This window comes from Panthera onca, chromosome C1 (assembly GCF_046562875.1).
Source record: "Panthera onca isolate mPanOnc1 chromosome C1, mPanOnc1 haplotype 2, whole genome shotgun sequence".
Classification (NCBI taxonomy): Eukaryota; Metazoa; Chordata; class Mammalia; order Carnivora; family Felidae; genus Panthera; species Panthera onca.
This window is the reverse complement of record NC_138346.1, coordinates 206,603,275-206,674,699: the sequence shown is the minus strand read 5'-3', so window position 1 is coordinate 206,674,699 and position 71,425 is coordinate 206,603,275. Positions and strand designations below refer to the sequence as shown.

The 71,425-nt window shown below is 52.0% G+C and overlaps 1 long non-coding RNA gene across 2 annotated transcripts; it reads right to left on the bottom strand.

Annotated features, from left to right (window-relative positions):
* Positions 1-15,477: 15,477 nt before the first annotated feature.
* On the bottom strand, positions 15,478-57,801 carry LOC132672534 (uncharacterized). 2 transcript variants are annotated; one of them, XR_013557122.2, is made up of 6 exons: positions 57,404-57,801; positions 46,032-46,310; positions 30,551-30,619; positions 19,106-19,231; positions 16,393-16,506; positions 15,478-15,828 (listed from the first exon to the last, which is right to left on the bottom strand). It is a non-coding gene; the product is annotated as an uncharacterized LOC132672534 (long non-coding RNA). The 2 variants fall into 2 exon arrangements; XR_013557123.2 differs by having other exon boundaries at positions 19,208-19,231.
* Between the last annotated feature and the right edge of the window lie 13,624 nt (positions 57,802-71,425).

Here is a 71,425-nt window from a genome sequence, read left to right as displayed (position 1 = left end):
TTTCATCCCACAGGGCTCTGGAAACCAAAGTACATGCCCATCTCAAAGCTCACAGAGAAGGAAGGAGTGAGCGCAGGCTCCAGCTCCACTCGGTCACTGGTTGAGGGTCACTCCCAGGCATTCTTTCCTTGGCACGTCTGGCCTGCCACGGGGGGCCGAGCTGGGCTCACTTCTGCAACTAGAGAAAGCCTCCGGTCAAAGAAGTACAGGTATTGGCAGGTATCTAGCCCCCATGCCCCGGAGCTGAAAACCAGCCGTGGGGATACAATGCAAGGTGCTGACAGCACCTGCTACAGTCGTTCTGCACAGCTGACATCCACGTTTCGGATTTTCCCCAGAAGCAATTAGCGATCACAAATATATTTCTTCGAAAATCATCGCCAGCCACCGTCTTGCCTGAGAGCCCATACAAACGGACCCCCAAAGCAAACCTGAGTCATCTGGAAATCCGTTAGCAGCTTACATTGTATCCTTGCATCGGTCATCCCTTTGCAGCCTCCAGGGAGGACGGCTGATTAAAACAGGAATTCCTAAGGGGCCAGAAACATGGCCGTGACGTACTAACAGCCCCTAATAGGAACAATCTGAGAAGCCAACGGGCTGAGACTACAAAAGCTAACAGAAATACTGCTCACAAGCATGGCCCTCTTGGATGACTTTCAGATGAGTAATGGGCCTTCGCTCACATAGACAAGCCCTTTCTCTGAGCCCCCAGCAGCTTCGACCTGAGGTTCCTTTAGCATCTCACTAATATGTGAGCAGGCACTACTCCATTTTGTATGAAACTTGCTTCTTTGCTTTCTTCTCCGGTTGTGCATTCTGTAAAAGCCAGTGTGTGTGTCCTGCTGGGATGGCAGTAAGGGTCTCCTAACTCCTCATGCTATGAAAACATACTCAAGAAAGCAGAAACTCAGGACCCCTGGGTTCTCTCCAGGAACTCGGTGGACGGAGACAATGAAGAGAGCCCAGTGGTTCAGGTCTCTTGGCCCCCTAGGTCCTCTGTCCTGTGGCTGCCAGTCCTCTCCAAGGCACTACTGACCCCCTGGGAAACTTGAGCTCCATTAGGCTTGATTAGTCTTAATCCTGGTCTGAAATGGGGAGAACACATCACGGTGAGTCCCGGCCTAGCTCTGCCAAGCTCTCTTGTTCTGCCCCCAGCACCAGCCACCCTCATTCTCAGCATCACCTAGAATCTCCCAATCCTAAATCCCTCCTGGAAGGATCCAGACCACCCACCCAAAGTCTAGCCACCCCACACCCACGGTTGGAGAAAGAAAGGGACACATCCTCTTTGATATAATGAGACATGGGTAATCTGTTGGGAGATGGCCCTCTCCTAGCCTGGGGGGAGGAGGGTCCCTAGATACTCAGAGCTCCTGAGCCTCCCGGTGTGATCTGGGGTGGGTGGGGGGAGTTGTCTACCATTGCTCCCTTGGCCACTCCAAGCAGAACTGACCACCCCTCCACTACTCTTAAACTCCAGGATCTTCCAGGTCACAGATATGGACCCTCCCAGGCACTAACCGAGGTCCTATCCTTCACTCCTGGCTTCGGAATCTGGGGCTGCCGCAGAGCAGGGACCCCGGGCTGTTGGCACAAACGCCTCGGCGCGCGGAGCCTGCAGAGCTGTTCAGGTGCCTTCCAGCAGAGGGCGCTGTGGGCGTGCCCTGCCTTCCAGACCCGGGCCCCGCAGAAACATTCCGGGAGAGAGGAGGGGCAGCAGGGGCAGGGATGGAGAGAGGCTTCAGAAGCTATTCCCGTCCCCTGTCAACAGTCTTTTTTCCCTGCTAAAAATGGGTGATTCGTGATAGCTAGGAAGCCCACTGAAAGGCTGCGCCGGTCACGTACTCACCCGTGAGTCCAGACGCTGGGCCAGCTCCCGGGAACTGGAAAGGGGACTACTTGGGCTTCCTTGCTCTGCCCATTGTTCCTCCTCTCCGCCATATTAGCACCCCTCCTTTTGCAGACTCCGCGAGAACCCACCTCCTTCGGGAAGCCTTCCCAGGTCTTCCCACAGCAGCAGCTTCTTACGGGATATTTACTAGTGTATACATATGTGTGTTCTGTCTCCCCCATCAGACAGGGGGCTCCCAACCATATTTGCAGATCTCTCCCAGGGCAAGGCTGTGTAGCTCCCATCAGACTGGAGGGTCTTTGAGGCCACAGGCCTTACCTCCTCCATCTGACCAGGGGTTGTCTCCCCCATCAGACCCTTCACTCTCTGAGGTAACTCTTGTGCACCTCCAGTGACACCTGTCTTAGGTCTCTGTCCCCAGGCAATCATCAGTCTGAAGACAGCCCTCCTCCCTCCTCCCCTAAGGGGAGATCAGAGAGCTTTGCACACTGGGTGGGAGAAAGATGGGTCTGATCAGAGGAGAGATACTATTCAGGAAAAGAACAGAAAGCAGGCAGGTGAGATCGGAAAGGATTGAAGACACCAGACTCCCTGTTTGTACCACATGTCGGCTCTGCCTCTGCAGGTTCCCCCGTTCCATCTGTGCGGTCACCCAGAATTTGGCCCTCATCACTGCATGTCACAAGCCAGGGTAACTCGTTCCAGCCCGGGGCCACATAGTGAGCCCAGCAGCCTCTGCCTGTATCCACAGGCACTGACCAGAACATTTCATGTCTCCTGTTCTGGAGGCTGGAAGTCCAAGTTCAAGGTGCTGGCAGGGCTGGCTCCTTCTGAGGACTACAAGGAAAGGGTCTGTTCCAGGCTCCTCTCCCGGCTTCTGGTGCTTCCTTGGCTTGTGGCCCTAGAACCTGTCTTCACATGGCCGTCTCCCTGTGATGTGTCTGTCTTCAAATCCCCCCTCTTTTTTTTTAACATTTATTTATTTATTTTGAGAGAGAGCATAGGAGGGGAGGCAGAGAGAGAGGAAGAGAGAATCTTAAACAGGCTCCATGGAGCCCCATGTGCGGCTCGATCCCACGACTGTGAGATCATGACCTAAGCCAAAATCAAGAGTCAGATGCTTAACCAACTGAGCCACCCAGGCACCCCTCCAAATTTCCCTTTAATAAGGACCTCAGTCATATTGGTGAATCAGGGCCCTCCACAATGACCTCATTTTAACTTGATTGCCTCTGGAAAGATCCTATCTCCAAATATGGTCACATTCTGAGTCCTAGGGGTTAAGAGTTCAACAAATGGATTTGGGTGGAGGGACACAATTTCACCCATAATGCTACACTCGTGGGGCTGATGTTCTAGTGGAGAGAGATGGACAAGAAACACAAAATCAAGTAAATATACATTAAGGCAAAAGGTGATAAGGCAGAAAAATGAAGCGTTATTAGGGAAAGGGGAGCTCCAGGGTGGGCAGAAGGCTACTATCCCAGGGCAGTTCAAGTCCTGGGGCAGCAGAGAGCACTAGGTGACCGGGAACAAGAGCTGGAAAGAAGGCTGGGGGACACAAAACAAATTTTGCTGCCCTCCCCCACTTTGTGGTAACACCCATCCCCCCCCCATGCTGAAATAAGGAGATGGGGGGCACGGTTCACACACCCCAAAAGTCCTGCTGTGAAGGCCCAGGTCACGCCAAGCACACAGACTCTGGGCCTCAGTTTCCTCATTCAGGGAATGAGGGAGGAAGACTGGACAAGGTTCCCTCCGACTCTGAGGCTGGTGACTTTACCATCCTGGTTCCAGACTTCAGAACATTCCAGGATGAGAGGGGTGGTGGGGATTGCCCAGAGGTTGTCAGCTCTCCTGGAGACAAGGACTCTTCCCTCGGGCCACAAGGCCCCAGCATGCAGGTGGCAGAGTCCTGTGCCACCACGCCTGGCTCAGGGGTGGAGACACGCCCTCTGGGAACCCAGAGAATGTGCAGAACAGCCACCAACCCCGCAGACCCACTGGGTGCAATTCCAGGCCACCACAACACTGTCCTTCAGGGCCGGAGGCCCGATGAAATTACAACCACCATCAATGAAAGGTTTGGCCCCGAGTAGTGGAAAAAGTGTGAGTTTCTGGGCCGGCCTTTCCAGCCAGCCTGTCTCCTGTCACTGGCTGGGCGATTCACCTCACCTCTCCCAGCCCCCGTGTGCCTATCTGGAAAATCACCATCCTTCCCTTCACGGTGTTCGCAGGAAGAAAGTGTTTGTCCCTGTGCGGCTCGGAAGGGGGACCCAGGGGCCCCTGAGTAGCCCGCCCCAAGTCAGCTTTTACAGAGCTGGGGGGTGGGGGGGAGAAGGGCGGGAGGCGCAGGGCACAGTTCCCTTGGTTTTCTTAAGCTGCGATTCCCAGCCCGGAAAGAACTTTCAGGGTGACACCAACAAGGCTTGGGAGTTGGCAGGCCCTGTACCCACAATACCAGTAATAAAATTAAATGAATAAATGTCCCAAACTGCCTGGGATGGGCCTGGGCTAATACAGGGAGGGGGTGGTCCCAGGCAAGAAGCGGGGCGGGGGTTAGAAGCCAGCCCGCCAGCGCCCTCTCCTGGCGGTCTCTGCGGCCTCCGTGTCGCCTCTGTTCTTCCCCAGCTGTATTTGTCGCACGCCTTCATCCGCTTCTCGCTCCCACTGTTTCCCAACCCCCCCCCAACTCTGCCTTTGTCCCCTCTTTCTAGGGGCGCCTAGCCTGGGTCTCTCTCAATCTGTTTTCCCCGCTCCCCTCCCCCCCATCCGCCCAGCACCCTCCCCGCCCCCGCGCGCCCTGCCTCCAAACCCGGCGAAGCCACATCTGTCCTTAACCCAAAATCCTGCCAATTAAACCGCTCCCTCTGGCTCCCGCGGCCGCTGCTGACGTCGGGAGAACCGGGCGAGGCGAGGCCGCCGCCTACGCGGGTGGGGTGGGGGGAGGCGACGGTCCCCTCCCGGGGCCCAGCGGTCGTCCGTCTGTCCGCCCACAAGGCAGGCGAACCTCGCGAGGCCCCAGCGCCGTGCGTCCCAACCTCACTCCCGCCAGGCCCCGCGCTCGGGGTCCCCCATCCGCTCCAAAACCCCCACCTGGGTCCCCTGCACCTCCCCTCCGTCCTGATGTCCCCCATCCGTTCCGAGAGCCGCACCCGAGTCCCCCGGAACCGCCCCCTCGTGCTCGGGGTCCCCCACCCGCTCCAAGACTCGGTGTCGCTCTCCTGGCGGGAGCTCCGCGACCCCCAGCCCGCTCCCCGGCATCCCCCACCTCTCCGACTGCGCGCTCCCAGCACCCTCTGTGCCTCCGGCGCGCACCCCGAGGTCACCCGCTCTCCCCGCACCCTCCGCGCGCTCGGGCCTCGGTTTCCCCGCTCCGAACCGCGCTGGCTCTGCCGCCACGAGGATGTCGCCTTGTGAATCCGAGGTGGGGGTGGGGGCACATTAAGAACAATCAGCGCGCGCATAGCTGACAGTGTTACCTTAATAAATAATAGTCTGAACGGCATGTAAATAAATAGAACGCTTTATGTGGGCAGGAGGTGCAGCCCCGAGGCCCGCAAGCTGCTTCCAAGACCCCAGGACATTGGCAGGTGCCCTGCGCCCCAGGGGCCTCACCTGCAGCGGGGCTGGGCCTGGAAGCTGAGGCCCAGAGAAGGAGCCCAAGGGAGAGAGACTGGGAGGAAGACAAAAAATGCCGTGGGGAGAGAGAAAACGTGAGTGGGGGGCTGGGAAGGAGAGGGATAAATCCGAAGAGCGGAGTGAGGACAGTAGAAGAGGCAGAATCTGGTGTCCCAGGATAACACAGGAGAGAGCTCCCTCCCTCCTGCTGACACACTTCCTCCTGGGTTTCTCCTCCTGTGTCTCTGCTTCTTTGCCCGCTCCTCTTCACCGCTCCCCCCCCCCCCCCGCCCCCGGTCCCTTAACCCTGGGAGACCCCAGGGCTGGGACATGGGCCTCTCCTCACCTGTCCCCACTGGCTCACTAGATGAGTGCCTTCACTCTAGATGCTTTACATGTTGTCCCTGTGTGGAAGGCTCCCTCATGTGCGCTCCAGCCAGACCTGTCTCCTCTGAACCACAGACTAGCACCTCTCTCGAGCATCCAAGACCTGAACATGCCCCCAGCCCAGCACCCACCCTCCTCCCAAACCTGCTTCACCCTCCTCTTTCCCGTTTGGTAAGTGGCAACTCCCTCCTTCCAGTTGTTGAGGCCAAAAACCTGCATCCTTCATGCCTCTCTCCCCTCCTATTGGGAAATCCTGTCCTCTCTGCCTTGAAAACATCTCTGGAATCCTTCCACTCCTCCCAGCTCCATGGCCAAGCCCCCACCATTTCCCACCTGGGCTGCTGCAACAGCTCAGGCTTACTGGGCTCCCCATTGTCTCTCTATGGACAGAGTAGAGACACAGAAATACTAGTCAGATTAAGCCCATCCTCTGCTCAGATATTTCATGCAGAGGAAAACCAGCATCCTTAAAGGGACCACCAGACCCTACCGGCCACTGTTCCCTTTTGGCGCTGACCTGCTCCCCTCCCCATCCCCTGCTCTAGCCACCCTAGACCCCTCGGCTGTTCCCACCTTTGAGTTTTCACACTAGCTGCTCCGTCTTCCTAGAACGTTCTCTCCCCACATATCATCATAGGTTAACCCATCACCTACTTCAAGTCTTTGTTCAAGTGTCCCATTCTCCATGAGGCCAACCCAGGGCCATCCTATTAAAGCTATGAATTTCTCTAACCCCTCCCTCCTCTACATCGTCATCATTCTGCTTTCTATTCCTTCAACCTCCAGTGCTCAACCTCTTCTAATAACATGACTTACTCATTTTCTTCTTTCTCTCTCTCTCTCTCTCTCTCTCTCTCTCTCTCTCTCTCTCTCCCAAATAGTAAGCTCCATGAAAGCATGGGTTTTGTCCCCCGCCCCCAACACTGCTGCTGTATCTTTAGTACCAAGAATAAAAGAGACTCAAAAATATTTGAAGGAAGGGAAGAAGAGAGGGTGGGTGGTTGGAGGGAAGGAAGAGGAGTGCACGGGGAAAAGAGAGCCCCTGGAGGAGGGAACAGCATGGCAGAGGCAGGGTGGCATCAGACAAGTGAAACAGGGTGGGGAGCACTTGGCCAGGCTGGAGCTTGGAGTGGTCCGAGGGCTGTCGGACGTGAGCAACTCTTCACCAGCCTGGTGCCCAGGCTGAAGGAGCACCCAGTGGGGGGTGCGGCAGCCCTGTGGCAGGCAAGGTCCCCCCCGCCAAACCCTGTGGCAGGGAGCACCGGCACCACCTCAAGCCCCAGCTGGGTGTTGGACCCCGGGGCTGCGGGCGGTACTGCCTGGGTAGGCCCCTGGTAACAGCCACAGTAATTACTGGTTGTATGCGATTAGGGGATAATTATGCTTAATAAGTCCAAAAGTAATTACCATGCAGGCTGCTTGCTGCTTTGGAAAACAGAGGCCCCTGGTGAGCAGGAGCCAGGGAATTGAGAAGGGGGAGAGTGGGCATCACAGAACATCAGAGGCGCTGGTTCGTTTCTCTAGCAGATGCCTGAATTCTCTCGGTGGTATCCCCACCAGGGGCTTGCTCACCTCCAGTGATGAGGCAGCTCCTTCCATCTTTGGACGGCCACACGCACAATTTCAGCTGTTTCTGGCCACACCATAACCTCTTCACTTGCACGCAGCATCTTAGCACATGCACAGAGAACTCAAGTATCATTTGGAAAAGGAGCAAAGCGCATCATCACACGCATTGCCACTGGCTGTTTTATTGACTCACAACATCACTAACGTAGTATTTCCCTTTAGTCCCACTGCACAGGTGAACAGACTGGGTCTCTCAGAGGCCAAGCTCACAGAAGTGGAGGACAGCAGAGCCTGAGTTCACATTTCAGTCTGTCTAATGCCAAAATCTATGTTCCCAGCACCTAAGTTTACTGATTCTCCCTGAGGTCACACAGAGCCAATCCAACCCACCTCCCCAGAAACCAACCCAGGACCTCGTGAGTCTTGTCTTTTTTACTCTACACAGACTCAGTGGCTGCACTCTGTGCTGTGTCCAGGAGGCCACGTGGGGTGATGAAAAGGACACCAGCTTCTTTCCATTGGTTCTGCTGCCAACTAACCCTGTGGCCCTGAGCAAGCTGCTCGTTGCCTTTGGGCCTCCATTTTCCCATCTGTGCAAGGGGGGTAAAGGGACCCCCAGTTTATGACTTTTGGTTCTCTCCCCTGAGCCCAACCCTAAGACTTGAGCAGCTCCAAGCCCACACTGGCCCAAGGCTTCCACACCTGGGACCTGGGAAGACTCAGTGACCTTCTCCAACCCCTGGGACAGCTTCTTTTCTTCCTCTGGATTGGAATGCCCTGTAGAGGCACCCCGAGAAGATGCCTTAGAGGGGACAGTGAGCAATACTCTGCTCTGGACACACACCCCCGCCCTTCCATGACCCCAAACATCTAGTTTCAACTTCATTCTTAGAACTTGATTTCCAGGGGAGAGGATGGAAGTGGAAGTTTGCAGGACACGAAGAATATTGTGTTAACATACAAATGCCCTCCTTAAAATTGCTGCCATCACCTGGATAGAGATTCGTATGTATGATGAGAATAACTTATGGTGATATAAAGGATGACACTTTGATGTCCATTTTCTCCCATATCTCTACACCAACCTGCTGGGGCATGGGTAGCACTGTCCACATTTCACACATTAGGCAACGGAGACCCAGGAAACGGAAGCAACTTGTCCCAGATCACATGATTAGCCAAAGACAGAACCAGACTTTGAATCCAGATCTGACTCCAAAGCCTGTAATTGTGATCACTACTCGGTATCTCTTCACAGCCTCAGAGCCAGCTGCTCTGGCATCAGGGAAATCAGAGGTGATGAGACTTCAAGGGTCAGATCCAAATTCCCCACCAGCATTAGAGCCCAAGGGTGTCATCAGAGGCTGGTGAAGCTATCTGGCCCCTGCCTGCATCTTTCTTGGTAGAATGTCCACTGCACCTGCTTCTCCACTGAGGATTATCCTTGGGGTCCCAGAGGGAAAGAGAAAGATTTGAAAAGAGTAAATACAGCAACAGAGGCATCTCATCGATGCCTGGAGCATTACAACGTGGGGACAGAGAACACAGAAACATAATTAAAACCGCTCTAGCGCCCTAAATTGCCAGGCCTGCAGGCCGAGGGAAAGAATGGAGTGGACTTCAGAGCACTGCAAATATGGAATCAGGAGGGACTATCCACTCTCAAGCTCCAACAGTGGAAAAAAATCGCTACTGCTGTAAAAATAATGGAACTGCCAACCACCCATAAAATCTGCTCCATTGATATAAAACATATAAAATGATTTATTTCCTGTGAGAGTATCGAAATTACAAATTGTTTTCAGGAAATAATATCACTGAAAAACAATGATCCGTGGGAGAAGCAGGCTGGGGTTGGGATACACAAATGCTCCCCAAGGTAGTGGGGTCCCAAGCCACCCCTCGGAAGATTTCCAAACATGAGGAAGCTAGGTACTTATCTCAGGAGATTCTGAGTGAGCAGGTGAGATGCAAGGCCTGGGGATCACAGTACTGATGGACTCTCCTTAGGAGATTCTGCAGCGGCCCTTCCAGCCAGGTCTGGGGTTGAGGGACCACCACGCAGGGGCCAGACATCTTTCAGCACCAGGGACAGGGGCACATGCACAGGCTCTCTCAAAAGCTCCTGGTCACTGCCCCTGCTGGGAATTTAGCTCTTTTACTCTTTTCAGTGGGGAGAGATGAAGAGGATCTTCTTACCTCCCTCCTCCCTCTCCCTAGTTGGGAGGAAAGCATATGTTCTGTGTGGCCACTGAGGCCCAAGACTTGCAGGACATGAAAAGCCAATGGTGCAGGGGAGGGGAGGGTGGGCTCACACATGGCTCAAAGATGAGGGACACCACCCCAGCCAAAAAAAGGCTTCCTGCTTTTACTTGACAGTGAGGGAGAAGCCAGGAGGGAAGTAGAAGGGTCCTGGACTAGGAGTCCTGTGCATCAGTCTTGAGTCTCTCCCTTGGGCAAGCCACTTCCTCTCTCTGGCCCTGACTGCACCATTTCCTGGGCCCTGTGGCTGGTACAGCAAAGCTGGGGTTTGACCCCAGATCTTTTTGATGACTGAGATAATGCTTTCTACCTCTACCCTACTCACCATGGTCTCAAAACAGTGAATAATACAAACCAGCATTTCTCAAACTGTGACCCTCAAAAGTGAGCGTGTCCCAAGAAACGGGCATTTTTGTGCTTCCAAAGAAGGGAGGGGAAATACTACGATAAAAGCAAGTTTGAGAATTATGATGGTAAACAGAAACAGATCTGTTTGCTGTAAGACTTCTGGGCCCTCGAATGTGCTATTGTGTGTTGATTGTTTCCGAGATGGCGGGCAAGAAGTTCTCAGTGTTTCTCAAACATCCTTTCATGGAACACCTACAGGAATAGCTAACAGTATTATATCTATATCTATATCTATATCTATATCTATATCTATATCTATATCTATCTATATCTATCTATCTATATCTATCACTTATCATGTGCCAGGAGCTATTCTAAGATCTTCCCAATGTTAAGGCACTTAATCTTCACAACAGCCTATGAAGCAGATACTATTATTACCTTTTTGCAGAAACAGAAACTGAGGCACCGGGGGTTAAGTACTTACCCAAGGTCATGTGGCTAGTGTGCTCCAGAGCCTACACTTAAATTGCATTACTGAAATGCATCTCCCACCTTGAGGACTGGAGTTCACATGCCGCAGTCTGGGAAGCGCTGTCCCAGGTGCATGTCTATTTAACCTGGGATTTTAGCAATAGATTTTCCTTTTCAGTTTTATTTGCTTTGGGCTGCTGTTTAGATTCCCTGAGCAAACAGTGGCAGGCCCAGGTGATGACTGGAAGGCAGGAAGAGCCCATGTGGTTGAATGTACGTACATGTGTATGTGTAAGGTTCAGATTGGCTTTGCTGCAGGGAGGCTGAGAACTGCGGAGTTTCTAGTCACCTGGTGAGGGACCAGAGACAGGAGAGAAATGGAGAGTGCCTTCAGGAAAGAAGGAAGGAGGAGCAAGGAGGTAGAGAAGAGGAAGAGAGGGGCAGAGGAGGAAGAAGGAGGGCAAGAGAGAAGGAAGAAAGCAAAGGGTGGAGAGGGAGAGAGGGCAGACAGAGTGGAGAGGAAGGAGTTGACAAGAAGCAGGGAACAGAAGGGAATAGAGAACAGCAGGAAGTGGGGACCACCTCCCCTCAGTCCCAGGGCTCTGTCCCACCTTCCTCTGAGGGCCTCACTTGCCCCCATTCTCCTCTGTGGCAGCACCTTCTTCCTTCACAGCTTCAGCCTGGGTGAGGCCCCCAGTGCATAAGGGCTCTGGGGACATCTGGGGAGCAGGATTTGGGGGCTGGTCCTGCATGTGAGCCCCAGGACTTTGGCTTGGGAGCCTCTCCATCCCTGGAACCCTATTCTGCGCCTAGCCTCTCTCCAGGCGCTTTTCTGTGCTCTTTCCCCTGAACAAACCAACACCTGCCACTCACCAGCACTTCCTGGAGCTTCGAAAGAGTCTGACACTCTTTCTCTCCAGTGGCCTTTCCCTGCTTAGGTGGCTTATCTGCTCCAGGACTCAGCTCTAACTCTCATTTTCTGGTCTCAAAAAAAAAAAAAAAATCTAAAACATAGACCCTGCTTCTTTTTCCACAGAAACATCAACACCAAATTGGAACATCATTGGTGACAGTCCCTGCTCCAGGCCCAGCCCTGGGGCTTCCTTAAGGGCATCAGGGTGATGTCATCCTGCCAGCCTGAGACACCAGTGGGCTCCAGCCCCATCCAGGTCAGCTCTCACCCAGCCTGAGGTCTCTCCCAGCCCAAGCCCCATGCCCAGCACTTCTGGGAGAACATTTGGGGCCAACGTTGCCATGGTAACCATGATACCAGCGGTTGTATTCATTATGCTCAGGGTGTAGAATTATATGGCCTAGAATCAAACAATGAGAAGCAGCTAGTATCGTGGGTAGAGCAACGGACTGGGAATCAGTGCCTGCCTCTGGCCGCAGCAAAGTTACCATCAGGCAGAGTGACTCTGACAAGTTACTTCCTTGTCCTTGCTGGGACCTCACCTGTCAAACGCACACCTGTGTGAACATGGGGAGCATTGGATGGGATGATCCCAAAGATCTCTGACTTGTTGGATGCCTCCAGTAGCTAAGTGACTACCTGAAGTTCCCCACGCACCCCTCCCCCCCACAAAACCACCCACCACCAGCTCCAGGGAGAGACGGTGGGGAAACAGTCAAAAGCGTATCAACCCAACCTGCGTTTTAGGTCTCATTCCCATGGCCAGAAATCAGAAACATTAGTCCAAAGGAAGGGAGCCTCCCTCATGAGTTGGTCTCCCTTGGAAAGAAACCAACCTCCCAGGGGCAGATTGCCTGGAACTTCGGACTCCCCTTCCCACTTACCCAACCCTGAGAGCAGCCTTTCTTTCTTTTCTTTTTTTAAGCTTATTTATTTTTGACAGAGACAGAGACAGTGTGAGTCGGGGAGGGACAGATAGAGAGGGAGAGAGAGAATCTCAAGCAGGCTCCATGCCACCAGCACAGAGCCTGATGCGGGGCTCAAACCCGTGAAACTGTGAGATCATGACCAGAACTGAAACCAAGAGTCAATGCTTAACTGACTGAGCCACCCAGGCACCCCGAGAGCAGCCCTTTCTTTGGTCCAGTCACCCCCCTTCCAGGGATCTGTGCTCAGGCAAGGAAAACTTGGAGTCCACATTTTGGCTGCTAGGGAATGGCTAAGGGAATTGGGGTACATATCCCCAAACAGAACACTGTGACAACCGTTAACAATTATAGTTACTGGGAGTATAAAATTGCTTGTGCTCTGGTGTTAAGTAGGAAAAACAAGATGCCAAATGTGGAGAGCTGTACGGTTCTTTTTAAAGGGCATAGGAAAAAATACTTGGCTTAGAATAAATTCTGTTTTCCTTTTTGAACCCTACTTTCCAAATCTCTACAGCTAACATGTATTATTCTATTCTAGAAAGATTAATAAAACGCTTTTTTCTTTTAAGTTGGCCTTGATAGGGAGGCAGCAGGGCTTGTCAGTCCTTGGTTCAAATCTTGACTCTGACATTTGCTACCCATGGGCATGATGATTTCCTTGACCTGTCTGAGCTGTGATTTCCTCACATGGGGATAGTGGTGATGCTTAGTGTAAGGATAAAGTGAGATAAGGCCTCTAGAGCACGTAGCATGGCCTGGCACAGAGCGGGTGCACAGGAAACAACGGCTATTAGCTGGACTTTGTGTGGCCATCATCACGCACCCACTCTGGCTCCGGCCTCAGTCCCCTTCCAGAGTCTTGGCCTCTGTCCCTCAACCTGCAGTTCTGACTCTCTGCCGCCCTCTCAGCCTGCCTCCAGCCCCATCTGGAGAGTCTGTCCCCTGCCCCCAGCACAAGCCCATCCCCAGATACCAGCAGCCCCAAATCATGCTCAAGGAGTTGCCCATAGGTTTCTCCCAGGATGCCCAGCTGACTGTGCACCACTCCCCCAGGCCCCCTCCAGCACTGAGCCCCCCACCCCTAGCCAAGGACTCTCCAGCCCCAAGGACTGTCGTTTTTCGTAGGCTTTGCCACTTTCCCCGAGTCTTCTGAGGAAGACACAGTCAGGCCTGAGTCAGCCTCTGGACCCCAAGCCCTGCCCTGGGGAGAGGCGTGTCTTTGGATGAATCCGCTGGTGGCAGCACCCCCACTCCCCAGGCCTGGTGACAGACGTGTTTTACCTCTGATAATTCCACCATTTTTGGCACCTAAGGGAGCAGAACAGGCAAGAGAACAACGAATATTTTGTGGGAGCCGGAGGCAACTAGGGTTCTGCAGAGTGACAGGCAGAGAGGACCAGGCAGGGAGAGAGGACAGGCCTGAGGTGGCAGTGCTGTGGCAGGGGGGCGGAGGCCTAGGACACACCCCCGAAACTCATCTCCCCTTTGTCTGTCACTCTCATGTCTTTTCTCCCCGTTTCCTTCCTCCTTTCCCTTCCTTCTTTCCCTTCATTTGTTTTTTTTCCCTCCTCCCTCCTTGCCTCCTCATTAATTCATTCCTATTTTTAATTCCTCTCCCATCTATTTGTTCAAGTGCTATGCTAGCCCTTTTCCTCCTGCTCTGTGTTGAGTCCTGTGCTGGGTGCTGGCGACACAGATGAACGAGACACAGCGTGGGTCCTTAAGGCACAACATGGACTTTTGCAACCCCATCACTCCAGAGCACTCCAGAGCTCCCACCAGAGAAGCCAGGGATGCCCAGCCCTCTGGGGTATCTGGGAAGGCTTATCTGAGGAGGTGCCCACCATGCAGGAGGATGAGGCCTTTGCCCGGGCAGGCAAGGTAGGGCAAGGCAAGAACAGTGTGTGCCAAGGCACAGAGGAGGACTCAGCCAGCAGTAGCCCACAGTGACAGTATGGCCAGATGCTGAGGAGATCGTGCCTCTAGCTTGATTTCCTGTGACCAGGCATTCTGCTAAGTGCTTTCCCCTGTACAGAGAGGGAAACTGAGGCTCACAGAGTTGTGTGACTTGCCTACCATCACACAGCAAGTAAGTGGCAGAGCTAGGACTTGAACCCATACCTGGGTAGCTCTAAAGGCCATGATCTTGCCCCTTGATCCTGATAAACCTCAGCCCAGTGGTTCTCAGAGTATAGGCCACCCCTGACAGGCGATGCATGAAGGCCTATCCCTGCAGGCTCAGGGCACATGTGGTACTTCTCTGATGACCACAAAGACAAGGAGCCTCTGCCCTGTGGGTGGGATGCCTCAAGCTGCCCTCCCTACGCCACCAGGGAGAAATCAGGTCAGGCCTTTACCCTCTCCCCATTTGGAACATCGTGCCGGGTCTGGCTGGGAAGTGAGCCCAAGTGGTTCTGAGAGCACCGCTGTCTATCCCATGGCCCAAAACCTTGTTCAAACTGGGCATCTGTCCCTGGCTTCTACAGGAGCAGGGTGGGTGGACAACACTCCCAGCCCTACCCTGGGCATCCCCGAATCACAGAGTTGCAGAGGGTGGGAACCAAGACCATCCATGGAGGTCATCACCACCAAAGGCCTGTGGGTGGCAGTGCTGAGTGCCACCAGCCAGAGCTGGCGATCCACCCTGAACCACCACCTCCTGTCTAAATGCAAATAATAACTCCCACTTCCTCCTCATTGCCTGTGTCTCCTCTAAGCTCAGCAAAGGGTGGGGCAGCCCAGGGTGATGGAAAGACTGAGGGCTCTGGGGGCAGAGTCCTTGGTCTGGGCCTCCGCTGCTGGCTTCACCTCTCAGAACCTTGGCTTCCTCATGTGTAGGATGCTGACCATGTTACCCCCCAGTACCTAGTGAAAGTAAGTATTCATAATAGCTACATGAACTGACACAAACTAAGCACTGACTGCTTTTGATGCATTTCATTCACTCATTCATTCATTGTGTCTGTGTATGCTGGGCACCGAACAAGGCATGGGGACAGGACAGGAGTGGAATACCCAAGACTAAGAAGGACAAGATCCCTGTCTTAATGGACTGCACATGCTGGGGGCTGCAGAGAGTAGAGTGACAAAAAATACAAACCGAGTCATACAATCACAAGTGACTAGAGACAGGTGTTCTTGGAGGAATGGCAAGAAGGAGCCAGCCATGCAAAGACGAGGGGGAGACATTCTGCAGAGGCAAGAGCAGGCAAGAGAGATTGAAGACAAGGAGTGGTAGGAATTGGCAGGGGCTGAGATTGGGTCAGGGAGTGTGGCCAGGTCAGGATGGGTCCTAGAATGCTTATAGAAGTAGGACACTTATAGAAGTAGGAGCTCAGCATAATAGCTGTAGGTATGATCTTCTGCTCCCATGTCCTCATTTTCCAGCTGAAGAAGTCCTACAGATGGGCTCATGTTACTGCCAGTCCATTTGCTAATGGCCCAGTGGTCCATTCCGATCCAGAGGGTACCTAGGGCCACCACATGTCAAACATGGCATTCTGAATAAGATAAGGTGGAACCCTAGACTGCACTGGGACTGGCATGGCCACCTTTTCTGGCAACCTCCAGCCTTGCCTGCTTCCTGTGACTTAACACCGTATAGTGTTGGATGCCAGGAAGGGGTGGCCCTTGTGTCTAGGAGAGCCCTTGGGAGTGGCCATCCCAATCAGACAAACAAGGAATCCTGGACAGATGGGGTCTGTGAAGCTGCAGAGAAGGGGGCTCTTTCCCAGCAGCTGAAGACTTGAACCTGGCTGAGAGTGTGGGGAAGGGGGGGCAGACATCTTCTCACCACCCCCCTCAACACCTGTAAGCTATGCTCGTGTTTCCTGGTGACCCCTCAGAGCCCCTCCAAGAATGGCTGGGAAAGTTGGTGCCTTGCCCAGAACTGGCACTACTCAGGACTGTCCCTGCAGAGCCACCCCATCCCCACCTTGTGCCTTCTCTCTCCCCTCTCAGTCTCTCTCTCCATTCTTTTTCTCCTCTCCCTCTGTATCCCATCCTCTCTCTCTCCATCTCCTCTCCTATTTTACCTTGTTCCCTTGTCTCCATCCTGCCCTCTTCTTCCTCTCTTCTCTGGATTGGCTAGTTGATTGGTTGATAGACTGATTGATTCATTTCTCTCCCTCCTGGTTCCCAACAGACTTCTAGGAATACATGAAACTCGAGGTCAACAATGATCCAGTCCAGGGTTCTCGGGTGGTCAGGTGGTCGGGTGGTCAGGTGGTCAGGCTCAGTCCAGGAACTGAGCTCTGCATTCCCCAAAGAAGAGGGCTGCTGGTCCATCAGAAGACCGCCTACCAAGAGGGTTTCTCTCCAGAGCACTGTAGGTAAATACTGTAATAGGAGACAGTGAGATGTGTCTCCCAGCAAGTGTCTGAAGGGCAGCACCCTACCTTCATGTGGCCCGTTGCAAATCAAACTGTTGGCTTCTAAGGTTACCCAGGGGACAGCCAGGTCAGAATTACCTGGGCAGCTTACTGAAAATACAGATCTCCAGGCTTAGCCAAGTTACTAAACTGGATTTTCCAGGGCTGGAGCCCCAGTATTTATATTTTTAACAGGATCCCTGGGGATTTCAATGGACTGTGGCAACTAAGGAAGCCAAGCAGGGCAAGGGCTGGAGAGAGGGGAGTTCTCTCCCTCTGTACTCAGCCATTCACTATTTCCTACTGTGCACCAGGCAGTGTGCTCACAGCTGGGTACCTATGGTGAAGAAAGACAGAGTGCCTGCCCTGTGGAGCTCATTCTGCCACGATCTTGACCCAAACCCTAATGCTCCTACCACGCCCCATGCAATCTGGCTCTGCCCATCCCCCCCTACCTTCCTACCACTGGACCGCTCATGTTAGCTGCACTGGCCCTCATCTGGCTCTGTGAACACTCTGCACTCTTCCTACCACCCATAATTTTCCATGGAGCTCTGTTCCACCTGTCTGGCACTCACCCCTATCCCCACGCCCATGCCAACTTTGCCTTATTAAACTCATTCATCCACTGGAAACATTGGGAGTGAAATGGCTGAGAAGCTAGCTTGCAAAGCCAGAGGGCCAAGGTTCAAATCCCTGCCCTGCTACTTACTAGCTGTATACATTGGACTCTACTCAATATTTCTGAGCCTCAATTTCCCAGTCTGTAAAATAATGATTGGTCATTACTTCCTCAAGGAAGCTCTGACTCTTAAAACCACTTTGAGTTCCCTGTTATAACTTCTCTTAGCAGCCCCTGCTTCTTTGGGGTAGAGCTTAAAAGTGTAACTACGTTCCCATTTGTGTGACTACCGGAGTCATGTCTGTCTTCCCCACGAGAGCAAGGACCACTTCTACTTTGTCCTCGCCACTGGGACCACAATGCTTGACACTTTGTGGGAGGTAAAAATGTTTGTCATGGGAGCCAATGAAAGAATCAAGTGTAACCCTCTTCAAGCCAGACCATTTTTCCTCCTCCCTGAAGTCAGCATCAGCATGAGTCACAGTCAGAAGAACATTAGTCTTATACCCAGAAATCACGAGAAGGCAAGTTGAAGGCTTTATGTAGTTTCTTGAGAGAATGCCAGAAGTATGGGTTACATCCATCACTCAGACCAAATATCTTTAAATCTCTCCAGCTCTGCCTCTGGCCTGCTCTAGCCTCTCAGGAAAATGGGCCAGTCTAGGCCAGAAGCCCAGACTGAGATGCTGCTGGTCATTTTTCTCGTTGAGGGATCTAGAGACGCTCTGGAACCTTGTGCTCTGGAACCTTCCTTCTCTAAGGGAAGGATTCCCTGGCCTGCCATGGGAAATATGAACCCCTGAAAGACTGGTAGACAAAGAGCTCTCAGTCCCCTACCTCCAGGCTCAACCAGCCTGTCCTGAGGTCCCCTTGGAAGGGACTGAGGGAGGAGCCCTTCCCCTACCATCTACTGTATAAACCAGCAATGAGGAAAGACAGGATGAAAGGGGTGCCTTTCATCCCCTTTCATTACAGATAAACCTAGAGTCCATACAGTCCTCACAGAATGTCTGTGTTATAAGGGAGTTGACAAAAAAGAAATATACTCTGAGCCTTCAATAAGTTTCTTCCCTTCCCTGAGTTTCAGCTTGTCCATCTGTGAGAGGCTGCTAGACTCCCTTCCAGCTGGAAACCAAGATGGGGTCCTCATAAACCTAGAGCAGCAAAAGAAATTGGCCTGGGACTTTGGGACGTGGAATTAGAGAGGACCAAGTCTTCCCTGGGGTTGGTCACATTTCTGGGGCAGGAATACATGAAGATGAGAAGGCTCCTAAGTGACCAGAAGCCTAGGATGGCTTTTGTCAAAATGTATGTGGCACAAGAGTGCCTCTAGGTGTAGTCTTAACCGCATATCACCTTTCTTTCCCATTGCCCTCAGGTAGCTTGCCCAGGACACACGTTTAGGCTGCTTAGTATTGATGATATGCATCCAATCTCCCTCACAGGGCTGTAAAGACCCCCATAGTCAGTAAGCACATTCATTTTGGGGCGCCTCATGGCGCCTGGTTAAGCATCCGACTCTTGATTTCAGCTCAAGTCATGATCTCACAGTTCATGAGATTGAGCCCCGCATCAGGCTCTGCACTGACAGCAGGAGTCTGCTTAGGATTCTCTCTCCCTTTCTCTCTGCCCCTACCCTGCTTGCTCTCTCTCTCTCTCTCTCTCTCTTTCAAAACAAATAAACTTGAAAAAGAAAAAGAAGCACACTCATTTTTGCAACCCTGGTAATGGCGGGGGGTAGAGGGGTGCTGTAACCTGTGTGCCAATGGACGCTCATTAAATGTCTGCTGACTTGATTTTTTTGAAAAACTGACTTCAGTGCCTGCTGGCTGTGTGATATTGGGCAAGTTTCTTTACCTTTCTGAGCTTCAGTTTTCTCATCTGTAAGACAAAAATAAAAAACATACATACCTATGAGGTCATTTGGAGGATTATATAAAGTTATGCATGTAAGATGTTTAGCTCTACATCTATCACAGACAAGGTTCTCAAAATGTTAATACTTAATAGTATTAATCATGGTAGTGAAGATGGTGGTGATGGTGAGGGTGGTGATGAGGATGATGGTGGTGATGGTGATATAGGTGGTGATGGTGACGGTGGTGATGAAGATGATGGTGGTGATGGTGGTGATGGTGGTGATGAGGATGATGGTGGTGATGGTGGTGATGATGGTGATGAGGATGATGGTGGTGATGGTGGTGATGGTGGTGGTGGTGGTGATGGTGACGGTGGTGATGAAGATGACGGTGGTGATGGTGGTGAAGATGACGGTGGTGATGGTGGTGATGGTGGTGATGAGGATGGTGATGGTGATGGTGGTGGTGATGGTGATGAGGATGATGGTGGTGATGGCGGTGATGGTGGTGGTGGTGGTGATGGTGATATAGGTGGTGATGGTGAGGGTGGTGATGGTGGTGATGGTGGTGATGGTGGTGATGGTGATGAGGATGATGGTGGTGATGGTGGTGATGGCAGTGATGAGGATGGTGATGGTGGTGATGAAGATGATGGTGGTGATGGTGGTGAAGATGACAGTGGTGATGGTGGTGATGGTGGTGATGAGGATGATGGTGGTGATGATGGTGATGAGGATGGTGATGGTGATGGTGGTGATGAGGATGATGGTGGTGATGGTGATGGTGGTGATGATGGTTATGAGGATGATGGTGGTGATGGTGGTGATGGCGGTGATGGTGGTGATGGTGATATAGGTGGTGATGGTGAGGGTGGTGATGGCGGTGATGGTGGTGATGGTGATATAGGTGGTGATGGTGAGGGTGGTGATGGCGGTGATGGTGGTGATGGTGGTGATGAAATTGATGGTGGTGATGGTGATGAGGATGATGGTGGTGATGGTGGTGATGGCGGTGATGAGGATGGTGATGGTGGTGATGAAGATGATGGTGGTGATGGTGGTGATGATGGTGATGAGGATGATGGTGGTGATGGTGGTGATGGCGGTGATGGTGGTGATGGTGATATAGGTGGTGATGGTGACGGTGGTGATGAAGATGACGGTGGTGATGGTGGTGATGGTGGTGATGATGGTGATGAGGATGATGGTGGTGATGGTGATATAGGTTGTGATGGTGATGGTGGTGATGAGGATGATGGTGGTGATGGTGGTGATGAGGATGGTGACGGTGGTGATGAAGATGATGGTGGTGATGGTGGTCATGATGGTGATGGTGATGGTGATGGTGGTGATGAAGATGATGGTGGTGATGGTGGTGATGAGGATGGTGATGGTGATGGTGGTGATGGTGGTGATGATGGTGATGAGGATGATGGTGGTGATGGTGGTGATGGTGATATAGGTGGTGATGGTGATGGTGGTGATGAAGATGATAGTGGTGATGGTGGTGATGATGGTGATGAGGATGGTGGTGATGGTGGTGATGAGGATGATGGTGGTGAGGGTGATGGCAGTGGTAGTGATGGTGGTGTTGATGGTGGCATTGGCAGTGGTGACGACTGTAATGGTGGTGATGGTGGTGTCAGTGATAAAGAGGATGATGCCATGATGGCAATGACAAGTCAGCTCAGGTTAACCCAGCTGGCCTGTCAGCTCCCACTGGCCCCTTGAGTCCAGATAATATTTGGCAAAGCAGGTACTTGAAACCCTGACAAGGCCTTTTGGCCTCAAGAACTGCCACTGAGGTGGCAACAGAAACCATACAGCCATGCTCAGTAAGAGGTTGGGATGTTTCATATGGCATGTTTTGCCAACAAAAGGTGAAGGTAGTAATTTTGAAAGGAATATCTGTGCACTTGAGCTACTAAACAACCATTTAACACAGTGTTCAGCAGGGAAGGCAAGACACGTGGACAATGAGAAATACGTATCCATTACACCCCAGAGGATGGCTGACGCCTGTGTGGATCAGGGACTGAATCCCACTCGTCTGGGAAAGGGGCTGCCTATGGAAATAAACCACAGACCTTTGTTGAGCACCTGCCGGGTGCAGGGCTGGGCTCTGCAAAGGGGTACAGTTGAGTATGGAACCCAAATGTTACCTTGAAAAGCCAGGTGTGGAGAAAGGAAGCAAAATATAGAGAATAAAGATGCTGGTGTCTGTCCATTCATTCAACAAACCTGCACTCAACACCTGGAATGTATCAGGTCTATGGGATGTACTGGGAATACTAAAATAAAAGAAGGCTCTGTTCTCAAGGAGCTCCCTGCCTGGTAAGGAAAACAGAGTAAATAAATACTCGCAAAAGAATGGGCTCCAACCCATACAATGGCCTTCCCTCACAGAGGACTCACTATGTGCCAGGCACTGGGCCCAGGGCTTTACTTCTGTCATCTCATTACATTAATCTTACCATGAGCCTGTGAAGTTGGAGCCATTAGGATCCCCACTTTGCAGAGAAGCAGCCAGGGAGCCACAGAGGGGAAGTCACTTGCCCTAAGTCACAGAGCTCCTAAGTGGAGGAGTCAGGATTTGAGTCTGGCTTTGAGACTTTTAGGAACCCTCCTGGCCTAGGAGATAGGGGGCCAACTCTACTTGGGGGGTGAGGCAGGGGGGTTCAGAGGAGACCACTGAGCCGGGTCACAAAGAATGAGGAGAACTATGCCAGGAGCTGGGATGCAGAGGGCAGGCAGGGCATGGGCAGAAAAAGGCTTTCTAGAAGTAGCCACAGTGGGAACAAGGGCGTGGAGGTGAGAAAGCAGGTAGCATTCCCAGGGGACAGTGAGGAGAGCAATGTGGCTGGAAAATTCCTGCAGACAAAGGGGAGTTGAGACTGCTAAGTGAGGGGCAGGGCCAGGTGCAGATCCCTGGTCTGAAAGCAGGGCTACTGGGAGCCTCACACAGCCTGTGCTGAGCCCTGCACTCCTACTGGGCAGTGCCTCCTTGCCCTCCCAGCATCTGGCCCTTAAGAAAGCCAAATCCTTCCTGGGCACCAGCTTAAAACTCCACTTTCAGGTACGGCTGATGTGGTGGAAAGAGCACAAATCTGGGCTAGAATTCCAGCTCCGACCCAACTTGGGGCAAGTGATCTAACCTTTCTGAGATTCTATTTTCTCACCTATAAAATGGGCTGATTTATAGCTACCTCACTTTTGTAAGAAGTAAACAGTATGATACTACTAAAAAGAAAAAATGCTAGCCTAAGGTCTGGCAGCTGGCAGTTCCTAAATAATAGATCTTTTCTTTCTCTCCCCTCCCTTCCTTCCTGGTTTCTCCTGTTCCTAAATAACATGGAAACCACAGAGCCTCCATTTTCTGAATGTCCTGATCTCAAATATTGTCCCTTTGTCCCGACAAACCATCAAAGATCCCAGGAATCCTAAAGTTTCTACATCCGAATCATGTTCTCCAGAATGTGCAGCCTTCCTAGAATTCCTTTGTGGGTGCTTGGGGTTCAGAATATACCTTCCCCATTTAGGGAGGATGCGAGTTTAACACAGGTAATGTGGGAAGATGCTTGCCACATTCCCCAGTGTTCTGTCTATCCTTAGATTAGAAATAAGTCTAGGGGATGGGCGCCTCAGTGACTCAGTCAGTTGAGCATCCGACTCTGGCTCAGGTCATGATCTCACGGTTTGTGGGTTCAAGGTCCACGCGGGGCTCTGCACTGAGTATGGAGCCTACTTGGGATTCTCTCCCTCTTTCTCTGTCCCTCCCCCCTCAAAATAAATAAATAAACTTTAAAAAAAAAAGAAAGAAAGAATCTAGGGACACCTCGGTTGAGCATCTGACACCTGATTTCAGCTCAGGTCACGATCCTAGGGTCATGAAATCGAGCCCTGCATGAGGCTCCACATGGAGTGCAGAACCTGCTTGGGATTCTCTCTCTCTCTCCATCTGTTCCTCCCCCATTCTCTCTCTTTCTCTCAAATAAAAAATTTATAGGTACACCTGGGTGGGTCAGTCAGTTAAGCATCCAGCTTCAGCTCAGGTCATGATCTCATAGTCCATGAGTTCAAGCCCCGCGTTGGGCTCTGTGCTGACAGCTTGGAGACTAGAGCCTGCTTCAGATTCTGTGTCTCCCTCTCTCTGCCCCTCCCCCACTCATGCTCTGTCTCTCTCTCTCTCTCTGTCAAAAATAAATAAACTTTAAATATATATGTGTGTGTGTATAAATTAAGAAAAGAAATAAGTCTAAAATACTAAAGACAGATGAGGTTGGTTGCTTCTGGAAGGTGCTAGATGCAGAGGAGATCCTGAGGAGTCCCCTACCTGGGTCTGAGAACTGGGAGGACACAACGTCCCCATCCACCCCTTCCCTGAGCTCCAGATGCTTCTACCAACTGCCACTGGGATGCCTCAGAGGCAGTGTAAACTCAACATGACCATAACTCAGCTCCTGCTTTTCATCTTCAAGCCTGCCAGTCCCACATTCACTGCCATGGCCCCAAGGCTGTTCAGATATCAAGAGGGCGTTGCCAACACCCCTCCCCCTACCGGCCTCCTACTCACCTATCACTGAGCCTGGTCTGTGCCACCACCTGGTGGCCCCATGCCTCCCCTCCTCTGCATCCCCACCCTTGTGACCTAAGCCAGGCCCTAGCTTTCTCCAGCGACAATCCCACCCTCCTGGCTGGTGATCCTGCATTCATCACACCCATCCTTGCAAAATGCAAACCTGCTTATGTCACTTCCTGGCTTGATGGTTCCTACTGCTCTTAGAATAAAGGCATCAGTGCTTTAAAGACAACCTTCCCTAGTGGGTCAGAAGGGTCCTGTGGGTTGGCCCCATCTTCCTGTCTATTCTTCACACCCCTCTCACTCAGACAGACACAGCACCTTCCTCTCCCTTCTGTACACTTGCCCTGCTCCTTCCCACCCCAGGGCCTTTGCACACGTTTTTTCTTCTCCCTGAAAAGCTCTTCTAGCCCCTGTTACCTAAATAGCATCTTGTACTTAACATCTCAGCCAAAGGATACTTCCTCCAGGAAGTCTTCTGTGACTTTCCAGACTAATTCTGGGTTCCCATAAAGCACCACATATCTCTATGGAGCACTTATCACAGTTGTGATTGTGCATTGATTTGTGTGGTCATTTGATTAATGCCAGTCTCCCCAGAACTCCCCAGAGGCAAGGATCGTGGCTGGTTTTGTGATTCCAGAACAGAGGGCACTGGTACATCTTAAGCACACGACGCATAGAACAAAATGAATGAATGCCATGATGCTTCTCCAGGTGTACACCCTCCACTTCCTGATCTTCTGTAAACCTTAGACTTCTACAAAGGCAGATGGAGACATTGAGAGGAAAGGGGACCTGTCAAGTCACAGAGCAAGTAGACATCTGGGCCAGGACCAGGAGAATCCAGGCTCCCTGACTGGGACACCCTCCCCACCTGCTGACTTGGGGGTTCAAGCTCGACAGTGAGGGGAGGGATGCAGGAAAGACTGTCCTAGAGGACCCCAGAAGGGAAGAACTTTATAGGCTGGGTTTCTGCACACCTGGGCTCTAATCCAGGCTGCAAGCACCCTGGCGAGAAAAATGTGTTTTTCCCGTGTTATGCTGGGCCCTGCTGACACCACATGCAAATGTATGCAAATTATGTGCAAACACAGTCTCTGGCTTGGATGAGAGAAACCAAAAGCCTGGTACCAGGGGGAGCCATCTGAGATTAGACGAAGCTGGCAGGCCCTTCTGGCCATAAAGTTCTGACGCAACCCGTTGGCTACACAACTAAGGATGGGGGGCATTAGCAGGTGTGAGCATCTCCTCCAAAAAATCCCCCGCCCTCCTGTCCTCCCATCAACTCCGGGGGACTTGGGTGCTGGGAACTTAGGGCTATTTTTCCAGGAGTGGGGTCACCCCCCTGCCCACCCATCCTCAGCACAGCTGTAAGAAGGGTCTGCTCGGAAGGCACACCTTTTGGAGGAGGCAGTAGCGGCTCCTTATGCCCTCACTCAAGTGCACCCCAAAACAGAGCCCGTGGCCCCAGCTTCAGAGACAGAACTTGTGGGTCCAGAAGGGCCCTCACCTTTTGCTTAGCTGATGCATTCCTATCCCTCGAGACTCAGCTCAAGGATCCCCTGGGAAGCACCTCCCCCATCCCCTCACTGTCCCCAGTTGGCATGGACCTCCGCCCTCCTTGCGTCTCCCTGGATGCCGTCCAGCAGAGCGCAGCCCCCGGGGGAAGGTTGCCGTGTGAGGATCTGTCCCTCCCACTGGGCTGGGAAAGCCTTGGAAGCTCATGACCAAAAGTGGGGGGCAATCTGATGTGTGAATGAATGAATGTGAATGAGTGAATGTGAGTGATGGGGAAGAAGGAGAGAAGAAATCGAGCATCGCTGATCTCTTCAGGGAAACCCTAGAAGGTCTGGGAGGCTGGACGGTGGGGGCTGGGTAGATCCGGCCTCTAGTCCCAAGGTGCCCCTGAGGCCTAGCCCTGCCTTGGCTGACACCTTCCACACCTCCTGCTCCCCTTCTCCCATCCCAGGCTCGGCCTAATCGGCTGTCAGCACCAGTCCTTCGTCCAGAAAGTGAGCTGTTCCTTGAAACCTCATGGCCCATGATTAGATCTATGGCAGCTTTCTAAGCAGCTCAGTGGTTTCCATGGCAACCCAACTGGTACCCAACTGGCAGCGGGCCACCTGGAGGAGAGGGAGGGAGGAGGGAGACAGGTGTGGGGTGCTGCTTGAGGCAGGGAGAGGCAGACAGGATGGAGATGTCAGGAGAGGCCTGGGGAGAGGGAGGGGCCCATGTCACAGAGACCTGGGATGTGTGGGGGTGAGCTGGGGAGGTGGGGCGCAGGACCCAGGAGAGGTCAGACAGGGGCAGGTCTGGGAGGCCGCAGGGGCTTGCGAAGCTGGGGGTGGGTGGGAGAGCGGAGCTGGGGGAGACGGATGGAAAGCCAGGAGTGATGGCAGAAGGCAAAGAGAGCCTGAGCAGGCTGAGGAAAGAAGCAGGAAGCCAGAGGCCCGCACACTGGGGAAGCTAAGGCAGAAAATGCCCTCCGGCCTGCCCACACCTGCCCGGTCCTGGCACAAGGTCAGCCACCCCCCACGAGGTCCATCTGCCTCTGACCTCAGCCCATCTCCAGGCTGGGGGTGAGGGGCCTGGCAGAAGAGAGACCTACTTGACCTTCAAAAGGCAAAAGGGCCTCTTCAAAAAGCCCCCACGTGGCTTAAGTGCCCAGGTTCCTGACGAGGCTGCCTAACGTGCAGCTGGGACTCGGGCAAGCAATGATGCTGGCAAGAAACGCAGTGGGCCTGCAGCGGGCCTCCAGCGGGCAGGGCGGCCTGAGGCTGCCTGCCAGAGAGAATGACAGGGGCGGGGCAGGAGATGAGGCCTGGGGTCGCTTTGTCAGGATGAGACAGCCATGAAAAGGTGCCCGGCTGGGGGTCAGAAATCCAAGAACCGCCCCGTCTCTCTGTCCGGTCTTGGACTGACTTGAGTCACTTCTTTGCAAAAACGGTTTGAGTCAGATTAGGCACCTGGTGGGAGTCCTTCAGGGATGAGGGACAGGAGCCCAGCTCAAAGTGGCTAAAGCCAGAACAAAATGTATTTGCCCACGACATTGAAAAGTCCAGTGGCTTCAGGCATGGACCAGGCACTCGAGAAGTGTCCCAGAGGACGCCTCTCCCCTTCACTTCCTTCTTGGCAGCTTTATTCCCAGGCCACCCTTCCCCGAGGCAGTACAAGGTCACCAACGGCAGCTCCAGGCTTAATCCTAGTTCAGCAGGAGACTCTCTCTACCGGTGCCAGCAAAAGTCTCCGGGCTGATGCTCACTGGGCAGGACTGGGTCCTCTACCTGTCCCCGAGTAATAACAGAGTGACAGTGAACCCTCCCGCAACTGGACACACGCCAGGGACTGCTCTAGGCACTTTGCATGTATAAGCCTATTCTGTCCTCAAAAATGCCAGGACCCCTCTTATTTCCACTTCACAGATGAGGAGACGGAAGTACAGGAACCTTCTATAACTTGTCCATGGCTTGTGGCTGGTGGGGCTGGATTCCAGCCACCCAGGCAGTTTGACCTCAAGGTCCACATCCTCAAATGCACAGGGTCACCTAGAGGGCTTGTGGAAGCAGGCTCCCGCTTCCAGGGGTTTGGGCTGCATCCAGGAATGGATGTTGCCATCTGCAGACCACGCTGTCAGTAACATTGAACTACCCCCAGATGCTTCTCATGAGCCGCTTGGCTCAGCTGCTGGAACCAATCACAGTGGCTCTGATTTGCCACACGTGGGTCCCACAGCCAACTCAGGTGTGGGGGACGTGGGGGCCAGTACCTAAGTCACATGGACCCAAAATGAGGAAGGCAGCATAAAGGACGTAAAGAGTTTCTGTAATCACAAAGAAGGGATGTTTGGACAACTTGGTACCCTCCCCGTGCCTCAATTTCCTCATCTGTGATTTGGGGATGTTAACAGTTCCTGCCTCGTGGGATTACTATGAGAATGAAATTAGTCAATACCTGTAAAGCACTTAGCTCGTGCCTGGAACATAGTGAGAACCTGATGAAAATTAGATACACACTCCATGCGCATTAGCACGAACACACACACACACACACACACACACACACACACACACACTGATACTTGTGAACAAGAACATAAAAGCACCCAGTCCCACACTTGCAAATACATGTGAGCATGCAAACACATCCAGAACATACAACTTCGAGCACGTGGGCATATGGAACACCTCAAGGACACACGTGAGGACACGGATGTGAACACAAAAGGACACGTGCCCTAAGACCTTTGCACACACGGTAAGCTGGCCCCCTCAGTTTGTTCTTGTGGATCCTCTCCGAGTCCACTGCTGCTGGCTGCTCCCCCAAGTTAGGTCTCCTTGTGGGTCTCAGAGAGAAGAGGCAGGTCGGGGACAGGACCACATCAGAGCCAAGAACCAGACATTTAAATCCGTCACAGTCAGATTTGTGACCATCTCCAACAATTACTTCAACAATAGTAGGGTGACCTTGAGTGAGTTGCTTAACCTCTCTGAACCTGTTTCCACCTTCATAATAACGTGGGGATGACACATACCTATTTCCAAGGGTTGTAGTGAGAATTAGGTGTCTGGGCTATAGGAAGTGCTCAATGAGAGGTGGCTGTGTGCACGGTTTTAGTATAATAAGCATCTCTAGTTTCTGGATGGGCTTCCAGACGTGGGAGGGAATCAGTGCAAATTTGCACAAGTAGCTGGGATGGGGTCAGCCTTCAAAGCCGCAGCAGAACCAGGTTCTCTATCCCGCCACCAAGACAGTGGGAGCAGCTACGATGCCGACTCACTGTCCCCTCCCAGAGCTGCAGCGTGCCCAGCAGGGCTGAGAGCTGTTGACGGTGTTCCCTGAGGCTCAGGGCTTCCCCCTGCAGCTCCAAGTGGCAGGGAAGTGTTTAGAAATTACAACAATCTGTAATTTGTGTTCAGCGATGTGTGTAAATGTATAGGATCCATATTGGCTGTGGGCAGACACGATTTGCTTTGCAGAATGGCCTTCTTGGTGGGCAGGCAGCAAGGAGCAAGGTCTGAAGTCACCCGTGACAGCTTCACAATCAAGGACAAGAGCGTGTTAGGGCTAAGACAGCATCCAAGGTAGCGCTCTAAAGTTCTCCACGGCCAGGCCCCGTCCCTGTATAGGCTGCAGCTTGCTACCCCCTGCCACCCTCCCTGGCATTCAAGCCAAGTGGTTAAGAATTTGAGCATAGGACAAGAACTTGGGCCTAGGGCATCCAAACAGACCTGGAATCAAATCCTGGCTTCACCACCCTCTCCCCAGGTGGCCTTGGGTGAGTCCCAGCTTGGGTGAGCTTCTGGGGCCTCAGTTCCTCCTCTGTAAGACAGAGGAAATAAAAGAGCCTACCTCCTAAGGCAGAGACATCAGAGAGAGATCCTATATGTTGGCGTGTAACAAGTACTCAGTCAACAGCACCTAGGATTTTTCCACCAGGCTGGCCTCCTCACTAGGTGCTCTTCACCGTTTTGGGAGGGCTTTGTTTTTGGTTTTGGTTTTGGGTTTTTTTTGCCCAGAAACAACCACTGAGCCTTGGTTCCAAGACAACCATCTCCCACTGGCACCTGGAAACACCACTTGGCACAGACTCTCAAGAAACAACAGCGGCAGCATCTGCCCCACAAGAGGTGTGACTCACTTCTGTTTTTTAAATACGTTGAGCATTAAACTGAGATCCACGATGATGGGGCGTTTGTCTTGTGTACTGTTGTACCCCCAGCTCCTAGAACAGTGCCTGACACACAGTAAGCACTCAATAAATGTTTGTGCAACTAGTGGATACATTTGTCCACTCACTCATTCTGGAAACATTGCTACTATATCTCAGACACTGAGTGCAGGCTGAAGTCAAGTACAGGCTGTGGGGAGAAAGGAACACGGAGGCAAAGAGAAGGTGACAGTTCCTCCAAGAGGCCTGGCCCCTCTTGCAGGTCCAATCTTGGCTTTGACCCTGAGCTTTTGGAAGTCACCCCCTCCCAGATTGTTTATTCATTCAAAAAGTATTTGTTACTCAGTCCTGAACCCAACAGTGGTGCCAGAAAGCCTAAGTAGGTACTCTCCCTTTTAAGAACTTTTGAGAGCCAATCCAGATCAATCTGTCTGCTGTCCTATACTCTAGAGTTAGTATGAACTGGTTAATAAGTGCATAACCCGGGTGTTTGCTCATGAGAGTTGCTATATCCCATCTGCTTCCCATCTCTCTCTAAAACTAGCATGACGGTGTGCAGAGGTCCCTTTCTGACTATCCCAGCTTAAGCCCAATTAGCTTCCAGCATGCATTGGGGCTGTTCATGCAGATTAACCTCCTCTCCTTGACAGCTGTCACAGAAGATAGTTTTCAGTCTAAAGTCCTGAGGCTGGCATTCAACAACAATGAACAATGTGACTCGGATGGATGGATGGATGGATGGATGGATGGAGGGAGGGATGGATGGATGGATAGAGGGATGGATGGATGGATGGATACATAAACACACAAATTAAAGGGTCAATAGTGGATAGATGGATGGGTGGGTGGGTATATGGATGGATGGATGAAATGTGGACACTCTCCTCACCTCTCCCATCTGATGGGCCCACCCCTCTGGTGATGAAAACCTGCAATGTCTGGTCCCAACTCAGGATAGGTAGGTGAATGGATGGGTCAGTCAGTATATGAACAGTTGACTCCCTGATCTCCTCTTCCCTTTCAGTTGGTCTACTCCTCTAAGCATGAAAACTTATGCACTGTTGCCTTGAGGGTTCCTCATAAGTCACTTACCCAAAATCCCAAGAGAGTAAGCCTCCAATGTTTCTCGGTCAATGAGGAGCCTCCAATCAGCAAAATCTACTGAAATAAGTGAGACAATACAGATACATATTCATTCATCCACTCATTCATTCACTTATTGAGCACCTTGTGTGTTAGGCACAGAATAATAAACCAGCCACTTACTAGCTTTAGGAACCTGACCAAGGTCAGCAAAAGAAACAAAAGACCTCCATATTCTCACACAGAATTTTGGATTTGCACATTTATACAAAATGCCCAACCTCTCACTCTCCTCCCCTATCCCCCTTGGACCTCCCCAGTCAAACCCCATTGAGGGTACCTCCACATAGAGACATTGGGCGGACCCATGGAAAGAGGGTCAGGTCATAGTTACATGGTGAGGTTGATTTCCACTGAGCTCGGTTTAGTTCCATTCTACAAACATCCTCCGAAAGCCCTTCTGTGTCCATCTCTGTGGGATAGAAGATGGGCTCCTACCCTTGGACCCTCGCAGAACAATGGCAGGGCAGTGGGAAAGGTCTCAGCTACAATTAGAGGTAACGATCTAAGAGGGGCTCCTCTGGGGCAGGGGCTGTGTTTGAGTCATGTCTGGGTCCTCATGTGGTACTTTGTGGTACACAGTAGGTGTTCAATACAGATCTGAAGAATGAATGAATCTACCATTTTCCCCTTTGAGCTTCACCAGACATACCCTAAAAAAAAAAAAAAAAAGCCAACATGGGAATCTTTTTCCAACTTCAGAGATGCCAGTGATGCTTCTCCAGAAGGAAAGAGGACAAGGATGAGAAGGGGATTGGAAATGAGATTGAGGTGGGAGTGGAGTTTCTCTGGAGTGGCTCCTTTGGACTGGATCCTCAGGCAGGAACACCCTGGCCCAGGCTGTGAGTCCAGAGTAATGATGACGTGTGTCCAGAGTGAGCAAGCTGGTAAGGTCCCAAGACCCCGGCTTCTGAGCCTACAAATCTCTACCCAGCTCCCTGGCATCTTTGCTCATGCCCAATTTTGCTTTTCTAGATTTTGAGTAAAACTCTCACTAAAAAATGCTGCTGTTTCTCTGCTGGGCCCAGGGAACCCAGGAAAGTGCTGAAAACTTATACTGACCCTTTGCAGGGAGCACTGGCAACAAGCAGCAAATGCGGAAAACCGTAAGGGCAAGTGAATCAGGAGCCCCAAGCAGCTTGGTGTTGCTAAAAGAGCTGACCAAAGTTGGACCAGGCTCCTCTGCTTACAAGCTGTGGATAATCTTGGCAAGTTGCTTTACTTCTCTGAGCCTCAGGTTATCTATCTGTAAAACGGGGATCATTGTAGCAACCCATATGGTGCCTGTGAAGATTCTCCACAGGAAAGAAGTGATTTTTGCTTGCGTTTGTATTTCAGGGTGAAAATTAAATGGAATGATGAAAGGAAGGCACTTAGCCCAATTCTTGGCACATGGCTGGCACCTCATACTTGCAGCATCTCCAGTGCAAGGGGCAGGTATCTGGGAAAGAAGAGGGCTTTGAAGAATGATGATGAAGATGGTGATGATGATGATGACAATGGGGATGGATATGACGATGACAGTGGTGAGGATGATGATGACATTGGGATGAAGGGGATGATGACGGTTATATTGACAGAGGTGATGATGAGATGTTGGGTTGAACGTGATGATGATGGAGGTGATGATGATGGGAGATGAAGGGGATGATGTTGGTTGTAATGATGGAGGTGATTAAGATGATGTTGGGATGAAGGAGATGATGACGTTGGTTATAATGATGGAAGGGGATGATGATGATGGAAGACGATAGCAGGAATAAAGAAGAAACTTGTACTGAGCACCTACCTTATTGCAGGTTAGGCTCTGCTCTAGAAGTTTCCCAGGCACTAGAGTACTGATTCCTCATTTTAACGATATTGTTTGCCCATTTCACAGATGAGGAACCAGAGGCTCAGAAAGGTTCAGTGACTTACCCAAAACCACACATCTCAATTCCAGGTCTGTCTAACTGCGGGCCGTTAGCTCTCAACCTGAACCATCCTTCGTGAGTGGGATGCAGACAAAGCTGTTCGGCCAAGACGTGGCCTCTACCCAGAGAGAACTTTTTCTGATCTGCCATTCTCTGCCGCTTCCTGATCCATTCTTACTCATCTGCTCGGCCTCGGGGCTGGGGACACAGGAGAGGCTCACCTAGTTCCTTTCCCCCCGGGGATCTTTGGGTGATGTGAAGTGAGTTGGGGAGAGTACCACATGAGCAAGTACCTAAGAAACTATGTGATGAGAACCACTCTCAAGGCCAAGGGAGCATCGTGAGGGACTGATGTTCCGCCAGGGACAGGCACAGAAATCTTCACAGAAGCAGTGACTTTGGGCTGGTTTCAAGGGAGGAATAGGAGTGTGATGATAAAGTGAAAATGGCAGAGGGAGCTGCCTGAGTGAGGGCATGAGGGAGGAGAAGAAAATTTGTCCAGAGAATGATGTGGCCAGGGTAGAGGGACTCTGGAGGAGCAAGGGGCTGGCTTACAAAAGGGCCCTGAATGCCAAGTTAGGCAATTCGGACTTTCCCCAGAGGCAGTGCAGATCCATGAAGATTCCAGCTGGGGAGCGGATAACCAAGTTTGCTCATGTTTTCCAAAGGCCAGCGCTGGTGGCAGTGGTGTGGAGAGTGGATTAGGCACGGGTGGGCAAGAAGGCATCTGGAGAGGGGCCTGGACTGGGTCTGGGCAGAGGTGAGAGAAGAGGGCTGAAAATACTGGCTTGTGTGTATCCCCAGCCCCGCTCTGCCATGCAGAGCCTCGGTTTCCTCATCTGAAAAATGGACCATCTCAAGGTTGAGAAGAATAACATATGAAAGTGATCGCTCCAGAGCTTGGCATAAAATTAGCACTTGGTAAATGCTGCTGCTGATTGTCCCCGTGTGATAAATGAAGAAGCTGACGCCCAGAAACGTGCTGTGACAAAGTCATACAGCTCGAGAGCATCCAAGCCTGGGGCAAAAGCCGTGTCTTCCCTCTCTCCATGCCTCAGTTTTATCATGTTTCTCTGTCATGAGGGGTAAGTGGCCTCCCCTCAATTTCCTGCTCTGTGTAATGGTATCAGGGACCTTCCTGGTGCCCGGAGTCAGGGCAAGGAAAGCAGCCAACACGCCAAGAACCAGGAGGGAGAGACTGGGGGTAGCCCCGGTGGGACCCAGTGGCTATAGAGTGTCCTCTCACTCCCCAGTCACGTCTTCCGCTGTCATCTGGCCTTGATTATGAAATCCTGCCCTGACTTCTTCAACGAGGTGGCATTGGTGGGCACAGGAGGGGCCTCCTCCTCCCCAGCTTGCCTACAGGCAGATAAAACTCCCCTACCTGGGAGCAGAGCCTCCGTGAGTAGGACTTCCCTGGGAGCCCAGATGAGAAGCTAGTCCAAAATTGCTCTTGCTTGGGGGTCAAGCACTCTGGGTTCGAGTTCTGGCTCTGCCTCTAACTCCCTTTGTGACCCGGACATTCTCCTTCTTGGGACCTCAGCATCCCCATCTCAGAGTCAGGGGGTTGGACTCTAAGCTTTGTAAAGGCCCTCTCGCCCATATTCTGCAGCCCCTTCAACCTTCATTCCACCTCCTCCCTCCTCCCCTGCTCTCTCCAGGTTCCTCCTTCCAAGCCTCCGACCTGCCCCCTGCTGTCATGCTCTTCACTCAGGCTCCAGGGCTCCCAGGGTCCAAGGGGCACAGACCCCAGCCGGCGCTGAGCATCTCCCCGGCTGATAACAGTCCCACTGACCAGCGGGGTGCCTCCTGATGCCAGTGATGCCCCCCAGCCCTCCCACTCAGGGTCAACAGTAGCCACAGAAAAACCCCTGGCCCTGTCTGAATTGACTTCAGAGCTTGGCCAGAGCCAGGGTTTAAAAATACAAGTGCCCGTGTGCCCACACAGCCTGCACTGCCCACTTTCCAGATGCCATCGTGGACGCCGTGGGTGGCACAAAAGGAACAAGGGGGGGTGGAGAGTCCAGAGAGGCCCGGGGGTGGCTAGTGAGGGGGACGGACATTCCTCAGAGCCTAGACCACGGAACAGGGCTGTTTACACCATCTGGCCGTACCCAGTTCTCCGGTCTCCAGAGAGAAGCAGGCCCGCATTGTGCAGACTTGCAGTATCATGGGCGCTAAAGTCGGATGTACCTGGAGTCACATCCTGGCCTGGCCGCTGACGGGCTGTGTGAGTTTGGGTAGGTCACCTGCCCCCCTCTGAGCCTCGGCCCCACCGGTAATATAGAGGTAATAAAGGTACATACTTCCCAGGGCCCTTGTGAGAGCTAGTTAGGACGACGCACGCAGAGGGCCTGAGCACAGGCCTGACGGGGCCATTGGAGCTGTCTTCGTCCTGACTGTTACTGTTTGGTGATGTGGGGGCTCTCTGCAAGGACTCCATCAGGGAGCGAAGGAGAGACTAGGGGCGGAATGTCCCGGCTCCGCTCTCTCACCCACCTCTGGAACCCCAAAAGTGCAGGCCCATTTGGCACCAACAAGGCTGACAGGGGAGCCCGGCTCCCTACAGACAGACAAGCAAGTCAGGGCCCAGAGAGAGACAGTGCCCTGCTCAAGCAGCTGGCAACCGCATGAGCGTCAGAACCTGGAAATCTGGGCCTCGCCTCCAAGGTGACAGACACAGCACCCCCAGAACCCGCAGGGCCCCTAGAGCTTACCCAAGCCACCCCTCTTCGGTTTTCCAAAAAGGGAAACTGAGGCCTGGAGAGGGGAAAGGATTTGCCCAATTCATGACAGAGCTGGGACCCGAGCTAGGATTGCTGGCTCCCTGACCAGCGCTGTCCCACTCCATACGGCGGCCTCGCCCTCCCCTCTCCTGCCCAGGCCTAGCTGAGGGTCTCGGTCCCAAGGCGACAGCCAGGAGCCTGGTCCTGCCCCCCAGAGACTTCTGCTGGGGGCTGGGGGCACTGCCCTGTTCCCCAGTCCCACCAGGGCCTGCTACATCCTTACATAACCTGCTCTGAGTTACATAATCTGTTGCTGCTTCCTTCCGGAATGGGAGCTCCGGGAGCAGATTCCAGCGTGGGGAGAGGCTGTGAGCTGCCTCCGTGTGAAAATAGGGTCATTACCGGCACTCGGGCTCCAGTGCCAGCTAATGGCCTTCCCAACATGGCCTGGGGCCTGCCAGCCTCCTCCCGGCCCCGGGGGAAGTGGGAAGGCCCAGGTAGGACCTGAGCCCCATGCCGAGGCAGGGTACAGAGGGAGATCACAGTCTGTGAAGCCTTGTTGGGGGGCGGGGGTATCAGCCTGAGGCTGCTGCTCGAGCAGACACCGGTCCCCAGACTCCACAATCCCAGGCAAGCGCATAAGCCCTAAAGAATTCCCTGGACGGAAACCTAAGGCTGACACGTGTAGGGGCCATGGGCTGTGGTCTGAGTCTGACCTGGATTATCTTGGTCGTTAGCCAAATATCTACAGACACATCAAGTTGCTTCCCCTGCACCTCGGTTTCCTTATCTGGAAAATGGGACTAAGAGAAATTGGTTTTATTGGTTACTGTTCATGTTAAATAACATCCTGACTCACGGGGACCTAGCACAATGCCTGGCACGAAATAAATGCCCATTTGGCAGATGAGACAACTGAGGCTCAGACAGGTGCTATGACTTTAGGGAGCCACACAGCTGTGCATAAGACAGCCAGCCTACCGCGTGCCAGGCACATACGTGTTCTACAAATATTGGCCGGGCTACTCCCCCAAAACCAACTCCATGGAATGGGTCCTGTTATGCTTCCCATCTGACAAAGAACCCTGGCTTACAGGAGTTAAGTCACTTCCTTAAGGCACACATTTAGGAAAGGGCCGATCCAGGAATCCAACTCTGACCTGTGGCTCCAGAACATGGGGGCAAGTGGCAGGCAAGCTAGACAGAAGTCAGGAGGGAGGCCCCTAGGGCCGTCACATCCTTTGGAAACGCAGTCGCCCCCACCCCCCACCTGTCCTGTCCCTGCCGCTGCTATGCTGCGTGACCTTGGCCCAGCCGGCTGACCCCTCTGGGCTCTCATCTCCCGGCTGAAACAGGAAGCCCGATCACTGGGCTAACAATCACAGGGTTATTGTGAGGACACATTAAGACAACGAGTTGGAAACTGCTTTTCAGCGGAGAAAGTACCACACAGCTGTGCGTGGCTCATCACTTCCCCAGCCTCCCTCGCCCTGCAGCTCAGCAGGAACCGGCTAATGGCTGGACACCGGGGGCCTCGCAGCGTCCCTGGCTGTTCCAACAAACACCTCTCCCCTCCACTGCCCCTGCTCCGGGCTGCCCTTCGGACACAGAGGCGAAGCTCCCGGCCCGTCCTCTGGCTTCTCTCTAGCAGGCTGGGCCCGTGGGTCCTCACCTTCCCGCCTTTCTTTAAAAGAGCATTCATTTTAGCTGAGCCCGAACTAGGTGCTTCATGGGCAACCTCACACTTAATCCTCCCGGTGACCTGCATGAAGCTGGGATTCCTCCCCTTCATTTCATATATGAGGGTGCAAAGGCTCAGAGAGGTAAAAGTCAGTTGCTCGGTCACACAGCTGCCAAGCCGGTGGAGCCGGGACTCAAACCAATACACCCTGGCTGCGGAGTTCAAACTCGCAACTGCCTCCCCAACCCAGCTGCCCGTGAAATGTGGCCTGTTATGCTCATTTTTCAGGGGGAGAGACGGTCACTCAAAAAGGTTAAATAAAGCATTTGCCCAAGAAGCCCCAAACAAGGGCCAGGCTGCAAACTCAGGGCTTTGGGGGGGGGGGGGGGGCGGGGGAACGTAGCCCTTAGCTCCTTCCCTGCCGCTCTGTGTCTTGGTCAGGATGCATGAGTGAGAGCCGTCCAGTCAGCCCTCAGTCAGCCGGGCCGGCCGGACACCGTGAGAGTTGACAAAGAGGCACACGTAGGGACCCCGAGCCCCAGGGCAAAAGAGTGCCAGAGTGGGGGCCCGGCCAAGTCATGCCACTCTCTGGACCTCAGTCTCCCCAAGTGTACAAGAAGCTCCAGACCCTGGGTCGACTGGGGAGACCCCTTAAAGTCCCTCCAACTGCAGGAGGCTGTGTCCTGAGCAGGAGTCCCCAACCTGGCCAGTCACCAGAATCCCCTGGGAACTTGTTACAATCCCAAACACCAGGCGGCACCCCAGAGAGTCTGATTGAGTAGGATGTGGGAGGGGTCTGGGGACCGGTATTCTTTATAGCCACCAAGATCACCTCCCACACCCATATCCCCATCCCCACCCAAGCCTCTGTCATCAGCCAAAGTCTGAGAATCCCGGGCTAGGACAATTTTCCCGAGGCTAGGTGGACCCTAGTCCCCTGTGTGCCTTCAGAGCTCACTCCTGGGGACAAGGTGGTCCTCAGAGGTCCGTGGGTGATCTGGGGTAGGTCATAGATGGAGTTGGGGGGGGTCTCTAATGTAGGGTCTCTAAGCAGCTCAGAATCAGGACCTGGTAGAATTCCAGATGCTGGGTTGGGCCGGGACCTTGAGGTGCCCCCCCCCACTTCTTATTTGAATAATTCTTCAGGTAGCAAATGCCAATTAGCAGCTACTATGTGTCAGGCACTGTTTTAGGTGCTGGGGGTGCAGCAGTGAGTAAAGCAATGTCCTTCCTCTTGTGACACGTCCATGCTGCTGGGGAAGATGGTCATAAAGTGGCCAAGGCTGGACAGCCCCTCTGGAGCTTCCAACAGCCTTCCACATCCATGACCCCTTGCCTATGACCCTAAGTCATGAGCTGGAAGCTTAGCCTCCATTGTACAGATGAGTCACTGAGGCTTGAAAGCCATCTCCATAGTCCGTCTCCTTACTCTAGGCAAGCAACACCGCCATGCCTCCCAGCCAACCCTCTGTATGTCTGCCTCTGAGCAGAACTTTCCCTGTTGCCACGGCAACCCCCCTGGGGAGGGCTGTCCTACTTTATATCCCTGGCATAGAGCAGGCGGCCTCACCCCACCCCTTAAGACAGAGAGACGGGGCTTATCCCACTCACGGGGCAACTGATCCCACTGGGGAGAGGACCGGGCTCCCTCATTCAGACATCCAATCAGTGCCAGGCAGCATCAATGTTGCACCAGGGACCAAGCCAGGCCCCAGGACAGAAGAAGAAACAACTTGTGGTCCCCGCCTTTAGACAGCACATGCTACCCACCTGGGGGGGCTGACAAATGCAGCAGTGAGGGGATGGTGGTAGCAGAAGGAGAAGTGCACTTCTGGCCCTTCCCATGTATGAGCTCAAGTAATCTTGCCATTCACTCCTGCAGCAGGTGTCAATATTGTCCTCATTTTACAGATGAAGAAGCTGAGGCTCAGAGAGGTTAAGAAACTTGTGTAAGGTCACACAGCTGAGAAGCGGCAGGGCCAAACGTAGGACGCAGGGAGATCCCAAGCCACACCGTAGGTGCTCAGGGAGGGGGCCCCTAACTCCGTCACGCTGGTCCGGGATGGGGAAGGCGTCTTGTCCTCAAAAGTGATCTCAACAAAAGGAGACGGGAGGAGGGACACGAGCATAGTGCAGTGGGGGCTCTCAGGACTTCGTGACCACCTGGCAAGACCCAGAACTGAGGGAGTGGCCTGATCCTCCTCCCCCTGCCTGGTGGGGCCCAGCTGGGACTCGGTGTACCCGATGTGAGAAAAGCAAATGCAGTGGAAGGTGGCCAGTGCCAGAGAGACGGGCTCAGGAGCCACAGGGCACTGGCCCCTGAAAAAGTACCAAAGTGCTCCTGGTGGCTCCCGAGGACGCAGCTCGAGGCAGGCGTGCACAACCCCCCACGTGCCCGTCTTCACAGCCGTGGGCAAGGCATCTCTACACTCACACTCCCGTGTGAGCCAGGCGAGGGACTGATTGGCTTGATCTTTGCGGCGCCCGCAAAACCAACGGAGATGAATAGAGACTGCGGAGCTGACCGCCTGGGTTCACACTCCAGCCCTCCTACGTCCTAGCTGTGGGAAATTGGGCAAGTGATGTAATGGTGACCTGAATGGACACCTGCTATGAGCGGGAGAGGCACACGCAGCTGAGCACAAAGGTATGGGACGCGGACACCTGTGGCGCGCCGGCAGGGCAGCAAACACGCATGCGCGGGCCCAGTGGGCCCAGCCCCGTGTGAATACGTGGTTTCGCGTGTGCACCCCCGGGCCTGCGTGTGCAGTGGGCACCGTGGATGCATGGTTGAGGCTGATACACATGACGTAGATGGGTTTTGAGTTTTTCTCCTGGAGCCACTGAGATGCGAACAAATCTCAGCTCTGGAAATCACAGATCCATCAGCAAGGTGGGGGGGGGGGGGGGGGTGGGTGAGGGGGGTGGTAAACAGTAAACAGGTACTCAAGGCATCAACCTCCTCCCACCGGTCCCCTGGGAGTGTTCAAGCCACAGGGAAGAGAAGCAAAGTGAGGATGAAAGTCGGGAGCTCACAGAGGGCGAGCCAAGCCATCAAGTGCTTCTGTTTTCCCAGACGCTAGAGGGCCCGTTGTCTTGGGAAATACTCCAACGCCTGTCCAGGCCCCAGCCCACCCTCCACCAATCAGGAAACCCTCCTTCTAGGGAGAAAAAAATTCCACCTATCCCTACCACTGCCTTGGATCTTACTTGGAAAGAAGAGAATTAAAAGAAAAGCTTGCTCAGGTCATAATCTCGCGGTTGGTGACTTCGAGCCCCACGTGGGGCTCTTTGCTGTTACAGCATAGCCCACTTCGGATCCTCTGTCCTCCTCTCTCTCTCTCTCTCTCTCTGCCCCCCCCCTCCCACTCACTCTCTCTCAAAAATAAACATTAAAAAAAATCTTGCTTATTAGCAAGACCCCTCTTGGGAGATTGCCCAGAAGCAAAGCCTCCCCACCTCCCAGGGTGTAAGGAATAAGAGAGGGGGGTTCTGTGCCTCAGGCTATTGGTAATTAGTCAAGACTACAAGCCTAAGTAGCACAGGGTTAAATAGATCCTGAAATGAGGAAGACTTCTGTTTATTCAGCACTTTGGAGTATTCAAAGGCATTATCTTGTGAAACTGCATTGCAAATTTCTGCAGTTCAGAGAGGTTCAGTGATTTGCTCAAGGCCACACAGTATCTCATCTGTAGAGCTGAGACTTGACCCCTTGTCTGACTCCACATCTTGTGGCATTTTGTTTACATCATGGCATTGCCCAAACATAATATATCAATAGCACTACTAATAATAATATAGCATGGGGACTGCTCCCAGGGAGTAACATGGGACAAAACCAAAAAGCAAAAAAATAGAGGCTCATTTGTGCAGTTCCTACTCAAACAGTCCTGGGAGAAAGGAGGGCTCAGATGGCCTTTGAGACAAGGAAATGCTTTGTGGAGGACGGGGGGCTTTTTCACGGGCTTTAAAGAATGAGTAGGGTTTGGATAAATTGTGAGTTATGAGGCCATTCCAGGCAGGGGGACATCATGAGCAAAAAGGCAGAAACTAGGAGCTTGGAGTGTTGACATTAAGGGTGGAGGTGGGGATGGGCAAGAATTGGTCTGAATAGGAGAATATCTGCTTGGCTGAAGGGGATATGAATGAGGTGGGGTAGACCAGGTGGCCCAACCATGAACTTCCTATCATGTTCAGCCCAAGGTGGTGCAGGGCATTCAGCAGATACTTAATATATTTCCGATTGGCTGAATGGATGGATACAGATACATGAATGCATGGATGCATAATGGATGGATGCATGATGGATGGATGGATGCATGCATAATGGATGGATGTATGATGGATGGATGGATGGATCATGGATGGATGGATGGATGGTGAATGGATGGATGATGGATGGATGATGAATGGATAGATGATGAATGGATAGATGGATGGATCATGGATGGATGGATGATGGATAGATATTTGGATGATGAATAGATGGATGGATGGATGGATGGATGGATGGATGGATGACGGATGATGGATGGATGGTGGATGGATGGATGATGGATGGATGATGGATGGATGATGAATGGATAGATGGTGGATGGATGGTGGATGGATGGATGATGGATGGATGATGGATGGATGATGAATGGATAGATGGTGGATGGATGATGAATGGATGGATGGATGGATCATGGATGGATGGATGATGGATAGATCTTTGGATGATGAATAGATGGAGGGATGGATGGATGAAGGATGATGGATGGATGGTGGATGGATGGTGGATTGGTGGTGGATGGATGGATGGATGGATGGATGGATGATGGATGGATGATGGTGGATGGATGGATCATGGATGGATGATGGATAGATGGATGGATGATGAACGGATGGATAGATGGATGGATGGATGGATGGATGGATGGATGGATGCTTGGGTGGATGGATGGATGGATGCTTGGGTGGATGGATGGATGGATGGATGGATGGATGATGGATGGATGGGTGGACAGGCGAATTGTATGAGGTACAAGAGATGAGTGTGACAGCAAAAGCTCTGGGCTGGGAACTAGGAGCCTGAAATTCAGGTCCCTTTTCCACCACTAACCAACCATCTGAGGGATGTCTCTGGGCCTCAGTTTCCCCACCTGTAGAGCCCAGGTGATTCTCAAGAGTCCTCCACACATGACAGTCTGTGATTTTGGAGACAGAAGCAGGGACTCAGGCAAGAAAGCCTACTCATGTAGCCCAGGGGGTGGGGGGAGCTGGCAGCAGGGGGTGTGCGCTACAGGTTAAGAACACAGCCACCAGGAAGGAGAGGCAGGTGTCGGCCTGCCTCTGCCACTTATCTGCTGTCACTCCCCCTCCCTAGACTACAGTTTCAGTGGATGCGTTCCAGGATTCTAGGACTCTGTGAGACTTGTCAGAGGAGCCTAATCTCTAGAGTGAAGAGCCCAGCCCCACCCCTCTCTTACCCCACTTAGGAGGTTAAAGCGACTTGGGAAAAGCACTTATTCTCAGCTCCTGGAATTACCCTTCATTTTCCTGGCAGATAAATGGGGCAAAACAGAAGATACTGATACATTTAAATGGATCAAGGCAGGCGGAAGTTTATAAGATTTGAATACACTTTCTGGCTGCCTTTGAATATTCATTTGCCCAAGGGAGTGTCGGGCAGCCAGATCCCTGGGCCCTGCAGGAGGTTATCTGAGGCTGGGGGGGAAGGAAGGCACAAAGACAGGGTTGGCAGGAATCTCTGCTCATCAGGCACTCGGGAGCTCACTGCGGTTCTCCACCAGCTAAAATGTCACAGGCTCAGAGTAAATTCTGGGAGTTGATACACCCCATGGTTACTGTTGCCGTAGCAACAGCCTCCCTGCAACCATGTGTCCCGGCACATCACAGCAGACAAGATAGGTCTAGGAGGTGAAGGATGAGGAACCAGCCCAGGTCTCCAGGGGGCCCCCAGGGTTCTGAAACCTTCCCTGGAATTCCAGAATACACCCTAGGCTCCTCAAGCATCCCTGAGATTCTGAAACAGAGCCCAGAGATCCAGAACGAGCCTGAAATTCCAAAATCTGTCCTTGAATTCCAGAATACTTTCCTCAAGGCCTAGAACACACTCTAGATATCCAAAGGATACCCTTCACTTCTGGCTGTCTTGGCACACTCTGCAGGCAGCTCCCCCAAACTCTAAAACACGCCCCTGAATAAACATGTCCTTAAGTTCTTATCTCCCTCGTGAGTAGATTCTTCCCAGGACCTGGTTTTCTGTCTGAACTGTGAGGACCGTAGAGCACTCAAGGCTCGTGCTGGAGGAGAGGGGCTGGGACGAGCCTAGGGGTTGAGGAGATTGACCTTGTCCTCCAACCCAAAGTGCAGACCACCCCAGACATGTGGGTACGTGCCAGCCCTCACAGTCAAAGGCAGCTCCCCTGGCCCAGTGCTCCCAGCACTTTCCATGGTGTACCCTGTTCTCTGCAGTGGGGATGAGTCGATGCTGAGTCATCTCTACTCTCTGCCAAGGCCCCTGGGTGACCATCAGCACATTAATCCTGGGCCTTCCAGGAGAGGCCAAGCTGAAGGGCAGCCCAAACGCTCCTCTCTGCCCAGGCAGTCTGAGGTGGGGGATGGGGGGGGCAGCTGAGTGGAGAAGCCTTCCCCTCCTGGCTTTGGGAGGGGTGCGGTGAAAGGATGGGGGTGGGGGGAACGGTAGTCCACAAGCCAGTCCTCCCCACCACCCCTGCCGACACAGTCACCCAGTCCAGATGCCTGAACAACAGCGTCATCCCTGCAAGCTGGTGGGAAACCTCAGACTGCCTCAGTCTGTTCCCTCTTCCTTTCCCACCACGCTGCTCACTGCCTGTCATCCCCACCCTTAGTTCCCTGACCCCATCCTCACTCCACCCCCACCGCCATGGTCCAGGCCCCGTGACTCCGGACCGTCAGCCTTCCCCGTGTCTCCACCTCCACTTCTACCCTCTCAGTTCTGCAGCTCACAGGCAAGGCCACGACCATCCTGCTGTCCTGCCCAAAGCTGCCATCCCGCTCCCACACCAAGTGGCACGGCCACTTCACTTGAGCGTTCGAGGCCCCCTGACACCCGGCCACATCCAGCATTTCCCACTTACGGTCCCGACCTCTGCCAGGCGGGCTGACTCCCCGTTGTTGGAAAAGGCCCAGCCCCCATTCCCAGCCCTCCGTGTCCTCCTCAGAGGCTCTCTGCACCTCTCTGAATCTCCATGCCAGCGTCAAGGGCCACCCCGTCGGAGATGACCGGAACCACTGCTCACTCTGCATCTCTCTGAAACCGCAGCACCGCTTGGCTGTACCACAGTGTTCGGACAGAGTTGGTTATGGATTGTCAGACCTGCCAGGAGCCACAGAGATAATTAAGTCCAAGTGGTTTTCAAACTGGGCTCTGTGGCACCCGAAAGGGGGGCAAGGAGGAGCCTCAAAGACTGTAGGAGGAGCGAGGTCATGAGGGGTGGTCCAGTGCAGAGCATCATTAGCCAGGCTGGCCAGAGAAGGCTCTCTGAGGAAGCAACCTCTGAGCTCACCCCTGAATTGCCAAGGGCCACCTATGTACACATGATTCTAGGAGCAGGATATTCATGCAAAAAGAAAAGCCAGTGCCAAGGTCCTGAGGCAGAAACAAGCCTGCCATCTTTAAAAAAAAAAAAAAAAAAACGACAAAAAGTTCAGGGTGATAGTGACCAAGGGCCAGAGCCATCCATCCAAGGTGAAACTTCCAAAGGCCCATTCCTCGTGGGGAAATGACCTGGTCTAATCCTGCTATTTCAGGAAGGAAAGGAAAACTAAAATGAGTACACCCAGGGATGATTGAGGTCCAGTGGACAAGGGGCGGCAGGGCTGAGACCGGCTCTCAGGTCTCAAGACACTGCCCCAGGCACTATCTGTCACCCCTCGTGGGCAGCACAGGCCTCCCTGGTGTCCACCCCTCATGGCCACTCACCAGCTCCTGGTCCCCACCCCACCCCACCCTGTGCACAGGTGAGAAGCATGAATGAGGTAACGTCTCCCAGGCCTGGGAGCTCCCAGGAGCAAGCAGCCGGCCAAATAAAGGCTTTATTGGATTAGTTAAACATGCATCCTGTGGCCAAGGGCCTCCTGGCACCAGACAGCCTCACAGAGGAAAAAAACAGAGAAGCAGACGATGAAATTAAAAGGCTTTTCATTTCCAGAGCTGAGGCCGACACGTGCAAGTGGGGAAGGCATCTCTCGTGGCTCCTCCCCACCCTCCTCCCAGGACCCCTGCCCCTGCCTCACTGGCCAGGCTCACGACTCCCACGGTGGCACGGGGCCTGCCAGGCAGCCCTCCTGCAGCACTTGGCCGGGGCTCAAGGAACCAGAAGGGACTCGGGGAAGGAAGGACACGTGGCAGGTGTCTGAGAGGTCACGTCGTCCACCCCATGGTCTCAGGGCTGGATCACCTCTACTTCAGAAGCCAGCAGGCCCCAAACCTGGAGAGGGTAGGGCAGGTGAGGGCTGGGGAGAAGGAGACACCTAACAGATCTCATTTCTTAAAGGTGCCTGGAGCCCCAGTTTTCCACGGAAGGGGAGAGGGAACCTCTCTATTTTTCTGCTCCCCCCTCACAGCCTTACTCCAGCCTCCCCAGAGCCTCTGATAGCAGCAAACTCTCTGGGTACAAACACATCCACCCGCACGATATTTTCCCTGCTGTCCCTGGAGAACATCACCTGGTTTCCTTTCAGACCAATCAGGCCACTAAGATATTTTTACGTAAACAAATTTCCCCACCACGATCGATCTGAGAGAGAGAGAGAGAGAGAGAGAGAGAGAAAGAGTGTGTGTGTGTGTGTGTGTGTGTATGTGAAAGTTCGTTAAATGCATGTTCCCAAGGCCAAGGTTATCCCCCTCCTGTCGGTGCTGCCCTTGAGAAAGGGTCTGTGGGAATTGTAAGCACCATAAGGAAACAAGACAGTTTATAGATCACTTCAGAGGAGACCATTTCACTGCTGGCTCTTTTCGATTTTTTTTTTTTTCCAACAAACATCTATTGAGCACTTAGTGTGTACAAGGCAATGCATTAAATATATTTTGTTTCCAAGAGCAAACAAAACAGACCTACCTCCTTTCCTCTGGGAGCTTACATGTCAGGGCTGAGGGACTGGGTGATTCAGTAGATCTATAATCAAATGACCCAGTTCAAGGGGTGCTGGTAAATGAGTCAATGTCAGCCTGCAGGAAGTCTCTGATCGCTGGCTCTCCGATTCTTTCTTTGGACATTCTCATCAAGGATGTAATGATGGAGGAGTCCTGGATCCCAGCAAGCTTGGGGCGTTCGTGCACAGATGTTCACAGAGCAGGTGCTCTGTGCCAGATACTGTTCTAGGCACTGAGGACACACCTGTGAACAAGACAGACCAAAACCTCTCCTCATGGGGCTCACATCCTAGTTGAGGGAGAGAGATAATCAACCAATTGATAAGTAAAAGAAAGAAAATATCAGATTCTGGTAGGCACTGTAGAAAAAGTAAAGTGGGGGCTATAGAGTGCTGGAGGGTGAGGGTTACATTTAAATATGATCAGGGAAGGCCTCACTAACAAGACAAAGGAGAGGATGCAGATCAGGCAAGCCGCCTAACACAGCATTCTTGAAAACGGGGAAGGGGGCGCGTGGGGGACTCAGTTGGTTGAGCGTCCAGCTTCGACTCAGGTCATGATCTCACGGTTCATGGGTTTGGGCCCTGCATCGGGCTCTCAGCTGTCAGTATGGAGCCTGCTTGGGATCCTCTATCTCCCTCTCTCTTGGCCCCTCCCCTGCTCACATGCTCTCTCTCTCTCAAAAATAAATAAACATTTTAAAAAATATAATAAAAAGAAATGGGGGAAGCATGTGCAAAGGTCCTGGGGTGGGAGTGTGCCTGGCATGTTCATGAAGAAGCAAGGCCGGTGTGACTGGACCAGAGTGATAGAGGGACGCGGGGCAGTAGATGAGATCAGAAGGAAAACAAGAAGAGGTCATTGCAGGAATCCACATGGCCAGTGGAGGTGCTCAGTGGGACACGCTAAGGAGTGGTTAAAACATGGGCTCTATCACCAGGTTGCTGGGATCAAGATTCACCTTGCATAGGTTACTTTAACTCTGTGCCTCCGTTTCCTCATCTTAAGACAGGCAGAATAAGAGAATCTCCCTCCTGGGGTGGTGTGAGAATTAAATGAATTAACACTCATGAGAGTGGTCAGTACATAATCAGGCATTTAACTGTCAGCTCCTTACTTTCACAGGAGAGTGCCCTGGCCAACGCCACCTTAACCTGATAGTCAAGGTTCACATCACCGGTGATGTCGTGCGCCCCAATGTGATGGGACAGAGAAGGGCACTTCTCTGTGTATGCTTTCCAGAACCCCATAACTTCAGCCTCGTCATGAGAACAGCAGACAAACCCAAATTAGGGGGCGTTTTACAAAGCATCTGGCCATTACTTCTCAACACTTTCAAGGTCACAAAAAGCAAGGAAAGGCTGAGAAACTGTCACAGACCAGAGGATGTGGAAGAGATGGGACAGCCCATGCAGTGTGTGATCCTAGAACAGCAAAAGGACATTAGCGGAAAAACCGGCAAAACCCTAAGGAAGTCGGGGGCTGGGTGAATCATCAAGTACCAGTGTTGGTCTCTCTGTTTGACAAGCCTATCGCAGTCATGTAAGATGTTAACGACAGGGAAAACGAGATAAGGGGGCAGAAATCTCAGCTCGTAATTAAACAACCCAAGGACCGGACTGGCAACTTTATATTATTTGTTCAACAAACGCCCATAAGAGGGGCATCAGACTGACTCCACCTAATTCTACAGGACCCCCAGGGGAGAAAAAGGGGCCAAGCAAGGACGTGGGGCGTGGGGAGGAGAGGTTCCCTAACAACCCGGGTTCTTCATCCCTGAAAAGGGTGCTGCTTCCCCACTGTGGGAAAGGCTCCAAAAGAGCCCGGAGAACCCCTTGCCCTGGGGACCAGATTCTACCCCATTCAAGGGGGAGGCTGCAGACAACCTGGGCAGCTCCGGTCCCCACCGGAACGTCTCCATCTCTGGTAGATCTCCAAGTCCACTCCAGCCATTTCACGGGCTGGCCCCAGGTCACCCTCTCCTGTCCCGTCCCCGACAGACCCAGCAGCTGGCAGAGGCTAGCTGCTCAAACCCTTTACTGTTGACACATGCACCCATCACTGCACATCATCACTGTCAGCCATTCAACTAAGTCCTGCGCAATATGGCAAAGGGCATGCGAAACAGTTCGGGAGGCAGGGCTTGGAGGGGTCGGATCTCAGCAGCGCCCCCTGGGAAGTGTGTGACCAGTCTGGGGCCCCCTACCCTCTCTGAGCCTGTCTCCTCATCCAAAAGTGGGCAGAGTAGTAGAACATACTTCAGGATCGGTGTAACTGGTCGTTAAAAGAGAACTATAGGGGCGTCTGGGTGGCTCAGTCGGTTGAGCATCCGACTTCGGCTCAGGTCATGATCTTGCAGTTTGTGAGTTCGAGCCCTGCGTCAGGTTTGCTGCTGTTGGCCTGTGAGCACAGAGCCCACTTCGGCTCCTCTGTACCCCCTCTCTCTGCCTCTCCCAAAAATAAATAAATATTTTTTAAAAGATAACTATAATAATTATTCTTATGTGGTAAGCGTTGCACCGGACGCAAAAGGGGCACAAAGTTGAACAGACCTGACCCTGACATCTTCTTGGAGGGAAGTCAGGCATTTAACAGTTAATTATAATACAGGACAGAAGTTCTACTGAAAATGCCTACTCGGTCACAGAGTGCCCAGGCAAGGCCCCCAGCCCCATATCTCAAGGCTTCAAGAAAGGAATTGTAGGATCTCCTCCTCAGAAGTTAAGGATCTTAGCTTAGTGTGGAGTTGAAAACCTGCCAAAGAAGACTGGCGTGTGAAATCTGTAGGCCTTGATTAGAGACAAACTCTTTTTGGCTTTTTAAAAGCACAACAAAAATAAAGATGCCTTCCTCCTCTCCCTTATGCACGTGCCCCGGCAGCCCTGCCTGCCTCGGCTCCTGCGGCAGCTGTGGTCCTGGGGGCATCCCAGATGCCACTCATCTGCTGCCCTCTGCCCTGCTGCTATGCCAGGAAAGGCCTCAGTGGCCCCAGTGATGACTGTCCCCAGCTTGGCCAGCAGGTAACTTCTCAATGCGCCAGGGCCAGGCCGTTTGGAGGCCAACACTGAGTGTAGACAGGCGAACCTGCCTAAATGGCAGAGGGCCAAGCTGGGGGGCCAGGGACTCAGCTGGCTGCCCTGGGCACCAGGAGGAAGTCAGGGGGAGGCACCTGCTGTTGGTGGGGTGCGGAACCGGTGGGCCAGGGCCGGGGATGCCTGGCTCATAAGAATAGCAATTTCTATCACGTGCCTTCTCTGTGCCAGGCAATGTAAAGCGATTTCATTGACTCATTGAATCCTCATGGGATGGAGGACGATTTTTCTCCCCATTTTGTAGATAAAGGAATTGAGGCCCAGAGAGTTGAGAAACTTGGCCATGTCACACAGCTAGTGAGTGGCAGAGCTTGACGTCCAGTTCAGGCCCCCGTTTTAAGCACAACCCGACCCCCAGGGTCTACATAACTCTGACAAAGCAGGCAAGGAGCACTTGACTCTGCCCTGGGCAGTCCTGGGGGGCTTCCCTGAGGTGGCATCATTGGAGCTGGATCTTGCAGGACTCTCTCGGGCGAGACCTGAGGACGTCCAGGTATAGATGGCAAACGGAACACACACAAACATCTTGGTTCCCCCCACCCCTTGAATGCTGAAACAATAGCAAAGAGGCTTCTTTAAATGCTTGAAGATATGAGCCCACAGGATGGGGAGAATGGGGGAGGTGACAACGGCAACAAAATTTTAGGAGCTGAAAAATGAATGGGCAATTGAGGAAAAGGAATCAGGAAGAAAAAAAAATCCCCCGAAGACTCAGGGATTAACCACATAGGTGCCTCTGGAAGTTGGGGTAAAGAGCAGTTCAAATAAAGATTCCTCGAAAGGCTGTTTAAGAAGCTGCTATCACCCCGGACCCCAGACACCTACAGACTGAGGGACACCAGGTACAGCGTACAGGATGGTACTCTCCTGACGACACGGAGGTTCCGCATATACGAGCAGGCTAGATGTCAAGACCTAATCCTCTTGTACCACTCTGCTGACACACTCACACCCTCTAGGCAGACAACCAGAAGAACTTTTTCTGGGAAACATGATGCACCAAGCAGAAAAGACCCAGATCAACCCTAGATGCCAACAGTGGAGGTTTTCCAACCAAATAGCACTGACAGATCACCCTGCGAGGAAGCCCACAGTCCACAAGACCTACCCACGTACTCAGAGCTTCCAATCAGCTCCTACTTTACTATTTTTAAATATGCACAGATACCAAAGGTTTGCCAGGCATCTGAAGAATGCCTTTAACCTGAAAGATAAAAATAAAACAAACAGAAAGCACCAACTTGAAAAAACCTGTCTTAATATCATCATGAGACATGCATAGGTGGAATTAAACTAGGATTCTCATTTTGAAAAAGAGAGAGAGACAAAGCATGAAATAAAAAAGATTTTCACAATGAAAAGTATAATGGAAAAAGGAAAAAGGAAAAATTGGAAAATAAGATTTATCTTTTCCAGAGTGACAGATAAGGGAAAAAAAAGGAGAGAAAATAAAAGAAAATTGGAGAACTTGTCCAGGAGTTCCATCTTCAAATAATAACAATTCTATAAAGAATAGAAAAATGTGTAGGAGAGACAATGTGTAGGAATCATCAATAAAATAGATTGAGAAAATTTGACAGATCAAAAAAATCTTTCTAAATTTCAAGGACTCACATCACAGAGGTTCCAGTGCAATAAATAAAAATAGACCCACACCAAGGCATCTCATCATGAAATGTCACTATCCTGGGACCTCAGGGAAGATTCTCTAAGATTCCAGATTGAAAAGATAAGGAATGAGAACAGTGTCCTTCTCCTGGAACAGGCAATAGAGCAAAACCTTCAAATGTTCTAGAGAAAAATAATTTCCAACCTGCAATTCTATACCTAGCCTAACAGCCAATCAAGGAGGAGGGTAGAATGAAGCCATTTTCAGATGTCCAAAATCTCCAAAACTTAACATCCCATGGATCTTTTGCCAGGAGCTACTGGTGGATGTGCTCCACTGAAACCAAGGAATCAACCAAGAGAAAAGAAGACATGAAATACAGGGAGGTGAGATCCAACACAAGAGAGAGACAGAGGAATCCTCTGGACTGATAGCAAAGGATCCGAGGATGACGCCCGTACAACAGGTGCAGAAAGCAACCCGCCCAGGGGAAGCAGGTCACAGGTTCTGGAAGACTTCTTCAGGAGACGAAACTGATAGGAAATTGATGCATTCAAATGTGTCCAGAGGAGATTCACATTATTGGCCAAGAGTTTGGAGTTTACTTAGTTATGAGTACAAGCAAATAAAGATTTTTTTTAAAAGACAATTGGTAACTCCAGGGAAAACAAAAACTTGCACAGAAAAGGGGGACAGTGATAGCATTATGGGGGGGATAGGAGACCAGAAGAGCAAGGTCGTGGGGCAGGGAGCAAAGAGAGCTAAATCCTCAATTTATGTAGCAAAGGATCAGATAGCTGGGCTTCCACTCTGGCATGGCAATGTGAAGAGCTCTGCAGATATGTTTCCCAGGGAAACTGCTGAAAATTATTTTAAAACAACCATTTAAAGTCTGTGGAAATGGTCCTAAGGGCACACAGCAAATGAAGAAACATCCATTTAAGAAAACCTAATAAAACTCTATAAAAGCAGCAAGAGTCTGCAGCATTTGAACTATGATCTGCTTCCTCCTTCTCTCTCAGCTCAGCATTATGAAGACGCCACTCCAGATGGGTGTAGTCAATAGCACAGGGCTCTCTCTGTCCCGGCTTCTGGTGGGAGACCTACAGTATCTTCCAGGAAGGGCAGAATATCAGTATATCTCATCCTGCCTCAGCTTACTGTTGCAGAGACTAAGTCTAGGTGCGTGCAGCTAGGAGGTGGGGGCTCCCCTCTTCTTCCCAGCCCCGACCAGGGGGATCAGAGCTCTGCCTTGTGCCCTGCATGCTGGGGCCCTAATCACCCTCATCTTGGCTCATTCATAAGGCAGAATTTCCATGCCAGGAGAAGCAAACTGAGAAGACCAGAGGCCACAGCCAGCCCCTACTCCATCAAGTGCCCAGCTCCTAAAGGAGGGATGTCACTCACGAGAGGAGAGTGCCACTATTTCCACACTGAGTTCCAGAGACCTGGCTCAGAGACCTTGCCCAAAGGGAGAAACAGACCACAAATAGTTGCAAAACTTATCTCTGAAGCGCTGAATTCGTTTGCAAACACGGTCTGGGGAAGATAAAGTTTAAGTACGCTATCAAAACCAATAGAGATTGCTGTGAAAAACACAAGAGGAGACCAGTGGGTTCATCTGACATCTCAGTGATACCATAAACTGACCAGTTTATCAGAGAGAACCATGGAAGGAGACAGATAAAAAGAGCCCTCTTCGGATCAGAACAAAATCTCGAACAATGACCTCAAAAATTATATCCTCAAAGGAGACTGGAATGGTTATCATATATTATTTAAGAAGTTCAATTTCCATCAAAAAAATTTACAAGTTATACATAGAAACAAGAGATTTTGGCCCACACACAAGAAAACAAACTGTCTGTGAGAGTAACCAGATGTCAGATTTAATAAAGAATTCTAAGTAGCTATTATAAATATTTTCAAATAACTAGAGAAAGCCATGCTTAAAGAACTAAAAGAAGATATGGTGACACTGTCTCATCAAATAGAGAGCATAAAAAAGGGGGCAGAATTATTTTTTAATGGAAATTCTGGAGCTGAAAAGTACAATAATCAAAATGAAAATTTCACTAGAAGGGCTCAACAGTTGATTTGAACTGGCAGAAGAAATAACTAGCAGACTTGAAGATATATTGATAGAGATAATGCAATCCAAAGAACAGACAGAAAAAAGCACAAAAGAAGACGAATTTAGGGAAATGGGGAACTCTATTAAGTCCACCAATGCGTGTATAATGGGAGTACCAGAAACAGAAGAGACAAAGACATGAGCAGAAAAAAATTCAAGTAATGGCTGAAAACATCCCAAAGTATGAAAAACTTTAATCTGTAGATTCAAGAAGTTCAAAAAACTCCAAGAAGGATAAATGCAAAGTAGGAAAAAATGCTGAAAATCAAAGAGGAGGAAATCTCCAAGACAGTGAGAGAAAAGTGATCACTTACAAGGGAACTCAGTAAGATTAAGACTGACTTCTCAACAGAAACAATGGGGCTAGAAGGCAGTTGGGAAAACATATTTAAAGTGCTTAAAAATACTGCCAGTCAAAAGCCCTATATCCAGAAAAACTATCTTTCAAAAAAGAAGAAATAAAGACAACCCCAGTATTACCAAAGCAGAAAGAGAAATCACAAGATTATAGACCAAATACATTCTCTGAATATAAATGCAAAATCCTCAATAAAATGCTAGCAAACCAAATCCATCAATGTGTAAAAAGAATTATACACCATGATTAAGTGAGATGACGTAACCCAGGAGTGCAAGATTGGTTTAACATCTAAAAATCAGGGGTACCTGGATGGCTCAGTTAAGCCTCTGACTTTGGCTCAGGTCATGATCTCACAGTTTGTGAGTTTGAGCCCTGCATCAGGCTCTGTGCTGACAGCTCAGAGCCTGGAGCCTGCTTGGGATTCTGTGTCTCCCTCTCTCTCTGCCCCTCCCCCACTTGCGCTTGTGCTCTCTCTCTCTCTCTCAAAAATAAACATTTAAAAATTTTTTTAAAAACATTTGAAAATCAATTAATGTCATACATCATATCAATAGAAATTTGTAAAGTCACATTATTACTTCAATAAACACAGAAAAGGCACTTGACAAAATCCAACACCCTCTCGTGATTAAAAAAAAAAAAAAAAAACACTCAACAAACTAGGAATAGAAGGAAATCTTTCAACTCGATGAAGGGCATCTATGAAAACTCCACAATTAATATCATATTTAATGGTGAAATACCAGATTCCTAGTCTCCTAAAATTGGGAGCAAGACAAAGATATTCACTCTCACCACTTCTATTCAACAGTGTGCTGGAGGTCTCAGCCAGGGCACTTAGACAAGGAAAAGAAAGAAGCAAAATACCTCTATTTACAGATGATATGATCATATATATACATAGATAGATATAGATATAGATATAGATATAGATATAGATATATATTCTACTCCTGAAATCATTATCGCACTATATGCTAACTTGGGTGTAAATAAATAAATAAGAATAAAATAAAATAAAATAAAATAAAATAAAATAAAATAAAAGAATAGAAAAAATTAGAGAAAACCTAAGAAAAACACAAGACATGGTATGTTTATGGACTATAAAACTTAATATTATTAAGATGGCAATATCTCCCAAACTGATCTACAGACTCATTAATATAGGCAAAGGATCTGAATAGTCATTTCTCCAAAGAAAACATACAAATGTCCAAAAACACTTGAAAATATGATCAACGATATTAGTCATCATGGAAATGCAAACCAAAACTTCAGTGTGATGGCATTTCACACCCACTAGGACAGCTATTACCAAACAGGCAGATAATGACAAGCGCTGATGAGGATATGGAAAAATTGGAAATCTCAAACACTGCTCATGGGAATGTAAAATGATGCGACCACTCTAGAAGAGAATCTCAAAAGTTTAAACTATTGTCCTATGACCCAGCAATTCTGTTCCTAGGTATAACATACTCAACAGAAATGAAAACTTATGTCCACACAAAAATTTGTACACAAATATTCACAGCAGCATTATTCATAATAACTAAAAGGGAGAAAGAACCCAAATGTCCATCAACTGACGAATGGACAAACAAAATGTGGTATATCATCTAATGGAACATAATTGGCTACAAAAAGGAACAAAGGACTGACCCATGCTACAACGTGGATGAACCTTGAAAACATTACGCTAAGCGAAAGAAGCCAGACACAAAAGGCCACATGCTGTATGACCCATTTATGTGAAACGTCCAGAATAGAGAAAACAGAGACAGAGAGTAGATTTGTGGCTGTTTAGGACTAGAAGCGATGGGGCAAACCTTGACTGTGTGGCACCTGCAAACCTCTTTTCTGGCAAGGAGTTCACAGTAGCTTTTCTCAGGGTGCCTAGGAGGGAGTCAAGACCAGCTCTCCTCATGTCACACATGGGTAGACTGAGGCAACCTATAGTAAAAAGACCCTCCACGAGCAGCCGCCTGGAGCCCAGGGTCCTGACCCTCAGTCCTCCCCTGGATGCGGTGAGGCTGGCTTCGCCTCCTGGTCCACTCGGGCCCCCTCTTATCCACATTTGAGATCCAGCGTGATGATGCCACTACCGGGAAGTCCTCTCCATGTCTGCTTTATTTTTAGATGCTGTAAGACTATTGGGGAAGAAGAAAAAAATCCATTTTCCTGTTCAGAAACATGGACCTCCCTTTGATCACGCCACCTCCCCTGTCACAAAAGGGCCACTGTGCCTTCTCCTTCGCAATCCTGTTGCTCCAGGACCGGACTTGCACCCCTCTCCTCCAGGTGCCCGGCGCTGCCCGCTCTCCAGCTCATCTCAGACCCCACTCCTTCCCACCCCCCTCCACCACACAGAACAGCCTGGAAGCCATCCTGTTCCTCCTCCCTCAGGGCCTCCGCACATGCTGTTCCTCCTGCCTGGAAGACCCTTCCCTCCTGTCTCCCTTGTGACTAAGCCCAGCTTCCTTTAGAACTGAACCTGAGGGGCGTCTGGGTGGCTCAGTCAGTTAAGCAGCCGACTTCAGCTCAGGTCATGATCTTGCGGTCTGAGAGTTCGAGCCCCATGTCATGCTCTGTGCTGACAGCTCAGAGCCTGGAGCCTGCTTCGGATTGTGTCTTCTTCTCTCTCTGCCCCTCCCCTGCTTGCTCTTTGGCTCTCTTTCTCTCAAAAATAATAAACATTAAAAAAAAAAAAAAGAACTGAACTTGAATGTCAGACTGGATCAGGCTCCTTGATCCTCGTGCCCAAGGCATCCTGAACTTTTCTTTCATAACGCGTTACACACATTTATAATGACTCAAGAATTTATAAAAATTTTCAAATGCCTTGTCAATTATGTATAATCATTTAATCCCGGGGCGCCTGGGTGGCTCAGTAGGTTAAGCGTCCGACTTTGCTCAGGTCATGATCTTGCAGTTCATGATTTCGAGCCCCACATCAGGCTCTGTGCTGACAGCTCGGAGCCTGGAGCCCGCTTGGGATTCTGTGTCTCCTTCTCTCTCCGCCCCTCCCCCGCTCAAGCTGTCTCTGTCTCAAAAATAAACACTTAAAAAATTTTTTTAATAATTTCACCCTGCTAGAAAGCTTCCTAACGATAAGCCCTGTGTCCTCCTTGTTCCCAGTTGTCCCCAGTGCCTAGCAGAGTTCCTAGAACTTAGTAGGTGCCCAATTAACATTTGTTGACTGGCTGACCTAGTAAGGCAACGGAAAGCTCCCACTTGAGTGCCCGTATGTTACTCTGTCCTGTCCTCACTACTGAGGTGGCATTGGTTGCCCCTATTTTGCAGAGGAGAAAACAAAAATCAAAACCCTGTAGCTCGGAGAGGTGATGGAACTTGCCCAAGGTCACACCGGGCCGGAGGAAGTGAGAGGGCTGGATGGACACCCAGGCTTCTTCCCTCCGGGTGGCAAGGGAACACCCACTCCCCCTCCAAAACTCCCTCTAGTTAAGGTTGTTAGGGACAGGTCATGATGACAGTCTCTGCCACTGGGGGCAGCCCAGACCTGCCCCAGGCTCCAAACAGAGTAAAATCAGCCCAGCTCTTCTGAGGACCCAGTTGCTGTGGGGCCTCCTGCACGTTGTCACCCACCCGGTCCAGGCGCCCAGAGCCCAACCGAGGCAGGTAAATCAAGGGCGACCACGGCGCCTCGGCGCCCTCTAGTGGTGGCAGGAGAGAGCGGCTGTGGGGAGAGAGGAGGACGGGAGGGAGGGTAGGTGGCCGGGAAGGGGGAGGGGAGAGGGGAGAAGAGAAGGAGAGACAGTTGAGGCTAAGGAACAGGAGCCAGAGGAGACCGGCAGGGCATTTGTCTTGGCTCCAGAGCCCCCCTCCCCCTGCAACCGTCTCTCCGCCAGTTGCCCCTCTGGATTTCTGCCCCCCAGCTCAGCCCAGGCCCTGGGGCTGACCCCCCCTCGAAACCCCCACAGTCACAGGGACGAAGGCCCCAGGTCTACCCAGCCTCCCCCAATGCCTCCCCCCAAATCCCAGCAGCTGCAGTTGCCATGGTACCAGCACCCCCACCCCACCCCCACCCTGACACAGAAGGAGAGTCCTGAACGTGCACGGAGCCAGCTCATTTCCCGCCCCCCACTTCGGGGTAATTAGTGCAAATTAAATTTCACACCCCTTCTCCTGAGCAGTCAGAGCTCCCCGGAACGGATGCCCACGATTCATGGGGGGAACATAACTCTCCTCGCAGCGTGCAGACGTGAAAGAACATTTTTCAGCCGTTGAGTTCTCGCGCTTCCCCCAAGTCGCCCAGGCCGGGCTCCGACACACGTGCACGTGCTGCTCCGGGGTGGGGGCGAACCCAAGAGACGGTGGGAGGGGGGGACCGGAGCCCCATTCCCGGCCGCACCCCTCACCCAGACTTTCCTCTCTCTGGCTCTAAAACCACAAGGATGGGCCAACTCACGGTAGAAAGGAAAGCGAGGGATCAGCAAGGCCTCAGAAACGCAAATGCGCATGCACATTCACAGGCCTGCTTCCTTCTGCCACCTGTGCCCTCCCAGAGGGCCCCAGAGTTCAGAGCCCCCACCCCCACCCCCACCCTCGCCTGGTTTAAGGCTCTGTCCGCTCCCCTTCTAGGCCTTTTGGCTAAGATGAAGTGTAAGGCTCTGTCCACTGTCAAATTCTCTTAACAAGGGGCCCACATTTCATTTCGCACTCATTTCTGTCAATTTTGTAGCCAGGCCTCCTCCCTGTGTGCCTTCATTTGCACGTAAGTATCTGGATAAGCCCACAAACACAGCACAAATAATCCCACTCCACGCTTTTCAGGTGCTTCCTACACTTTAACCCCGTTTAATCCTTGCAACAGCCCATTGAGGTCACTGTTTCATACAGTGCTCCTTGAACTTCTGGGACTTTCAAGTCCGGGGATCGTGTGAAAAGGTGGGTTCCGAGTCAGCGGGTCCGGGGTAGGGCCTGTGACTCTGCATTTATAGGAAGGTTCCAGGGGAGGCCGATACCACCGGAGGGTCATTTGAGAGGCAAGGGCATAGTCAAGGCTGGAGGGCCTGTCCCCCGGCCGCTTCAGGCTGCAACGGGCTCCCATCGGCCCCCTTCTCTGGAACGCTGCCCTCAGCCAACCCAAGCTGCCTCACCGGAAAATGCCACGAGATTATTTCCTCCTCCAGGTGAAGGGTTGGGGACACACAGCCAGGGACTGACTGGCAAGATCTTGCCTCCTTCCCTGGGGTGGGCCAATATCATACCAGCTGCGGATGAACCCGCCTCTCAGCTTGGTGCCTGGCCACCTCCAGTGCTACCTGCTTCCCTCACTCCCTTACAGACTCTCCCAAAATAAGTCACTTGCGTAAGAATGCCTGTCTGGAGGCTTCTAAGGGCACCCTCCCCAGCCAGGGAGATAACTGGTTTTTTCCTCATTTTATTGATGAACAGATTGGCCAAGGGGTTAACTTGCCCGGGATGCATAAGCGACAGACTGAAAATTCAAACAGGCAGCCAGGTTCCACGACATGATGCTGCCTCAGGATGCGTGTATACACCGTAAACCCACATTTGCACTCACATACATACACTCTTGTGAATGCACCTGTTCGTGTATCTATGCGCATAGCGTATTCTGCATGATATTGACACCCCAGTGCACATACACGGATATTGCTTCCTTCTAACATCTACTCACACACGTGCACCTACCCATGATGTCTACCTCCCCAAAGACACAGATGTGCAGATTCGTTCATTCGCTCAGTGAGCAAATGAATTATTTCACATGTACCTGGACATCGGTCCATCAGATCCTGGCTCAGCCATTACCACCTCCCAGAGCTCTCCCTGTCTCTCTGAGATTAGGTCTGGAGTGCCTTCTCCCAGCTCCCTCAGCTGCCATCCTCACCCCTGTTCACAGGCCTGTCTCCCCAGCTGGTCTGAGGGCTCCCCTAGAGTGGGACACCTGGTACAAGGAGGGGACTATAGCAGGCACTCAGTACATCTTCACTGAAGTGAACTTCACTGGCTCTGCCATTTACCAGTCATCTGGCGTCAGAGGAGTCTCTTCCGTTTCTGGAACTCAGTTTCCTCGCTTCCCAGGGAGGGGACACCGTGGGGACCTGTAGTGGATGGGCCCCTGTCCGGTCTCAAGGAAGGCACTAAAGATCTCCTCAAGGAAAGAAAGGGACATTGAGAAAAAATTTGAGGGAAGATGAGGATTTAGGCAGGAGAAGAGGGAAAAGGAGATCTCCAGGCAAATGGAACAGCGTGTGCAAAGGCTCAGAGGTAAGGGAATGTGGCTTTTTCAAGAAGAAACTCATTTAAAGGAGAAACGCATATGTCCTCAGTGCGGTGGGGAGAATTCTCCATGAGGAGGCAAGACTGATGCTGAGGGGCCACTGTTTGGATTTTATCTTGGGAGCAGTGAAGAACCATTGAAAATGTTAACGATGACATCTGACCTGAGTTTTTCCAAGGGCACCCAGACTGCTATGAAGAGACTAAGCTAAGGCAGTGGGGGGAGGGAGGGGCAAGGGCAGGGGGGCAGGAATGGAAGTAGGGGGACCATTTTTCAAGTTTATTTATTTACTTTGAGAGAGAACAGAGAGAGCGTGAACACACGCATGCAAGAGCAGGAGAGGGGCAGAGAGAGAGGGAGAGAGAGAATCCCAAACAGGCTCCACACTGTCAGTGCAGAACTCGCCTCGGGGCTCGAACTCACAAACCGTGAGATCGTGACCTGCGCTGAGATCAAGAGTCGGATGCTTAACCGGCTGGGCCCCCCCAGGCGCCCCAGCCAGGTGCAGGATGATGGTCACTCAGACCCAGGTGGAATCCAGTAGAACCAGAGAGAAGTGGATAGTTTGGAGGTATTTAGAAGGTAGCACCAAGAGGCCCAGCACCAGCTTAGATACGGAAATGCAGGGAGAAGGAACCCGGCCTCAGACAGACCCCCCCCATTCTCCCTCCTCACACGCACCCCTGCCCCAGCCACCCCCACCAGAAGCCAGGGAGCCATTCCCTTTACTTGCCTCTGGTCCGCCTTTACTGGCCACAATCAGTTCCGTACGTGCTCAGAGCCAACCTGGTCACAAGGCTGTTGCCGCGGCCTGCTGGTCCTTCAAGGCCTTGGAACTCTTGTCCTTTCCAGCCCCCTCAACAGGCTGGGCTCCTCCAGGCGGGGCTTCCCCGCAGCACTCAAAACAAAGACACCGGTCCAGCCACACTGGTCTAAGTGCCCGCCCCGCCCCCCAGCCGCAGCAGAAAGAGCCCTGAACTGAAAGTTCCTGCTCTCACGCTGCCACTCACTTGCCGGGCGGCCCTGAGAAAGTTGCTCTTCCTCTCTGGTTTCCAATTTCTCCATCTGTCAATGAGAGGATGGGGTGCAATGATCCCTAAGGTTCTGACCAATCAGAGCCCCAGATAGATCTCCTAGGTTACGATGATTGGTCCCCGACGGAGCACATCGCCCAAGCTGAGCCAATGAGAGTCCATCCTGGGACTTTGACTGAAATTATTATACTAAGCATCTCACTTCCTGCTGAGGTTGCTGGCTGGCAGCATCTGAACCTAGAGATACCAGGTACCCCTGGGAAGAGATCCTGCCTGGGAACCAAGCCGATACTTATCCCTAAGGGCATGGTTCAAGCACCTGGATCCAGCCATGCCTGAAATCAGTTACATAGACCAATAAAATTCCCTTTTTGCCTAAGCCCATCTGAACTGCACTTCTGATGCCTATCTCCGATGGAGTCTTGACCGGTATAAGTCTTTCCACTTGTATATATTATATCATAGTTAGTGCTTTTTCCTGTGATTCACTTGGGATGCTTTTCCTGCTCTCATCTAATTCCCTCAATCCTCGTATCCTTGAATGTAGCTGAGGTGCCTCCTCCTCCAAGAAGCCTTTCCTCGCCACCCTGGTCCATGCTGTTACTTCTACATCTGGCATTTCCCCAAAAACGTTTCTCAACACTAATCCTTTAAAAATCCCACTTAATGAGAAGGATTGTATGGCCAAACAAGCTTGGGAAACATTGCATATGCTATATCCTCCTTTTGAAGGATTCGCTGCACTGAGCCTATTAAGAATGTTGAGTTTGGGGTGCCTGGGTGGCTCAGCCAGTTAAGTGTCTGACTCTTGATTTCCGCTCAGGTCATGATCTCACGGTCAGTGGGATCGAGCCCCATGACAGGTTCTGCACTGACAGTACACTGTCTGCTTAAGATTCCCGCCCATCCCATCTCCCTCTGCCTCTCTCCCCCACTCATGCGCTCTCTCTCTCGCTCTCGCTCTCTCTCTCTCAAATTAAAAAAAAAAAAAGAATTCTGAGTTCTAATGTGAAGAAGTCAACTCATTTTGTGTTTCACAAACTTATTTCCTCATAAAGCCTCTTCTTTTATTTTCTGGGATACCTAATAACATCTTGCAGGACAGGGTTCCAGGGTCTCACTGAGTAAACACCACTTCAACTTCCATTGGTTCAGGCTCTGTGCCCTTCAGGGGCTTTTCACATCAATTTCCCTAGTGCTTAGTAAATGCCCACTGTGTGCCAGGCCCAGCACAAGTGGCTGGGGATGCCTTAATGAGTCAGTCTCTTCCCAGACTGGCAGGAGCCCGCAGGTTGAGGGGCAGTCGTGACTTTACTGCCTGAGTCTGACCAGGGCCCACCAGTGCTGTGTGGCCTTGAGCAAGTCATTTCTTCCCCTCTCTGCCTCAGTTTCTCCATCTGTAAAATGAGAGGGTGAGATGTCATGGTCCCTAAGGATCTGGCCACCTGGAGCGCCAAACTCCCCAGGCTGCAGTGATTGGTTCCAGGGTGGGCACATGACTCAAGGTGAGCCAATGAGAGTCCATTCTGGCGCCCTGGGTCCCTCCAGGAAGTCGGTCGCCATGAAATCACAAGGCAACTATGGATTTGAGTGCATGAGTGCATTCTTAAGAGGAGGGAAAGGTCCATAGCCCTCAATACATTCCCCATTCCTCCATGGCCCAAAGGAGGTTTATAAATGCTGGCAGAAATGAAAATTCAGTAACAGGCACTGGACCCGTCGGGTGAGGAAATGGAGACCTTGTGAGAGGGCAGAAGATTAAGACTCAGAGTGAATGAACTTGTTCAAGCCCTTCGAATGCTTTTGTGTTCACCAGGCCGAGGTGGTTTTGATCGCCTGGCGCGCGAAGGCTTTGTCTCTGATGAATTCCAAAGACTCTACTTAATGAGCTGTGTGCCTTCAGGCAAGTTACTTCCCCTCTCTGCACCTCAGTTTCCTCATCGTGTAAAATGAGGACGCTTTCAGGTCTGATCTCACAGGGGAGGATTAAACGAGATCATGCAGGTGAAGTTCTTAGCCCAGGGATGGACCCAGAAGAAACATTAAATAAAGGTTAGCTGGTGCCGAAACGGCGTGCGTGGTGAAAAACAGAAGGACAACAGCTGGGGTTCATCCTCCCCATGGCCCCCATTCTAAGATGGCTCCTCATGATGCCCACTTCCTGGCTTCGTGTCCTTGTGTAATCCCCTCCCCTTGAATGTGCCGTGGACCTGGCGACTTGCTTCTAACACAGAAAATGCAACAGAAGTACTACGGAGTGTTGCTTTCAGAATTAGGGGACACAAGACTCTGGCCTCTGTGTTGCTTGCCCCTCTCGGGCTCCCTCCCGTGCCCGCTCTGATGGAAGCCAGCTGCCATGTTGTGAGCTGGCCTGTGGTGAGGCTCACATGGCAAGGAACAGAAAGCGAGGAACCGAGGGCCTGAATCCAACAGCCCCCAAGGAGCTGAATTCTGCCCACACAAGTGAGCCCGGAAGCAGGTCCTTTCTCTGCTGAGCCTTCAGAGGATACAGCCCAAGCCGACACTTTCCTTACAAGCTCAGGAGGGACCCTGAGCCAGAGGACCCAGCAAAGCCCCCCTAGATTCCTCACCCACAGAAATTGTGAGATACTGTTTGGGACGCCTGGGTGGCTCACTTCGGCTCAGGTCATGATCTTGCGGTTCGTGGGTTCGAGCCCCGTGCTGGGCTCTGTGCTGACAGCTCAGAGCCTGGAGTCTGCTTCGGATTCTGTGTCTGCCCCCTCCCTCACTCGTGCTCTATCTCTCTGTCTCTCAAAGAGGAATCAACGTTTAAAAAAATTCTTTTTTAACTTAAAGGTTGTCATTTAAAGCCACTAACTTTGGGGGTAATTTGTTACACAGTAACAGATAACTACTATCTATCTGGTGAGAGATAACTGACACACGTAACGAAAAAGGGGGGACCTTTTTTAGCTCACTGAACTGAAAAGTCCAGGAGTAGAGTCTGCTTCAGGTATGGCCGGATCCAAAAGCTCAAATGTCAGCAGGACTCTGTCTTAGCTTGGGTTTCTGTGAGGACAGGCCTGAGACAAGGACCTGGACACCTGGTGGTGTTTGGGAGGGGATTACGGGAAAACAAGAATGAGAGAGAGAGAGGAAGGGAGAGAGAGGGAGGAGATTGAGACCAAGGAAAAGGAAAGGGGAGAAAGGGTGTGTTTCCACACTTGCTATGATAAGTAACACGGGCTGGGCTCCTCTGGAATCTCTGAGAATCAGGCTGCCTCCCAGCGTTGTCCTTCTGGAGAGCGGGAGCCGGGGGCATTTACCTAGCAGCTCCTCACTACATGGGCTGACAGTGGCCCGCAGGGTATTGACCTCCCAGAGTGGCAAAGCCACCCCTGTTCTCTGGCTGGGCGGGCTCCTCAGCTCCAGAGATGCTTGAGGTGGACCCTGACAGCTGTCTCCTCCACCCCTCAGCTTCCCCCCCCCCGCCCCCCCCCATGAGATGCCTCTAGGGTCAGGCAGCCTCTTCCGGAGTGGCAGCGACAGTGACAAGGACAGTCCTGGACTCTCCTCCTACAGCTCAGCAACCCCTGGGGAAAGAGTTTATCTTTCCCGATAGTTCCAGCAAAAGTCTTAGGAGAGGGTTTCATTGGACAGGAAGGATCCCATGCTCACCCCTGAACCAATCACTGAGTCAGCTGGCTAGGGGTCTTGACCTATCCTTGAAGCCATGGACTAGGGGTAGTGCCTCCACTGAAATTTCAGGAAGTTGAAGAAGAAGAAATGAACACTGTCAGGAAAACAGACTGACATCTGTGAAGTCTACATGAGTCTGACTCACATTAGTGGGTTATGAGATCAATTTTCATAATTAATAACTAGCATTTTTTAATGTAGTAAAACAGGAGTTCTCAAACTTTAGCCGCATCAGAACCATCCAGAAGGCTTGTTGAAACAGTTTGCTAGGCACTACCCACCCCCCCCCCCGACCCCCCGCAGTTTCTGATTCAGCTGGTCCGGGATGGGGCCCAAGAAATTGCATTTCTAACAAGTTCTCAGGTGATATTGGTACTGCTGGTCCAGGGACCCCACTCTGAGAACCACTGGGATCGAAGCTATCAGAGGGCACTGCTTGTAACAAGGCTAAGTTCTGTCCCAGTGACATGTGTATGCGGACACAGGGTCACCACGTAAAAAGCAATTCTTACTGAGATCTTCCCAGCACAATTAAGTAATTGGCCGGAAGTCGTACAGCTGTCAGGTAAGAGCACAGGGGCTGGAAGGCAGGTCTCACGGGCTTGGAACCACCGTGCTCAACAAATTGCTGCTGCACCACGCACAGCAACTCAGGATTTGGGCCAGTTGTCAAGCTGTGTTTACCACCTGAAGAAGGTAAGGTACAAAATAAGTTGTTGTAACAGAGCCCAAAAGACACCGGCTTCAATAAGATAAAAGGTTACTTCGGTCTCATATGACAGTCCGGAGGTACATGTCCGGGGCAGCTCTTCCAGCCTCCCCCTGCGGCTTCCATACTGGGATCCAAAGGTCTTCCAGCAGCAGGAAGTTAAGAAGAAGAAAGGGTAAGTATACTCCGTCCTTGAAAGGGCACACCCAGAAATTGCCTGGGGCACTTTCATTCACATCCCATTGGCTAGATCCCAGTCACATGGTCAGATTGACAGCAATGGAGGCTGGGAAATGTAGTCTTGAGCTGGGGGACTGCAATCAGGGAGTAGGGGCGGGTAAGGACAACTGGCAGAGGCTACAACACCAGGTAGTGTGGCCCGAGGTGCCCGACAGAGGCACCAAGGGGGAAGGAGTGCAGCTCCTAGGAGGACCCCGTCCCCTGCAGAGGACAGGATGATGGCCCAGCCTCAATCCCCAGAGACAGGGTCCAGCCACCTTCTCCAGCCCCCAGCTGTGGATCTAACGCTAAACCGCTCCCCCAGACCATTCTAACTTGGCTTAATAGTTTCTAAAAGGTTTCTACAGACAGCCTATTTCCCAGTTTATTACATCGTGTCAAGCAGAGCTTCCAATTTTAAGCTTCAAAGTTTATTTACTTAGAAAATGTTTGCTTTATCAAAAAGGATGCCGTGTGGATATTAGTAAAGCCATGTACCTCCACCCAACAAAATAATCTCTCTGGTTGAAAGGGAGTGAGCCTGTTAGACTTTATGCCTGAGCTTATTTTTACCGGCCCTGCTGCTGAACTTCACCCCCTCCCCATTTCATTTCCAACCACAGATGCTTCTTTTTCTAATCTTTCAAAGAAACAAAAAAAAAAAAAAAGCAGTGACTCATAAACAAGAACAGATTTCTCTTGCTTGCAGAAAAGGTAAATTGCTGGCGGAAATAAATTTGCAGATGCTAGAATTTCACAGAAAGGAGCTCATTGGTGGAGCTGGTTAGGATACCCTGCCCTGCTCCTGCCTTCCCATCGGTATCTCTAACCCCGCCCCCATCTTTCCTAGGGAACCAAGCTGGGTGCCGTTGGGGCCTGGCTGGGCCCGGGTGTTGGGCGTGACCAGAAGGTAGGCTCCGCCTTTGAGAATCACTCCCCTGTTTATCTCCCGCTTTGTCCCAGTTCCTGGGCCTGGGATTGGGCCTGGGCTGGGGGGGTGGGGGGAGAGGGGGTGGGGGTGCCTGAAGTGCAGGACTGGGGCATTCCAGCTCTGCACAGTACACTGACCTCGATTTATGTGGGTTACTCCCAGCCTGTGGACCTGTCGCCTGATGAGGAGGCCTGTGGCACCTGCCCGGGGCCCGTGGGAGGTGGTTCCTCATTCAGGCAGACTGTGGGACCCAGGTCAGCAGGAGACAGGCTCAGATGCCAGAGCATCCTCCTTCTAGGAGCGAAGGCCCTGGGATAGGTTCTGGAAACTTCCCTCTCTGTCACAGAATTCATGGCAGAGGGGCCAGGGGTGCAGACTGCCGTTTCCCTAGCAACTGCTGTGTGCTGTCGCGGTGCCAGACCTCCACAGGCATCTCCCCCAGTCCTCACGGCCACCCTGGGAAGCTAGTGTACCCATTTTACAGACAAGGAAACTGAGGCACAGGGGAGTGGAGGAAAAGCCACTTGTCCACACTCATGTGCCCTCTAGGGACAGATCAGAGATGCAAACAGACCCTGCAACTGGTCTCATATTTCTTCAGACCTCCCTTCTCTCTCCCCCTCTCTGTCTCCCTCTCCCGCCCATTCCTCCCCACCCCCACTTCACTCCTCTCCTGGAATCCTGACTTCCTCCCCCTCTCCACTGCTCTTTTCACACTAAGCAGAGAATCCAAGGGAGAACATGAGAACATTTTCCCAAAGAAAACAAATGCAGAGGAGCCAGAAGTGGGGGGTAGGAGCATCTCTGAGCCCACTAGGAAAAACTCAGCTCCCAGCAGAGGCAAAGGGTCCCTCCCCAACTCCCACCAACTCCCAGGGACAAGTTAGATTTGCAGTGGCCAGACCACTGACCTAGAACCACCTTGGCAAGTAGTTTTTTGAATTATTTTTAATGTTTTGGGTTGTTTTTTTTTTTTTTTGAGAGAGAGAGAGAGAGAGAGAGAGAGAAGAAAAGAGAGAGCACTTGCAAGTGGGAGAGGAGCAGAGAGAGGAGAGAGAATCCCAAGCAGGCTCCACTCTGTCAAGCACCCAGCCAGACGTGGGGCTCAAACTCATGAACGGTGAGACCATGACCTGAGCCAAAATCAAGAATTGGACACTTAACTGACTGAGCCACCCAGGCGCTCCTTGGCAATTAAATTTTTAAATGTTTAACATCCCTACACTTCCCTCCCATGCCCCAAACCTTCTCTATTGGTCATTTGTTATTTTAAGCTTCTTATTTCTAGGAAAGCCCCTCCACCCACTGCCTTCGCAGAAGGGGTTAATCATTTACACTGTAGCGTGAGGAAGTCTTTGATCCTTCCCTGGAAGAGGCCGCTACTGGGAGAGGTTAGCCCCAGGGAGATCCATGGGCTCTTATGATGTCCGCTCTTTTCCAGCAGCCAGATGGACCCCAGGCTGCATCATCTCCGAACTCTCCAGGGCTGAAAGGTGCCAGATGTGGCCAATAGCCATCCCAGATCAGGTCAGGTGCCTCCCCACACTAATTCTTTGCATAGCAAAGGCCTGACTGAGGTCCCCACAGGCAGCAGATGGTGAGCCAACTTCTGCGTTGCCATGGCAGCCCTGAAATGGGGGTGAGGAGACCATGCTGTGTCTTATGCCCTAGATTACATGAGGGCACATGGGTGGATGGATATGAGCTTCCACTGTTATTGCTCCCTCCCCAACCCCATCAGGTGGCTGCAGGAGTCTCCAGCAAGATGGGGCAGAGGCTGGGGACCCAGGACCCAGATGCCAACGGACCTAGGTTCCAGGCTACCTAGCTCCTTACTCCCTGGCGAGAGCAGGGCCAGCCGTAAGGTCAAGTGCAACCAAGGGGCTTCCAGGAGCCCACAACCCCCCTGCGTGGAGGCTCAAGGACCTGTTACAGGTAAGAGCCTCAAAGACAGCAGGGGTCCCAGAGGCAAAAGATCTTTGGCGGCCAAAGATTAAGGGGCATTTGGCCAAGAGCAGACCCCAGGGCCTGCCTTCACCATTTCTATTTGGTAGGAGACGCAGTGCCGAGGTCTCTGCGTGGTACCAGCCTCCAGGGCAGGACCCAGCCTGGGGTGATCCACCTCCCCCGACCCTCTACAGACAGTTCCCACCCCCTGGGCCTGTCTGCGCTGTGGGAGGAGGATCTAAGCCAAGCTAGTGGGACACACACATAGCACTGAAACTCGAAGCCCTTCCTTCCCCAGCCCACCCCCAGAGCCAGCCCTGGTTCTGAGGACCAGCCCCTGCGCATTCACAACATGTACGGCAAATGGTGTGATCACGATGTGTACACACATGTGCACACACACACGACGTGCGCACACTCTGATCACACACAGTGCACACAGTGGGGGTAGTAAATGCTCAGGGTGTCAGCCCATCGTGCCCCGGTCCCAAGGGCTCCCTTACCCACCAGTGCATGCACACATGCTGTGGGTGACTTACACGCACAACCCGTGCCCAGGGGACCCACACATCGGACAGAAGAGTCTACCCGCCACGTGCTCAGGGAGCACACAGAACAAATACAGCACGCATGTGAACAACCTCTGCACACATACGCAGCACCCTCAAGCCCCTCGGGGCCAGCCCAGGGAAGGGACAGAAAGAGGCAGGGGAACCCCTTGCCTCCTCCCTGGAGACAAGCTGAGACCTGGAGGGTCAGGCACAGAGACAGGTTGAGGCCTGGGGAATTTCTGACTCAGCATCTGTGCGGGCCCCTGCAGACAATGAGATCAGGGACCAGTTCCCCGGAGAGGACCCAGGAGGGAGTGTCTGGGCTGCAGCCAGGCCGGGCAGCCCTGTAATCATCGGGGACAGAGGTGGGGCTGGAGGACAGCCCCAGGGAGGTTCCCTGAGCCTGGCTGAGGCCTGAGGTGGGGCAGTCTCCAAACTGCCTAGCTCCTTCCTTCTGTCTGTCACACCCATGGGGCAGGAGCCTTAGGTAGTGGGTAAAGAGGTGTGGGAGGTGGGGGGTGGGTGGCGAAAGCTGAGCAAAAAGCCCCAGGATGGAGACCCAGAGGCCTGAGTTCTAGGCCTGGCTCTGCTTCTGCACAAACGGGCCTTGCCTCGGTTTCCCCATGCATACCCAGGGCAATAACCGAGGCCCTGCTGTCGTCTGTGCTCATACGGAGGCCTGTGTCACGTGGGTCACTAGCCACCTCAACATCCTGACCCCACAACGCACGGTGCTGCAGGATCAGGGGCCCGGTCCCCTCTCTCTGGGGCCTTGCCTGCACCAGTACTGGACCGGCTCATGGGAGAGGCCGGTGAGAGGCTTCACCACCCAGGGAGGGCCTGCTCCTTCCATGGCTTATGCGGGACAGGCTGCAGGGTCTAACTCGGTCTGGTCTTTTGAGCCACCTACCCCAGAACACAAGGCCATGACCACCTTCGCACCAGGGAAAGCGCTCCAGGCTGTAGGTCAGAATGTGTAGGTCGCAGCCACAGGCTGCTGTGTGACCTTGAGCAAGCCCCACCCTGGGTCTCAGATTCCCTGTCTTTGATCTGAGGAATCTGACTTAGAACTGCTCTCCAAGGGACATCCGGTTCTGAGTCTCCCCGTCCCCAAGAGCAGCTCCCTGAAACTGAGACCCCCCCCCCCCGAGCACCCTCTGGGGCAGTCACCAGCTCAAGCCCTTCGTGCCCACAACCTCAGCGATGAGGAAGAGGCTAGTCAGAGCCCCAATTTACAGATCTGGACACGGCAGCTTGGAAAGGACCAAGGTCACACCCCCCCAGCAAGTGGTGGAACCAGGATTCAATGCCACATTCTCTGACTTCAGACCTGAAACTCCTGGAAACTAGACCCTGGCACGGTTTCTCTCAGTGTATGACATGTATTAACTCCATCCACGGGACAACCCCAAAGATGGGTTCTGTGATCAGCTAGGTTTTACTGAAAACAGAGCCTTCCCTGTGGAGTAGCTTGCCCAAACCCTCGCAGCTAGAAAGTGGGAAAGCTGGAATCTGAAGCGAGAAGGACAGTCTCCGTCTGGAGCCTAAGGTCTCCAGCGTCTCACTAAACCCTCCTGACGAGAGCAACACACAGTCCCCAGCAGAGGTTAGGTGGTGGATCGAGGCCACGCTTTTTCCACTGACCATGTGTATCAGTTATCAGCTGATGCGTATCAGTAATGCTGAGTAACAACCACAAAACCTCCAATGCACACAACAGGACACACGTGTTTCCTCTCACCTGTCTGCAAGTCAGCGGGGTGGTTCCCCGGCTCCGGGCCGGGCTCACCTGGTCTCAGCTTGCCTCGCCCGTGTGTCTGCCCACAACTGGACGCTGAGCTGACTGGCTGGTATAGCATGGTCTCACTCTCACCCGCCAGACGATCAGCGGGCCGTCAGCTGGGATGACAGAAGTGACTGGGCCACGTATCTCTCAACTTCCAGCAGCCTAGCCCACAGTTGCCGGCATGGCTGTCGCGAGGGTCGGGGAGAGGGAGAGAATGTGAGCGAGGGGAAGGGAAAGACAGGCAGAGAGAGGGGCGAAGCTACGGCCCTCTGTTGCCTGCTTCTCCACTTTGCATTAGCCAAATCCTCGGGACAGCCAGACTCATGGGCTGGGGACACAGACCCCGCCTCCCAAAGGGAGAAGCTGCAAAGTCATTTGCAGACAGCATGATTACAGAGAAAAGGGAAGAACGGGGCACACTTTTGCAATCAATCTACCTCACTGCATATATGCTTCCCACTTTCAATTTTTCACATCCGCTCGTTCTATCAGAGTCATAGAAAGACAGAGCTGGGACGGGGAGGCTTAGAGATCAGCTCGTCCCCAGTCACCCATTCTGCAGATGCGGAGCCTGAGGCCCCGAGAGGGAAAGAAAGGTGCCAGGGGTTGCTGCCCGAGGCTCTTTCCTGTGGCTCAGGGAGGAGCGCAGACTGGCAGCCTTCTCGTGCCTCTTAGCTGCTGGTGCCCTTGCTACAATCCCACGGAGCGGGCGCTTGGCACTTAGCACCCAGGAAGCTGGTTCTCATCTCAGCCCCCACCCCCTCCTGCTATCCAGACTGAACACTCCGTATTTATATGAGTCACACCAAGCCCTGACATTTGTGTAATTGTCTTCCGTGTACCAAGTGCCTTCACCCATTACTCAGTCCCCGCCATCACCCTAAAGGGAGGGCAAAAAGCAATAACAACAACCACCCTTAGCATTTACCGAGCACATTCTAGGGCGCACACATTGTTCTAGAGGCTTGACATCTATTAGCTCATTTGATGCTCACACCAACCCCTGACGAAGGTATGATTGTCATCCCAGATGACAGAAGGAGAGAGCGAGG